Source organism: Typopeltis vanoorti, chromosome 22, assembly GCF_054136105.1.
Source record: "Typopeltis vanoorti isolate ZY-2024b chromosome 22, IOZ_Tvanoo_1.0, whole genome shotgun sequence".
Lineage (NCBI taxonomy): Eukaryota > Metazoa > Arthropoda > Arachnida > Uropygi > Thelyphonidae > Typopeltis > Typopeltis vanoorti.
This window is the reverse complement of record NC_143570.1, coordinates 42377127-42449215: the sequence shown is the minus strand read 5'-3', so window position 1 is coordinate 42449215 and position 72089 is coordinate 42377127. Positions and strand designations below refer to the sequence as shown.

The 72089-nt window shown below is 34.1% G+C and overlaps 1 protein-coding gene across 1 annotated transcript; it reads right to left on the bottom strand.

Annotated features, from left to right (window-relative positions):
- Positions 1–17550: 17550 nt before the first annotated feature.
- Positions 17551–47103, bottom strand: LOC150094357 (sodium-dependent transporter bedraggled-like). The gene is made up of 15 exons (XM_090411913.1): positions 46852–47103; positions 41125–41671; positions 36209–36340; positions 33164–33316; positions 31588–31654; positions 30788–30920; positions 27039–27170; positions 26773–26876; positions 26543–26661; positions 25070–25329; positions 24332–24463; positions 19832–19934; positions 19297–19415; positions 18969–19175; positions 17551–18658 (listed from the first exon to the last, which is right to left on the bottom strand). Exons 2-15 carry the CDS (start codon positions 41552–41554, stop codon positions 18293–18295), a joined length of 2457 nt encoding a protein of 818 aa, XP_090268039.1. The 5' UTR covers positions 41555–41671; positions 46852–47103; the 3' UTR covers positions 17551–18292.
- Positions 47104–72089: the final 24986 nt, after the last annotated feature.

Here is a 72089-nt window from a genome sequence, read left to right as displayed (position 1 = left end):
GCGTACTCATATTAGCATTAGCAATTGCCGAGCCTCAGTTAGAGCTTCATTGCCATAACACAGCGACTCCTAGAAATGACGAATTCTTATTTTTTTTCTTTACTGGGTTAATCTCTTATGGAACTATATAGTTACTTCTATCCATTATTATAAAAGGTGTTCTTTCCTTCTCTCTTTTATTCACCAGCACAGTCGAAAAAAAATCATCTATTTACTGAGATCATGAGAAAAATAATTTAAACTCATTAATTTATTTAACCGGAGCGGCATCTTATTTAATTTGGAGGAGGGGGTAATCTTTGAAACACTTTTAGGGTTTCATGAATCAAAGTTCATTTAGAACCAGAAAGAGAGGTTTCGTGCATAAATTTCTTACATGCGGAGAAGCGCCATTCTCTCAGGATTTTCCGCTAATACCGAAAAATGCATAAATAGTTGTTTATTTCTAAAATTATATAATTTGTATTTCTAAAATAATTGGCCAAACTGTGGGTGCTTGTCTTACCGCTTATTTTCGTATGAATACAAAGCCAGAAGCCTTTTCCTGCATCAATAGAACACGTGTGAAACTGGACGTCGAACACACTGAAAAGGTAACAGATTTTTATTTCAAGTATCATGACGACTGCCCGTCAAATGTTTGAAGTGAACTCCGGGAGTAGTAATACATGCTGTATAGCATCGGATGAGCGATTACCGTACATATTTAAGAAGTACGAGAATATTGGTATTGTCGTACAACTATTCGTGATCCTTTTGCTGAAACCCTTATCATCAGTCACTTATGCAGCATAAACATTTGTCTGCAGCTGTTCCCCATGCAAAGAAATCTTGGATTCATATCGGAGGTCTAAGGTGGTTATTGAAATGGTCCAACTCTGCCTATCTAACGAGATAGGCACGATCCAGATGTTCCTTAACAAGTTGACGAAAATGCACTGACGTGTTTACTGACACCTCCGATATCAGTAGTCCCTCCTTCAAGAAGTGTGGTCACTAGCAATTGATCTTCGATGGTACAAAGAAGACCAATGTGGTTGTGCCCAATGATGCTCATCCAAACACTCACTTCGCTGATGCCAGGACTGCAAAATGGCCCGCGATGAATTTGTTGTGATCAGTATATTGCACCATCAACGGTAGACTGAGATTCATCCGTGAATTATGGATAGAATTCGTTTTTACAACTTGCAAAGCCGCTGAGAAAAGTAGACTGAAGTACAAAAAATCCTCGGGTAAGGGTACCTGTGTCCGTTGCACTGATAAGAATACAGTTGCTCCTGATAACAGATCTACCATACGTATAGGGGAATGAAATACGGCATTCTCCACACTTCTGCAGGAAACCATTTCCAGTCCTATATTAATTTTGTCATCAAAATAAGCGACAGAACCTGGTGTTGGGCATATATTTTAATTTAGAAACACGCTAACCGATATTAATATATTGAAATTGTAATACAAAGGAAAAATGTTGTTTTAAAGGTTTTAAGAAATCATATTGCTCCAAATATCTACCTTCCGCATGATCACAATATCATTAATTGTGCAAATGTTTCTCCTAAGTAATACATTCCAATCGTTAGTATTTTCTTGTATAATAAACTGTGTTATGTAACCAGTTAAAGGTCAGAGTTGGGAGATCTAGCCGGCCAAGATAAAGTTCTCCTTGACTAATCCTACTTAAATCGCTCGTATTGAGATAATTAGAACGCTGACTGAAAAAATTGCGGTGGAAATCCATCATTAAGACATACGTTGTAGCATCAGTAAATAAAGGGCCTTACAAAGGACCATCAATTCCGTTCTGCAGTCCAATTAGTAGACGTATCTCCACTAAAGACATCGCTGAACACCAGTCCAATTCATCCTCCTATTATCACAACCATACAGAATCAGACCCGTGTTGATATAAACTTTAACTTAATCACTCACAGAATCATTCCGCTAATGTTCGTCAATTTCTGGGACATAAAATTATGACGTTTATATACTCTAATTCTGGTAATTAGATATTTTCAATCAGCGTAAGAAAATGCGTTCTAATTTGTCATTGAGTTTCGTGGTGTGGTGGTTCATCAGTAGAAAAACGTAAAGCGATACTGGCACAATGAATATGGTTAGACAAACATGTTCTTTCGGTATTCTTTCTACTCGAGTATACTGATTAATAAATATTGACATTGTTACCTATCCGACAATGTTACCTTATTGTTATAACAATTATTGCCTCATTCTTTTGCATAATCACCGCTTTCGTGATTACTATGGAGAATTGTAAGCACTCTACTTCTAGCGATAAGATGTAAAATCAAGTTTGAGGCAAGGGTGTGTAGAATCTCCGTTTCTTATTCATCATCATCAGCACCCTTGCAAACCGAATATCGAATTTGAAGATGTTAATCTCAGCTGTTTACTTTATGCAGATGATGCTATAACAGAATAAATTAACATTAATTGGATTGAAATAACCGAATGGGATCAATTTTGCTTTATGTCCACCTATAAAGAGTATCTCATAAAAATTTCAAACATTTATCTGCGCCCCCTCCCACGCCCGATGTAACTTTTTCTTGGGCAGGTTTTATTTTATTTTGTTCACAATTGAGGATTTTTTTTCGAACATACACATCCCACTACATGTATACATAAAATGCTATTTGTAGCCAATACCTCAAGCAGGTGGCAGCCATCTTGAAAAAAAAAATTTTCTGTAAATCTCCACATGCAAATAAAGAATCAAAATCCCTGAGCATTAAAATGGCAGCAGAGAAAATAAATCCTTCATTGGATCATTTAGAAATTAGCTGTAATTTTTTTTAACTCTTCAAATGAAAATTCTACGAATCCACAGAATATAAATGAATCCCATAATTAACAGGATGCCAGGAAAAAATATTTTTTATCATCTAAAGGATAGGATTACAAATAACTCGTTCTTAGCAAAAATTATGCAGCTTAAAATTTAATTGTTAATTTGATCAGAGCTAATCTCGGGTGGTTTTTTCTTTTTGGTCAATTCAAACATAATAGCTATCCTATTTTTATTTAAATAGCCCTTACAAAAGGTTTTATGAATCTTGGACAGAATTGGAATCCATGTCTTTCCAGCTAAAAAGCTTCATCTGGATTGATTGCACTACTCTGGACTTCGTGGCTAGTAATCACAGCCATCAGAACCCTTGCAAATTTTTTAAAGCACCTTTGCTCATTTTAATGAGAACCATTTTTGTTTTTTTGAATTAAGTATTCAATCATTTCAAATATTTTTGAAAGCGACTTTGTTCATTTTAATGGGAACCTTTTTAAAAAAAATTAAGTATTCAATCTTTTCAAATATAGCAAACTTGCTGTGAACTTTTCCTTGGGCATGTTTTAATTTTTTTTTCAAAATATCACTCAATTTCAAAATATCAAATATCACTCAATATCAAAATACCAATTTTAAAACAACCTAATTCTGCAAAGTTATTTATTGCCTTATCCTTATAAGGACTGGCTTAAAGAGGCGAAGCAAGAATGCTTTTCATCTTCCCCGTTATCTGTAGAGGACAGTGTAGGGATAAGGTGTTATTGAGCTATTAAAGCTCTGATCATGGCAGGAGGGTAACAGCAATAGCCGAGCCTCAGTTAGAACTTCATTAGCTACAGCATTGCCATCCATTACCCTCCAAGGGTAACAAATTGAATGAATCAATCCGATCGTCCGTTATTTATTGCTCTTTTTCAATGGCAATAATATTTAATCTATATGTTATTATTTTTAAGGTGTTAACCTAGTCTGCAATTTACTATTTTAATTTTCTTATAAAATTTAAAAAAATAGAAGAAACTTATGTATTTTTATAGATACATAAAATATATATTTATTATAAAAGAAAAAACAAATTAAATAGAGAAATAAAAAGATATATATAAAAAATAATTGAGCGAAAAAAAAGTAAATAAAACCTCAGAGAATATGTGAGGTCAAACAGACACAGTGTGTGCGGGAGAAAGAAGGTGAAATATACAGAGATTATGAAACGACTCAGCAAGAAAGATGAAGGGATTAAAAGAATCCTATTCAGAATACACTCCCGTCAGGATATAGATAGATAAAATGAAAAACTTCAGCAAGATCAATCCGAACTTTATTGAATTTATTTCTTTGTCTCAGTATGGAATGTTCAGCAAATTCTGACGCAATGTAAAGATCAACTTACAGAAAATTCATGGCTAATAATTTCTTTCTGGTGTAAATTTTATTCTTCCTCTTATTTCGGCCAGAAGGGTTCGCGATGACTCCAAAGGGATTTTCGAAGATGCATGCTTTCAGCTAATAATTTAAAATATTTTAAAATATTTAAAATTTGAAATAATTTAAAATTGCAATTTTAAACGTGAATATTTCGATATCTTCGATATGCACTTTTCAGAGGAAAAGTGGAAATTGGAAAATTAGATACGCCATTTTTAATGTTGAACTCAGATAGGATAGCAATCTATAATTTATTACGCGCGTATTAATAAGTATGTACCTTATTAGAAGGTTTTATAATTGCTGAAAAAAAAAGCTGAAAAATAACTCGTAAACCAAAACTTTTTTTCTTTTGTAATAATTCATCACATCCTTTTAAAAATTTAGCATATTAATAAAACTAAGTAGTTATTAAGCAATAATTTTCCATGCAAATTATTAAAATGGCCGATGTGATAAAATTGATTTATTCTTATTTGCTATGTTGTTAGTTTTTTAGCCCAGTGCATACATTTAAATGAAACTTTTTCTGTTCAAATTAATAACATTAAAAATAAATAATTTTTCTTAGCTATGAGTTTAAGTTTTATCCAAAAAATACATATTTTTAGATAGAACACCAAAATTTTATAAAAATTTCAACTATTGATTTAGAAACTAGCAATCAAACGAAACAATAGCTAGTTGTTGAAAGTTTTTTCATTTGGTAATACTATAAATTAAAGATACCAAGAAATTATATACTTGGTTTAATCTATTATCCAAGTGTAAGCAAAGTTTGTGCCTGAAGCAACTTCAGGACTTCGGGACACCTTTTGGCAACTTGGATATAAAAATATGACTTCTGCATTACTTCAATTTTAATGTTTGTAATGATAGGTGCTTTGCCTTATGGGATACTAAGGCAAGTGATGAGAAGTCATATTAGCCGCTATATTATATATATATACACGAGTTTTCCCAGTCCGGAAAATACTTCAGGCGCAAACTTTGTTTGCTTACACTTGGATAATGGATTAAACCAAGGAAACAATAGCTAATGGTAGACCAATCTGTTGTTAACAGTTTATCAGTTAAAAGTATAGTGGAAGGCTACTCTTGGTCAGCTTAGGATATTAAATATGCTATTTGCTTACGAATTATCAAAACATAAAAAAATATCCCTCCAAAAGGCAAAATAGTAGTGAAAATATTTAAACATTTTTGAAATAGTTATTATCACAGTTAATAGGTGGCAGCACATGACAGTCATACAAATGTTGCCCCGAAGTTAAATTCATTTGATATTAAATGGTTTAAAACGTTTTTTTTTTCTTGAATATTAAAATGAAATTGCTATTAATAATTATTAATCAGTTGCAGTGTTAAAATATCGCCCCTGGTGTTGATTGCGGTTTCGGTAAATGAAATACTTTGGGTTGAGAGAGAGACCAACTATCTGAATTCTCCAAAAAGTCATGTGGAGGAGGGGTAGATTTCAAAATCTGTGATAGAGAGAAATATAAAAATATTCTCTGAAACAAACGTAGTATTTGACTGTTCCTAAAGGACCTTCAATATAAAAAACAATGAAGTCCAGTTTTCATTGTATAATTATTCTTATCTAAGCAGATGTGTTTGCACTACAGGTTTAAACCTCGTACTGTTTCCCTGTAGATAATAACCTGGCTTCATATAAACCATTCAAAATACAGGATATTAAAATCGTCTTCAGTGACGAAGTCCACTCACTATAAAATATTTTTTAATAATAATAATAATAAAGTCCAGTATTTGGACAATTTCTAATCTGTTTGTATTTTTTAATTTAAAATAATACTTCACAGTATGATAATAAATCTATAAAATCATTATTAATCTCTTTTAAGTATCAATAAAATTTAATGAATTTGTTTTCTATCGTTTTAATAAAAACGGATGTCTAATCCAGAAAGGAGATGACCGTTTGTTTCAGATGAAGCCAACAGATGGAAGCACGAGATTGTGCGATGTGACGTAAGCACTGAATTAAAAGCACTGATCACCACCGACTGATTTTTTGCATCCATCCTTTTCAAGATGACTCTTAAGCACGTGCTCTTTCACATGCTTTACTTAATAGCCCATATTTCGTCACTGCATATACGTTACGGTCGTATCAGCCTCTAATACAACATACTTTTCCACGCTATAGAATTATAATTAAAACAATTATAAATAAAATTGTAGCGTGAAGACATTAAAACTGTTCCAAATATTCCTTTCCTCTTTATAATACAAAAGGTTTACTCAGAAATAAGTCAAAACACCATTATTTCTAGGAATAAGTATCTCCCTTAGCCAGTAACTTTTCTGTAATTTATTATTTATAATTCATTGCATTCAAATTAGTCTTAAAGACCTGAACCACATTTTCCTCCATCTTTCCATGCATTTATTTAAACATCTCTTAACCCTGCGGAGATCACGGCTGATCTGACAGATAGAAACAAATTGTTTAATATAAATATTCTTACACATATCCGGGTATAGCTTGGAGGTCATGAGTAGCTGCGTATGCATATATTACGAGTGATAATTCCACACTGTTTATGCAGTCAGTTTTAGTTTAACACGTGTTATGTAAAGATTTGTGATTTCATAGTAAATTGTATCTGAGAGATACCGTATAGTCAGTATAGTATTGGGTTTAGTTGTTTTTTTTTTCTTTGTTCAGTAATTTCTAGATTGTAACTGAAAATAAAAAAACCATCATGTATTATATTTGCAGTGTTTTTTTTTTTTAAGTTTTATCGCATTTTAGCACATACTAGTAATGAATGTATCTCTCAGATACACGCGACCTACACTGCAATTTTTTCGACCGCAATCTCCGCAGAGTTAAATGTTGTATCTCGAAGAACAGAAAATTATTTTTACTCATCAAATACGACGTTTAATCAATGATACCACTACTTAGAGTTTTTTAACTTAATCGGAAGACACGATAATACCACAAATTGAGTCCATCGAAGTAACAAAACTGAAAAAAAAACCGAACGCTAACTCAAGCAAGAAAAAATTACAGAAATCAGATCCCGAAACCCTTAATGCTTGGTTAGGGAAAAAGATTAGCAGACGCTATGAATTTCCTAAGAGGGGGGTGGGGAATGGGTTAAAGCTCATAAGGCACTCTAAAAGTTTACTGAAGGGTGGGGAGCGGAAAAATGGTTCACCTAAGCATAAACTTCCGTGGATCAGGTTTTACAGTACTTAAAATAAACTTAGCTAGTGACCTGTAGTAAAGAATTATTTGTAATCATTCCAATATTGAAGTTCGGCTTCATAATACGCCCCACATAAGGGCTGAGTTCGTGTTTTTTGGAAGCTAAAACTGGCTAGTGACAAATACCTTGCTAGTTGATGGTTGTTTATACCGGATAATAACCTTGTTCCATCTTTCTTCCCACCAAGGTAGAGAATATGTCGCCATTTCTTAGAAGCAATGATTAGTGTAGAAGTGCCGACACCATTCAACTGCACCTGCTCTTCAGCGAGCGGAGTCCTTTACGATCCATTCCGAAAAACGTTAGGAGGGATCAGTTACCTTTAATGACTCCTCAGAGCACAAACAATGTACGAGTATTTGAGGCACTTTCATTATCCGCCAGACGCAATGCGTTTCACTTACACACACACAAAGTATAATTTGCAGTTAAAGAGCTACACAAAAACTTAATTTCCAAATAATTAAAAAAACTAATCTACAATTATTATTAAAGGTACTATTTTGTTATAGAAAAATAGGCACAAGCTAGTCCCCAAAAAGCGTGTGAAATGCACCAACCCAACTCATGTACTGTCCGACCATAGATGCGAGATCCCTGGGTGGCACTGTGCCAAGAAGAGCCTATTCATGTTGAAGGGGAGAAGAATAAGATGATGTGCGATTTCTTAACCAACACGCGAAATCACGCGCTTTATATTAAAGTTTCCAACTGTTGTACAAGCAAAATGCTTATCCGTTTAAAAACTAGAATTTTCGTAAAAAGAAAAGCTAATTTTCCGACGTATAATAATAAACACTCATTCCACGAAATGCATTGATTATCCTATTATCGGAATGGATTCGTCTACTGTCATGCGCAGAAGTGTCTAGGGATGTCGCGTCTGTGGTCGGACAGTATATTTAATTCATAAATGCAAATTCCATTGATTTGGATATATGCTATAATCACCAAGTCAGGTAAAATCAAATAGCTCTTACTATTATTGCTTCAACATCGACCGTGTATGAAGTTCATTTAAAAAAAAAAAAAAAAAAAATTCATAACCTGTCAATACTCTTCAAGTACCTTTTAATATATCCCGGAATAGCATACACGTCTTTCGATACCATTAAATCTAAATGCATCTTAAACCATAAACCTACAAGAGAACATTGAATAAATAAATAAATAATAAGCAATAACCTTGCATGTGAACCAAAACAAGCACTTCTCAGGAGACATGAGTCATTACCTGAATTACTGAAAACTTTATGTTTTTAGTTGCACAACTTCCTGGAATAACTTGTTGCAAAAAAAAAAAAAAAAAAAAAAAAAAAAAAAAAAAAAAATTATTGTGCAGGAAACGCCAAAGAATAAATTAGCTTCTACATAATAAGAACAAGCAACAGATAAAGAAGAAATTGGTTCTTATTACCGTAATTATGATAATATTAAAGAACTAACCTGGACATATTTAGAAGACATCGTTAACACTGCCCATTTTCTTAATAATGAAAGAGTTGGAGTAGCGAAGCGACACTTGAGTTGCTTCCCAAATCAAAATAATGTGTCCTTGTTATAAAATGAATGACTACATCTCAATCTAATTTGGGGCTAAATATCAATATAATATGCTTCAATACCATGTTGCACTTACAATATTATATTTAGGAAATTGGAATGTCGACATCGGTAAACGTAGCTTGTCTATGAGGTCATACGTATGATGAAAATGTCAATTCATCATACTATGAAATAAAAATTGAATACTTTCGTATGGATAATAAAAGTAGCCTAAATAGTAAACTTACTTGGTTTTGGTAAAAACGTGATATTGTTGGGCTTCAATAGATAAGACAAGAACGTTAAAATAAACTAAGTAACTGCACTGAACAGACACGTCCACAAATGAAGTTACATTTGGTGTTCTAGTACCAGATTCTTCCACTAGGAGAACATTGAATGAATTGCAACAATGGGATACGTCCACAAATTAAGTTACATTTGGTGTTCTAGTACCAGATTCTTCCACTAGGAGAACATTGAATGAATTGCAACAATGGGATAGAGGAAAGAATCAACAATGGTCAAATATATATTATGCTTTTTTTTTTTCAGATAACGAGTTTACGCTGCTACAATAGAATATAAAAAATAGATAAAGATTATATGATTTGAAATTGTTTGGTTCCGAAACTGCTGTCGTATTATGTTGGAATTTTAGATGGACTTTTGCGTTCTCTTTACTTAACGCAATGTCAGCTTACACTTCAAATCTGACAAGCTGTTGAACACTTCAGTCAATGACAGGATTCAGGAAATTCTGTTTGACCGTGCAAGCCTTCTCACACGACTGCGATCCCGTTCCTGGCAGACTATGGGTAATTTAAAGTAATGTGGGTTATTTTTCCACTGATTCAACACCAGGGATATCTCACCTTTTGAGATACCAGTCGGCTCTTCTGTTTTGAAAATCGTGGCTCCCACCACAATAAGCCCTTTATCGAACACCGAAAGATCTTTTGTTTTTCCCATTGTGATCAATATTATTGACAATTATTGACCAGCAGCATTTTTAAATAGTTGCCTGGAACACGCGGTGACGCACGTGACCAAGTATTTTGTTGAAAGATTTTTCTGGTATCAAATTCAGAGAGGAATACCAAACATCTGATTGATCAGACCTTAATCTGAATCATAGTAGTCGAGTTTTGGTTACGTTGTTTATAATTAAAGTTCAGGCAACTAGCACCACGATGAAATGGGTGCAATTCCCTTAATTGATTTATTCACGGATCCATTCGGTATGAGTAAAAATCTACTGTGAACACGCAAAGAGAAACTGATTTTGTTGGTACTTCATCTCATCTTAGTTTTGGAACAGTAATACTAGTTATATTCGAGGATGGTAAGAAAGACATGAAGAAAACTCCATGTCTTTCTTAGTTACTCCAATGGCAACAGGATTATAGGAAAGAACTAGATATTATACGTTAAATCCGAACATTTGTGCATTCTAATTCAAAGAATAAGGTCATTGTTCTTCCATCGATTCATTTGTGGAATTGTGAATATATTTCCATGGTTAATCCTTCTGAAAAATTTTAAATTTCTCTACTGGAATTTTACTTAGCATAATAGATAGTTTTAAAGACTTAAAATGCCTTAATGACGTTCTAAATAGCTTTAATTTTTTTTAAAAAAAGAAGTATTAATGATCAGGAGCGTTATTGTAACAGTAGCATAGTTAGCAAAGAAAAAACGTTGGTGTCAAATTGAAAGGAAATCAAAAGATAAAGTAAAAACAGAGAAACTGCGAAGAAAACCTTATAGTTTATTAGTACAAATAATAAAAAAAATTACAAGCACTAATCGAAGGAAATTCATAAAGAAAGACGCTCATTTACAGCCTGAATTAATTAATTGGGAGAAGAAAAAAAATGGACGTGCTGTGCAGTAGATCGACAAACGAGTTGGAGTTGAAGAACATGCAAAAGACAATAGAATGAACATGTATTTTTATGCTAGATTATTCAAGAATACAAGAATTTGTAAGCAGAGCTAATCTTGGGTGGTTGGGTCACTTGAGCAGAACAACAAGATGCTAAGATGGCAAGAAAAAGACCCAAAGAAAGACTAAAATCTCGATGGATTGATACCTGGCGAGGGGGGCAGCCATGGGTGGGATGGGCGAAGCATGTCAGGAGTATCATTACTCCTGGTAGGGCCTCCCAAAGCGTGAAAGCCATCCCACTATGCCCAGCTAAATGCTAACAGGAGAAGACCGAAGAGAAGATTGGCGTTATATATCTTAATTTACTGCCCATTAGACATTCATGGAGAAGGATTTAATACAGCACACCATGCCGGATCGGACGTCGCCCGGTTCAACAAGGTCTGCGTTGCCATTTGGTAGCAGCTCCAGGGGTGGCAACGAGACGTTAGCAACTGGCGCTACCACCACCACCACTATCACTGACAAAAATAATGAAAAAACTGGATCCAGATTCAGACTCCGCGACCATTTAATGACCGGAACTTGGAACATTAGGACTCTACTACAATCAGGTCAACTCAAATTACTACAGCACGAACTAAAAAAGATGTGAATGGACTCTTATGGAACTTTGTGAAATTCGATGGCCAAAAACAGGAGAGCTAACAACAGATGAAGGACATTTGCTTCTTTACTCTGGATGTGACTGCAGCGGAAAAGAAGGTGTCGGATTTTTGACACACAAATCATCACGAAATTCTGTCATGGAATTCAATATGAATAGCAGAATTGCTCTAGTCCTCCTAAGAGGGAAACCATTCAATATCATCATCATACAGGTCTATGCCCCAACCACAGGCCACGAGGACTCTGAAATAGAGGAGTTTTATGGTCAACTTAATGCAACAATCACCGGAGCAAAAATAAAAGACCTTTTGATTGTTCAGGGTGATTGGAATGGCAAAATTGAAACAGACATCGGTAAGGATTTTCTCCCATTTGTCGGACCATATGGCTATGGGGAGACAAACGAAAGAGGTTCTGAATTGATCAATTTTGCCTCACAAAATGAACTCACCATTACTAAAACTCGATTTCCCCATAAACCTGCCAGAAGATGGATATGGACTTCCCCTGATGGTAAAACACACAATCAAATCGACTTTATCCTTGTAAGACAAAATTTAAAAACTTCATCAACCTCACAAAAACCAGATCATTTCCTGGAGCCGACATTGGCAGTGACCACAATATGGTCATCACGACTGTGAATATGAAAATGAGAGAAATATTATTACCTACAAAATCAACTCGTAAAAGATATAATATAGAAAAATTAAAAGATCCACAAATCAAATACTTCTCACCAAAGATATCTGAGACAGCTGAAGAAATTCTTGGATACAAAAGGAAAGTCAATAAAACATGGATAACCAAAAATATTTTGGACCTATGCGATGAAAGAAGAAATTTGAAATCTCATATTAATAGTGGTGATAATAGAGAACAGTATAAAACTATTACTATGATTATTAAAAAAAGAAATCAAACATGGTAGAAACTTATGAATACTAGATGAATGCAAAAATATAGAAGAGGACTTAAATAAAAATAATCCTAAAAGTGCTTTTCAAATTATCAATAAGTTAACCAAACCTTTTACTTCAATTAATTGGAGCATAGAAGATGAAGATGGAACTCATATCACGGACAACCAGAAAATAGTTGATAGATGGAAATGTTACGCAACCAAGCTTTTTCAAAAGGACCCTCAACTGACTGACGATATTTTGGACAGACGTTTGCCAGGAGGTTCGGAGGAAGGAGATTACCCGATATTAAAAGAAGTAATTGCAGCAGTTAGCTCCTCAAAAATAGGAAAATCACCGGGAATTGATGGTGTCACAGTGGAACTGATACGCGAAGGAGGTGACATCATCATGGGCACCTTGCTAAATTTATTCCAGGACGTATGGAACACAGAGACTTGGCCTTCAGATTAGCGGACTTCTGTCCTTGTACCTATTCCTAAAAAGGGAAACAGCAATAAATGTAGCAACTATAGAACAATATGCCTTATTAGTCATCTAAGCAAAATCCTATTAAAAATATTGTGAAGAATCGAAAAGAAAATAGAAAGCAGACTATCAGATGAACAAACAGGTTTTCGGAAGTCCAGAAGTACAATCGACCATATTTTTACAATACACATACTAGGCGAAAAATACATAGAACATAACAAAATAATTTGTCACAACTTTTTAGACCTTCAAAAAGCTTTTGACTCAATATGGCACGAGGCATTATGGAAAATTTTAGAACATTATGGTATTGACAACAAAATCATTAAGAATTAAATATGACAATTGAAATTAAAAATTACAACAGTGAACGGTTCCGGACAGAACGGGGGGGTGGGTAAGACAGGGATGCAACTTGTCCCCTCTTCTTTTTAATTGTTTTCTGGAATATGTCATAGATGAAGCTCTTCATGAATATGACACTGGAATAGTAGTTGGTGAACTAAGAATAAATAACTTACGTTTTGCAGAAAATATCGATCTTCTGATAAAATGAAGAATTACAAGAGATAACCAGCCGCGTTTTCAGAACATTAAAAAAATATGGATTATACATGAACCTACAAAAATAATGATAACCTCAAACTCAGATATAGAATTCTTAAAGATACAAATGAGCAATAAACAAATTGAGAATGTAAACAAGTTCACTTATCTAGGAAGCACAGATGGCCGCTCAAAAACCGACATTAAATACCGAATTGCTAAGGCAACTGTGGCCCTACAAAAGTTAAAACCATTGTGGGGGAAATAACAGAATAGCCACAACCAGACTAAAACTAATTGACACCTTAGTGATTTCTATCCTCTTGAATGGTTGTGAACCTGGACTTTATTGAGGGAAGATGAGAGGAGACTCCTTGAAATGAAACTTATAGAAGAACGAAACCAATGAAAATGTCCGAAAACTGATAACATCAAAAGATGGACAAATTCTTTCGTTTCTCAACTGACATCAAGAACAAGAGACAGGAAGCTAACAAAGAATATCACCTACCAGCCATAAGTGAGCCAACAGTCCATTTAAGACTAGGAGAGAAGAAAAGAAATAGATTGATTTGGAGGAAAATTGTGGATTGGAGATTAATAATGTCATAACTTGCACTCCCTTTGAAGATATATATATATATATATATATATATAAGGAAATAGTTGAATATAAATGACTAAGAAAAAAAGATTTTACCTGCGTGATAGCAAATAAAACTATTGCTTCTAGCCCATAAGTCACGAAGGGATTTAAGTGGTTTTTCATAACTAATAAAAAAATCTCCAAGTTCTGTATTACTTCAATGGTAAATTATACCATTGAAGTTGAATTCATTTCCAAATTGGAAAAAAAAAAAAAATCAATGCAGGTTTTATCCGAGGATTGTAGGTTTTTTTTCCCCAACACAATAATAATCAAAGAAAAATTTTCCATCTGTTTAACGTTCCTGACGAGCATATTTTCAAATAATCCGAATGGAAAATGCGCTGTTGCCTTGGCATTGACCTCACCAAACAGCATGCACTTTCCGACCTCGCTGGCGGACGGTGCATGCTGAATGTCTTTTGTACACTGACGGTGAATGAGGACTGAAATTCATTTGATACAGCGGTTTAATTCTGTTCAGGTAGAAGAATAGCTATGCTTCTCTATAAACGCGAGATCGCATTCACTAATTCATATTTGAAGTTGTGGAACATCCTTTACAGTATAGGCTCGGCTCCATCGATTATTCCTTAAATTGAAGACAAATGAAAATGACAAACCCTTCAAAACAGAGATGAGGAGTAGGGAATGCTTCTGAAACAACCTGTAGTGTGTTTTTCTACTCCGGTTTTGGAAAACTTGTTATAAAGTGGCGAAAATAAATACTTCAACACCTCTTTTTAGTTCACTGACATATCTCTTTAGGGTGAGGAACCTGGAGATGCATTACTTTCGGAACGCCTCTTGTATTTCAACTAGAACAAAGAAACTGTTGCCTAGCAACGAAGATCTCCCGAAGCTATCTGTAACTTTATTCGACTGACGACGATTTTATTCTGAGATTACTTTCAGTCAGGAATACCATACGAATTTGAGTCTGAACCTCAAAGGTAAAAAACTCATTTCTGTACACGATATTCCACGCAGAACGGTAAAAGCGGTTTACATTTTTTTCCCCCTGTAAAAGTGTGGGATTATACAGTCGGTGACAATTTCTGACTTGTGTGCCGGATTTCTGTAGCATGAATTGCCAGTCCTTTTAAATTTATCCCTGAATCCGATTACAGATGATTGACGGGACACCACCCTCAACAGGAAAGTCATGCAGTCTCTGAATGAGCAATTTCCTGCTGGATAGCTAGGCCACGGGTCACAAAATTAGTCGACACGTTTACCGGATTCTCATGATTTCCTGCGAGAAAAAAAAAAAAAAAAAAAAAAAAAAAAAAAATTACGCATGAAAGGAAATTAACTAATTCTAGGAATTTGGATTAGTTAATGTTGAAAAGCAAGTTAATGACGTAGAGCCCATCATGAAGTTGAGAAATATTAATTTCCTGAATGTTGAGAATTGGACTCGCATTCATTAAACATTTCCTGACTGAAAATTAACTCAAGAATGCGATCTTTGCTTAATAGTCTCCTGCTAATCTAAATGATGCAGTGCCTTACTCCATGAAACGATAAATTCTTTTCTAGCTGTTAGCTACACATTGAAATGTGGCTGACTATTCTAGTGTTCTTCAAATGGTTATTCGAATATTCTTATAATGGAAAAATCCTAATTTTACTAAGTTTTATTCCAATACGCTTTATGTATTGAATAAACTGTGTGCGAGTTTTCTTTGTGTCTTACACAGTAGTTTACTTAGGACTTTCCGACCAAAGGACATCGTTATTGCTAACTGAGCTTCTCAGAAGATAAAAAGAGGAAATTTCTTTAAAAACCTCAGAAGAGGCCTGATCTAGCAGTTACTCAATAATCCTCAATGGATTTCAATGTATAGGTATGCATAGTTTTTTTTTTGTTGTTGTTGTTTTGCTGGGTAGGTACTTAAATTGTTCATCATCATCATCTTCCCTATCTGCCTAAGGCAGTTTGAGTTGGACATTTTTTTCCCACGTGGTTAGACTATAATAAATTTAGTTTAATCTTTTATCCAAGTGTAAGCAAACAAAGTTTGCACCTGAAGTATCTTCAGGACTGAGGCAACTCGTGGTAAAGGTGGACCAAACTCTCACCACTCCTTGTATCTCCCATAATGCTATGCATTAAGGAAAGGGCCACTACCTAGACCGGTTTTCGACCTTTATCGATGTCTCTATATAAGTAAATATGACTTCTCCATTGCTTCCACCTTAGTATCACCACCTCTGGGTCTGGCTCCCACTGACGAGACCTCAATAAAGGTCGAAACCGGTCTAAATAGTGGTCCTTCCCTTAATGCATAGCATTATACATGTCTGCAAGGAGGTGCTTTGCATTATGGGAGATACTAAGACAAGGAGTGATGAGAGCTTGGTCCACCTTTACCACGAGTTGCCTCAGTCCTGAAGATACTTCAGGCGCAAACTTTGTTTGCTTACACTTGGATAAAGGATTAAACTAAATTTATTAAGGCGGTTTGAGATTACTACGAACAGCAGCTTTGGAGTTCAATCTGTAACCAAGTTATTTAAATTTCTCAAAACGTCCAAGACTCACTTTATACCCCTGATATTTTCTATTCATTTCTTTCTCGGGCATCCTGGTTGTTTTTTGTTTGTTTGTTTGTTTTTGTTTTGTTTTCTACACAGTATGCAACCAAAGTTGATTGATGCTATTATGAGTAAACTAGTTATAAGAGAAAGTTTGTTGGTTTTTCATTTCTTTGTACACGGATACCTACTTGATCAAGCAACTTTATTGCCTAGGAAACACACTTAAAAGAAATTTGATTCTTGAGTGGCACATCTGAGCAATGATCCCGTCAATTCACTCTTAAAATTAAAAAAAAAAAAAATAGAACTGTCTTTCGTAGGATATTTTCGTTTATTTATTAACTAATCCGACAACAAAAATATTATTCAAGTTTTCTATTACACACTTTTCAAGTTTAAGTGAATGCAGAGTGGATTATTTGAATCGAGGCAGAGTCTTATAAACGGTCTTTAGACGATCAAAACGTAAATTAAAAACACATAGATTAGTGAAATCTAGGCATAAAGAAAAGGTGTATGTTTAGAAATATTTAAAGTGAGATATATATATATATATATATATATATATATATATATATAAGGAAATCATAAAAAGTGATAAAGTTTATAATAATTTAAAATTAATTATTAAAATTTATAAAAAATTTCATGTGGATATTTCACATTTCTTGACCACGTAACCCACTTCCGGATGTGTGTGTGTGTGTGTGTGTGTGTGTGTGTGTGTGTGTGTGTGTGTGTGTGTGTGTGTGGTAGCGTTCTAATCGTAAACGAGAGGATTTTATTTTTGTTTTTCTCTGTAACAATGCAAGATCATCGACAATTATAAATAAAATATCAAACCAATTTTATTACACAATTAAAATATCAATGTTTATTTACAAAAGCGAAAACTCGAGTTTTCTGCATTTAAGTTCAAGAGAAGTCAATGTGCGGAATATAAAGGACAAAAATAAAAATTGGATAAAATTTGTTTACTCCAAAATGCTTGTTATAACAATTTAAATAATCCCTACAAATATTTCATGCAGACGATTCATGTGAAACAACAATAGATGTATGGTGAAAGGCAATGTACATTAGGAGACAAACACTGACTTCTTTGTTGGCAAAGACCACCATACAACATTTGTACTGTATAGCTGCACTCTACCTCCAAACGAAATAATAATAAATAGCTGGGACACCAGAGCTTATCTTGTCTATATCTAATTAATGATACACTACAGCACTGGAATACGTAAAATCAGTTCCAAAGAGGTAAAAATCTTGACAAGTGTAGTGATCGGATGTGGCAGCCATATTAGCACCAAATTCACAAATTTAACTGAGGACGTTTCACGAGATAATCACTTTGTCCCGCTCCCTCTCGTGGGTGAAGGCTGATGCGATGCTTCCAGAGCATGCGCCGATACAACGATCTCGCATGGATCACAAACCCACGGAGGAGGAATAGTAGTTGAAATCTGTGGGTGGGAACTAATTATCACAGACAAGGCAAACGGCTGTTGGTAACCGTTGCCATGGAAACTGACTAAAAAATCGGGTCTGTGTTCTCCTGCTGTTTTAGGCCTACATTCTTCTTCCTTCGGTGGACTGACAACGATTAAGCGCCTGCTGCAAAGGCTGATTTATGACCACCTCACTGACTTCCGCGTGAGGACTGAAGGAAACGGCATCCACTCCAATACGTTGCGGTCCTGCTAATGACATGTCGATCTCAACTACGCCTAGTTCTATTCCGGAGCTCGTTTGATGTAACATCTTTTTGGCTGTTGCCGACGAGTAGGATGGCGGAGGGGTGTATTTCGGTGGGGGATCTTCTTCGAAGGCACTGTTGACCACCCCTTGACGTGTGGTTGGAGGCACCGGTAGTGTGGATGGAGTTGGAGTTAATGGTGGCATCAGGAATGTAGGACAACACCACGACTGTACCCTCTGAAAGAAAGAAGAAAAATGAAATATACTCACTGAATAAGAACTTATAATGCTATTTAATTTTTGGTCCTTGGATTTAACGCATCAAGTAGAACAGAACACTCTCCATGCGAAATATGTGAACTTATACACTTTAAATAAGAATATGAAAAGATTAAGACATTGCTGCAATTTGTGTCCTTTAAAAGCTGAAGTTTTACATTAACTGCCAAACCATTGCATTAATTACGTTCCTATAAAGCCAATTTACTTGTCAATGATAAGCCATAGCATGTAAAGGGAAATAGCAATGAAATATAATTCCACTTACCTCGTGCAATGGTTGATCCGTCTTAGGTGTGAGGTAGAAGATGGCTTCGTAAGCGCAAATGGCTACAGTGAGTAACAGAGGACAAATCTGTACACCTGAAGATAACTTTTTGGCCCACGCTGGCCAATAATTGTAATGGTCTGCCTGATCTGCCCAGGATAGCGTTGATCCTATTTGACCTGTTCGTAGAAAAGCTATAGACAGAACCTATAAATGTAAAAGGATATATTGTAATGTAGTATAGATTATTTAAGAGTCGGTTTTTATAACAAAAAACTTTATGTAGTAAAAACACGATTATGTTAATAGCTACGAAGTGTGTCCTTACCAAGCATGACAGTGGCAATACAACGTTCCATTGGAATGTGAGGGCAGGAATTAACCACATTTTCAATTTTCCATTCTTTGTAATGGTGTTGACTAGTTGATTTGTACCATATGGACGTCCTAGAACAGAGAGAAAAAATCAATAATACACTCAAATTAATATATAAAATGCTACTAGTTTTTATAGACTATTAATTTATTTAAGTGGTATTCAAGGTAAAATTAAATCAAAGCCAAACAACCAATATCAGCTAACCAACATACTTAAAATGAATATTACTCCTAAGACGTCGGTTAGTGGTGCCTTCTACATTTAAATCACTACAATTTCGTTCATTAAAATACATTTTGAATGAACGAAATCAAGACAAATTTTAAGCCACATATTTAAAAAAATTCTACATTGCGTTTTTTTTTTGGGGGGGGGGGGGAATTTTATTCAGATTCGGGATTGGTTGTGGTGTCATTTTCAATATTTTGCTTTTCTTTTAATTCAAATGCATAGCATATACGTTTATTTAAAATATTCTGCTTACCTCTTATTAGTAACACGGCCACTAACATTACAAGATATATAGCTGAAATCCACCAGAGGGAGCCCACACAGAAATCGAAAAAATAAACTATATAAATTCCGATCTGGAAGATATAAATGGAATAAATTGTAATTCTTTTCATATTGTGTTGTCAAATTATATCATTAAAAAACTTAATATATTTAAATACATCAATGCATTTTAACTATTTGTTCGCATTATTAATACTGCCATACAATATTTATATCAAATAAAAAATAGATAATAATTATTAATATTGTACGGGCATCTCCATGCAGTCAGAAAATCATCGCGGGAGACCCAAACTATCGGCAATATTTATCATACGTCTTCTTTTGAAGACTCACAGCGGAATCAGATAACGCATTCCATTCATTCACATTCTCCAAGCGAAAAATCTAGTCTTCACACTCTCATTAACCACACTCTTACTTAATTTCCAGGGATGACCTCTTGTTCTTCCACCACTATCCCGCTGCCGAAATATTTCCACTGCATTAGTCTTATAAAAACCTTTTAGGAACTTAAATCTTTTAATCTTATCTCATCGTCTCTGCTTATCACCCATAAACTCTCAATTCTATCAATGTAGGGAGCATTCCTTATATCACTCACCTCTGAATCTTTTCTACCGCTTCCTCATCTCCGAGGAATTCAGGCGACCAGACTTAGGCACAGTAATAAGATGTAGACGTATCAACGCCTTATAAAGAGGAATAATAACTTCTTTATCTCTGGATGTTGGTGTATTCTTCAATAACCAAGTAATCCTATGTGCTATCTTGGACACCTTAGTAATGTGCCTTCTGAACTTCAACTCTCTATCCGTTAACATCTCCAAGTCCATAGCCTCATCATTCTTTTGGAGTACAGGTCCATCAATGTGGTACTCGGCTTTTAACCTTTTAATCCCAAAATGCATAACTTTATACTTTTCCACAATGAATTAAATCCATTATGTTTTGTCCATACTTTCAAGGCTATTTAAATCATCCTGCAGCTCTCTACATCAGCTTGATTAATTATTGCGCTATCCAACTTTGTATCATCAGTATACAACTGAATATCTCCCTTCAAGTCATTTCCTATACAAGTCATGTACAAATCGAACAGTAATGGTCCAAGCACAGAGCCCTGCGATACACCTCTGGTCACCTGCTTCATCCTGGACTCTGCTACTCCATACAGTACTTTTTGGTATCTGTCTATGAGCCATTCTCGTATTCACATTATCGGTTTAATATCCACCACCATTTGCTCTAATTTGCATAAGAGTATTGCAAGGGATATCCTGTCTTAACAAAATTCAGCAGCATAACTGTGTAGCCATTCCCATTATCCAATCAGCTGTCACTCTGTTACAAAAAGTTAATTACTAAGGCAAGATCGACCTTTAACAAAACCATGATGTACCCCCCCCATAGAGTATCATCCATTCCTGAATTCTGTCTTTAATCAACTTTTTCAATACTTTTATCATCACACCGAGATGGTGATTGGTCTGTAATTTTCTACCGCAGTCTTAGAGCCTCTTTTATGCAAAGGAACTGTTTTACCTTCTTTCCACTCCCTAGGGACCTTACCAGAGCTCAAACGTAAGTTAAACAACCAAGAGGCATAGACAATTCTTTTACACTATTTTATTAGTTTAATTAGTTAAACTATAATAATAAATGGAAGATTAATTTAAATATTGATATTAATTATACATTATCATTTAATACTAATTAAATATTAATAAAAATAGTTCATATTCAAATACAATATTAATTATTCTCAATCTAACCAATATTAGCCATCATGAAATCAAAGTGAAAAGTTTTTTTTTTAAAAAAAAAGCCATCAGTGGGAGATAGACTAGTGCTTCTATTTGATTACCTTCTACTCTGCATATTGCCATAGGAGATGACATTATATAAATAACGTCTTAACGCCTAATATTGTATTATTTACTCTGGTATTCAGCTTTTGCCATGAAATTAAATAAATTTAAGTAAACCTCTTCCATCCTCTGCATCGTGGCTAACTCATTTTCAATTGAAAATGCTTTTATAAAGATGGCTCGCATCATAGACAGAATTAGAACTTCGTTCTTTCCAAATGAAAGGCATCGCTACTGACTGAGTTACACCTGTTAAAGCACTCTTTCATTATAGTGGAAAAAAAGGCATTACCTGCTTATTGGTTTTTTTAAAAAAAAAAAAAAAAAAAAAAGCCAAAATTCTTCAGTACTCTAAGAGAAATTTTTTTTAAGTAATGCAATATGATGGCAATTTGTCGATGGTCAGAATATATAGACAAAGAGTGCGTCAAGTTATATAAGGAATTCGTTTCGACTGTAACTTTTGCTTAATTCTACGTCAATATTTCTATAGAATTTCTCTAAAATATATTTTGTACGAGGAAAAAGTGAATGTTGGAGTACAGTGGAATATTACTGAAAAATATATTTTATGATTGAGGAAGCAGCAACTTTGATTTTTAATGAGAGACGCAGAAGAATGTTTAAGTTAGGAAGATGAAGCAAGCATAGCATAGGGAAAAAAAAAAAAGAGAAACGTCTGCTTGTTGATTTAAATATATATATATTATAGCTTAGTAACATGAGTGAGCTAAGATTTAGATAGTCTAGAAATCCCTTATCGAAAGCCACTTCAGGCTTCTAGTAAGCAAAATGATTCGTGCACTAGACAATGAAATTCGTGTAATTGTTCATATAATTAGTACACAGCTAATCAATATTAATTCCTGCTTAATATAAGCGAAACGGAGATCGTGACCGTTTGCTTGGAGCTCTAGTAAGTTCTCGGCATTCCGTACAAGCGATATGAAGATCACCCAGTTATCTAATTTTGATTCTTAAGCTCCCCGCCCCACCCCAAAAAAGTAGTCTTTTGGTTATTAGCAGAGCCTACACTCGCAGTACATAGTAAATCCGTTACGTTTCTTTCCATTGTGGATTAATTTCGATTTTTTTTCCCCAACATACTGCTTGCTTAGTGTGAAATTTATGTTTAAAGAAGCGTCAGTTTATTACCGAAAGACTTTTGTGTCATATGAAAAGAAGTGTTGTTTATGGAAGACTTAAATCACTTATGACCGAAGTAATAGTTCAAGGAATGACAGATTGTATAGGGTATAGGGAAAAAATAAATCTTTTATGGCTTCTTTTCCTTCATACGCGTCTTAAATAACTGCCAGCTTAGAGTGATTTAAGAACCAATCACAAACATTTACATGATGACTCTTTATGTGGGATCATAACTGATAAGATGTACGATAAAATTATTTGGAAATTCTGCTACAATATCGAAATGTTTATTATTACGATACTACAGCTATCTGCATTATTTTGATTCGAAGTGCATCGTTCATATTTTTGCCTTAATATATAAATGTGGAATTACTTCAGCATTGAAAATTCATCTACTAGTGGGTTCTAAGGTCCGTTAGTTTGTTTACGTAACGTAAGACTCAGATATCTCCTTCAGAGAGATAACGACGCAGTTGTCATAAGTTTCTTAAAGATTCATACATACGTACCTTCCTGAATAAGTATTTTTCCAAATTTGACAGGAAAAATCTACTATTAGAGAAAACGCATATTACACGACGCTAAGTACCTGTTCTATAAATTGCACAGAAACTTACTCACACACGTGATTCAGTGCTACTTCAAGGCCTTTCAACCGTAAATATTTATCGATTAATACAAGCAAGTCTCTAGAAAATTAATCTTTATTAAGCTGAAGTCATTCCAACATATTACGAAGAATATCTCTGAAAGAATGGCACTACTGAGAATATATTTGAATAATGTTGCCTTTGCAGAATGTAATCTAATTTAGATTATATTCTGCAGAAGTTCAATTACCAGGCTAATCATTAGCAATGAAAATAATGAAAACAAATAAGCAGCTTCATTTTGATGAGAAAAATGGGTTTTATTATTTTTTTTTTTTTCAGTTTTAAGAACATGCCTGCCTTTCCTACCTACAGAGACGCATTTGAATTATCTTTTTGATGCAACCCCGAATTTTCATTTAAAATTTGACCTACCAACTTTAAGCATCTATAGTAGTCAATTTTGCAAAATTTAAATGACTGCAATTCACCTTGATTTAACAGAGAGTCTATACAATATTGAGTTCATTTTATGACATTAGATGGAATCTACTTTGCTGTTATTATATTGGTTAAGCGAAGAAGTTGCGACATGTCAGTCTAATATTCTCTCCAGTAAGCGCATTAATGGCCTCTTGCTTTTAAAAAGGCATTTTTTAAGCTTAGAAGGAGTAAAAAACTTATCGTAGAAAAATTCAGAGATCAAAATTGTTTTATTGTTCGGTACGTATTCATCCCTCAAGGAATTTGGATAAAATTAAATATTTATTCTTCTAACCTACTAATGTAGGTAGCAAACATTCTAAGTTTCGGTTTAATAATTCTGATACAGAAATTCAGATGAAAATCACTTACATTCGTTGTCATGGGCAGACCCAAAAGAAGAGCTGAGGCACACATACTAAATGTTAGGACCGTCTGCCAGGGCCTTAACACTTGCGGATTAACTGAAATGATGGCTTCCAAAACACAACACCATATTGTCATCTAATAAAAGAAAACATTTCAGAAATTGCAAAAAATATATTGTTAATAACAAAGCTTTTGTAAAGGTACTATTCTTAAGTATAATTGCTTGTCTAATACTTTTAGACAAGCAGTTATTAGTTAAATTATTTTGATTATTAGTTAAAAATATTAAATATTTATAGAGTTAATTAAATTTAAATTCATACACCATAAAATAAATTAAATATATTAATTATATATATAATTACATTTTATTGGTTAAGTTGGTAATAGGTATGAACATCCTAGGACTTAGATTTCTAGAATTTATACTTCCTATTTAAATAAAATTTTATTTAAAATATATATTTTAAATAAAATTTTGAAAATTAGCCTATATATATATATAATTACATTTTATTGGTTAAGTTGGTAATAGGTATGAACATCCTAGGACTTAGATTTCTAGAATTTATACTTCCTATTTAAATAAAATTTTATTTAAAATATATATTTTAAATAAAATTTTGAAAATTAGCCTATATAAGAAGCTTATTAATAATTAATTAAAATCTATCTATTAACTATGACCATTTCGTTACTAGCACCTATCTTGGTATACTAAAATTGCGTGAAGTTACTTACCAGTTGACCGAGTCCAAAGAGAATCATCATCCCATAGAAACAGATGGACCAGAAAGATGACACGCTCCTGACCCCTTCTGCGGCCAGTGACGCAGGGAAAATTTCCGTTGCAAACCTTAGCGGTACATATCCGCTGACTGAATAACCTAGGCTAGATGATATCATCGACTCCCCTACCAGCAGGTTTACAAGAGATATGTTTAACAATGACGTAGGAATGTGACGAACCGAGTGTACCAGTTTAGAAGTCGATTCTCTTTCTGAAATGAAAAAAAAAAATTCATTTATAATATAACTACTAGAGCATAACAATTAATAGGAATAGAATATGTTAAAATTGACTGATAAGTAATACTTTAGAAATAGAAATTAAATTTAAAATGAATCTGTAATATTTTGATTATTAGTTAAAAATATTAAATATTTATAGAGTTAATTAAATTTAAATTTATACACCATAAAATAAATTAAATATATTAATTATATATAAGTACATTTTATTGATTACGTTGGTGATAGGTGTGAACGTCCTAGGCCCTTTCTGCCAATCTTATTTTTTGGGCCTTTCAGGGTAGCTGATGGCAATGTTGTAGCCGATGAAGTTTAAAAGAAGCCATGACACAGATTTTCTTCATTCAGATGACGGGATAAAGAGTCAAGGACTCAGTCCATCGCCCAGTTCTTTTTAGAACTTAAGTTGGTGATTTATTATAATCATCTTGTAAACATCGTGAATAAAGTAGTTCATATGGAGTATAGCAAATATTATAAGCATCGTGTTATGGTTAACGGAATATAAGAATAAAGCAGTTCATATGGAGTATAGCAAATACGATGTATGAAATATCAGATAACAGCAATCGAATCCGTCGAAAATCTGTTGTGTTATAACTAATTTTTCCGGAAGTAAAAATATTGTATTAATAACGATACATTTGGAGTGACTGACGCAACTTTCGTCCAGATGACATCACATAAACGCTATAACTATTGAAACAATATAAAGTGAACCATATTTTGATGACGTTATTATGGTTTTTGGCGTTAATAACATTCAATTTGTTAATGTAATTTATATAAGCTATGCTATGAAAGTTCCGTTTTGGATGAGGCTAATTTTATTTGATGCCACATTGAGTAGGTGGTGGTTTTAGAATCCTCCCGCCCTAAGAGGGGGGGGGGGGGCTCTCAAGTGACGTGCGAAAGTTCAATATGTTTATTTTCCTAATAATAGTTTTTGAATTTCGCGCATTAGAAACATAGCAGTTTAAATACATTTTTAAAATGTTAGCCAAAATTCCTTGTGCAAGTTCATTTAACAAGAAGGAATAAAATTAACTTAATGAGCAGCATTAATTGCAAATCTAGAGAAAGGATTTTTTTAATATTCCAATAAAAATTCTGTAATTAATACATATGCAGTCTTCCAAAATGATAATTAAATATCAACCAAATGCACAAAGACAGACTTACCATAGGATGTTGGAATCAGTGCTAGACGTTTCTGAGTTAGGACGTTGGTGGCGCTGACAAAAAATAACGATGCAATCACCAAAGTCACGATTGATATGACGGCGAGACTAAACACGTTCCTGAAAAAAGACCAAATTGCCAGTAGTTGAGCGTGATACCAATTGAAAACTTTGCGTTTAAAGCAAAAACGTCATTTTAACACTCCTCCACAAATAGAGAAGATCACTTACTTTACTATGTTAAAATTTGGCTTGTTATGACTGCACATTTGTAAGGCGACAGCGCCGAATAAAGACCAGGTGAGAAAAACTTCCCGAGAGGCAAGCAACCAGGACTGTAAACAATACAAAAGAAATTAATACGCAACAATGAATAGTTAGCAAACGTAATAATAAAGTATGTTTATTAAATATAATATTGTACTCGTAAATAATTTACTTTTTTACAACTGCAGATTTTTTTAATTCGCTGTTTTTTGTAAAACAATGTTTCTTACCCATGAATCAGCTAGAACGGGTTTCCAAGGAGAAGAGAAAATTTCCAAGACTCCGTTGCCCCAGTCTTCCAAATAACGGATGGCAACCAGTAACATCAAGCACAGTGGCATTATACTTACCACATACACAACCTGTGGGAAAGTTTAACTATATATTACTTTCCTAATGTGTATAGATATATATATACTTATCCTTATCTATATAGAATACTTTAATTAATCAGTTGTGTTTTTAATAAAATAAAATAAAGGGGAAAGCAAATGTTATTAATGGTTTAAAAATAATAAATATAACCAACATCTGCAGACTAGTTTCTGCGTCTATGAGCGAAGCCTTAGCGATTCTACCTTACTTCGTTAAATACATCATTTTGTTATTAACAGAAATTCTTCCAGATACATTACACATATCTACAAGCATATCAATGGTTAAACTTAAAGTCAAACTGATAAAATAATAATAATATTGATCAAGGAAAATTTAAATTAAGTGTTCCTTAATTTAAAGATAGTCCAATCTTTTCTTTCACCAATTAAACTTGATCTTTATAATTTTATTATTAAATTTACTTTTAAAAAAGGCCGAATTCAATCCAAATTGCATTTTGGACTATCGATATGTATCTATAACAGAAAAATTCCACAGTGTGCAATACTTAATGAAACAGGTTATGATTATCGTGCTATTTGTTAAAAAGCAAAATAGTGTCTCCACACAAAGTAGAAATCGCGAAACAAGTTTCCAAATACAATATATTTTATTCCAACATATTGTATCTATAATATACTTAGTCGTTTCTTGTAGCGTGCAAGCAAAAATTTAGTTGTAATATGCATTATAAATCAATAAAACCCTCATAATTCATTCGTCATTCTTAATTTAGGATATTTTTAATGTTTTTTTATTATATTTAGGGAAAATAAAAAAAATTGTTAATATTTTTATTAAAACCTAAAAATTAATGAAATTGTTAAATAAATTTATTATTATTTTCAAACACTTTTTTCGATTTCGTATGACTATACTACTTCAAAGAAATCTGTTTTTCGGGCACCAAAGAGGGAAGGGGGGAATCAATCGACCGTGAGATGCGGTGATTGATTCATTCAATCCAATACCCTTGGAGGGTAATGGATGGCAATGCTGTAGCTAATGAAGTTCTAACTGAGGCTCGGCTATTGCTGTTACCCTCCTGCCATGATCAGAGCTTTAATAATTTAATAGCTCATTAACACCTTATCCATACACTGTCCTCTACAGATAACGGGGAATATGAAAAGCATTCTTGCTTCGCCCCTTTAAGCCAGTCCTTATAAGGACTATAAGGGCACCAAAGAGGAATCAATCGACCGTGAGATGCGGTGATTGATTCATTCAATCCAATACCCTTGGAGGGTAATGGATAGCAATGCTGTAGCTAATGAAGCTCTAACTGAGGCTCCGCTATTGATGATACCCTCCTGCCATGATCAGAGCTTTAATAATAGCTCAATAACCTTATCCCTACACTGTCCGCTACAGATAACGGGGAATATGAAAAGCATTCTTGCTTCGCCCCTTTAAGCCAGTCCTTATAACGACTATAAGGGCACCAAAGAGATTAAGATTTCGACCATCGTTATCCTTCCATATAATGGAAGGATAACGATGGCTGAAATCGGTCATCACATTACCCTTGGGGGGTAATGGATGGCAATGCTGTAGCCAATAAAGTTCTAACTGAGGCTTGGCTATTGCTGTTACTCTCCTGCCATGATCAGAGCTTTAATATCTCAATAACACCTTATCCCTACACTGTCCTCTACAGGTAACGGGGAAGATAAAAAGCATTCTTGCTTCGCCCCTTTAAGCCAGTCCTTATAAGGACGGGCACCAAAGAAGGGAGGAAGATCGACCGTGAGATGCGGTGGTTAATACCCTTGGAGGGTAATGGATGGCAATGCTGTAGCCAATAAAGTTCTAACTGAGGCTTGGCTATTGCTGTTACCCTTCTGTCATGATCAGAGCTTTAATAGCTCAATAACACCTTATCACTACACTGTCCTCTACAGATAACGGGGAAGATGAAAAGCATTCTTGCTTCGCCCCTTTAAGCCAGTCCTTATACAAGGACGGGCACCAAAATTTTTTTTTCTTAATGTTTGCCACACAGCATTGCGTGTTAATTGTATTGGTGATAAATCCATTTGTTTTTATTAGAATTATTTTCGTAATAAAATGAGAAACGGAAGTTTAATTTTAGGATGAATTACGAGGGTGGTCTGAAACGTTCTCGGCCTCGACCATAGATGGCAACACTATCGGCACGATTTTTTTTCAAAGTTGGTACATCTGTCATAAGCATTCATTCCATGTGAAATTGCAGTTCATTCTATTAAGTAGTTTGTTTTATACAGCGGTCTGAAGTAGAAGTGTTGTCTGTATCCCATGAAACGGATAAAATTTCAAGGGATACAGATACAAAATGGCGTTAAACCTTCTTTTACAAAGAACGTTTAACGCCAAAATAAATTCATTCGAAGTTCATAAAAGGTTTCACCATTAGAAAAGAGTGCCCATAAAAGTTTATGGGCACTCTTTTCTGAAATGAGCTGCCGAGTTTAAACGTGTCCGTACCAGCCTTGAAGATGATTCACGTGAAGGACGTCCAAAAAGTGTAACAACAACAAAAATCTGTGATCATGTGCACGATATCGTACTGGATGACTGGCGAGTCCAAATGCGTGAAATTGCTGAAACTATATAAGCATTTCAAAAGAACGTGTAGGATATATTTTGGATGAAGAATTGCAAATGAAAAAGCTTTGCGCAAGATGGGTGCCCGCTTGCTCACAGCAGATCAAAAACGCACTCATATGAAAATCTCTGAACACTGTTTGGAGCATTTTAACTAGAATAAAACTGATTTTGTGCGTCGATTTATTACGATGGATGAGAATTGAATTCACCATTGCACGCTAGAATCCAAACCGCAGTCAAAACAGTGGGCAGAAGCCGGTTGTTCAGCGCCAAAGAAGATAAAGTCGGTTCCATCAGCAGGAAAGGTCATGACATCGGTGTTTTGGGATGCTAAAGGCATTTTGTTTATTAATTATATTGAAACGGGAAAATAATAACCGGAAATATTATTCCTATTTTTTAACCAAACTAGACGAAAAACTTCATGAAAAAAGACCCAGTTTGCAGAAGGAAAAAAACATCTTTCATCAGGACAATGTACTTGCCCACAAAGGTGTTTTGGCAATGGGAAAATTAAGGAATCTGCACTATGAATTGTTGGACCATCCACCCTATTCTCCAATTTGGCTCCCTCTGACTTCTATCTCTTCCCAAAACTAAAACTCTTCCTCGCTGGTCAGCGTTTTTCTTCGAATCAAGAGGTGATTGTAACTGTAGAAGGGTATTTTGCAGATCTTACTGAGAACCACTACAGGGACGGGATAATGGCGCTGGAATGAATGTATTACTCTTAAGGGTGATTCTGTTGAAAAATAAAAATAATTTTGAAATTATAAATTCGTTTTTTCAATGTTAGGCCGAGAACTTTTCAGACCACCCTCGGAGTACAAAACGGATTGTTGGTAAGAATAGAATTAATTACATAATTTCTAATTAAAGTGACTTAATGAATTAAAATGTTTCGACAGTTCTGCTCTCCTAAACAATAATACGTGTACAATAAACTGAAGCAAGTTTTGTCAAATCAATTTAAGAGTAAGTGAATACAAATGGCACTGCTGGTTATTACCTTTCCGTAAGAACGGAGACCTCTACTGAGACACAGAAAGACTAGAAGCCACACAATGGCAAGATTAAAAGCAACTTCGAATTTCAAATCTCCAATTTCAAAACTGTCAGCTCGCCTATCCAACACACGACCGCTGAAAATTACAAAACAGAAATTAATGTTTCTGCATACAAAAACTTCAGTGCAGCACTCCTCATAGGGAACTAAATTCTGATGTCAATAAGCTATTTTTTTTCCCTATATATGAAAATTTCTACATTGCAGTGTTCTTTCAGAGTTCTATAATATAATAGGAATAAAGTTTACTATTAAAGGAAGAACTAAACGGAGGGGGGGGTCCATCTCTGTTCTATACAAATTAGAAAACGGATTAATTAAAATACCTTTGACAGTTGCCTTTAATTCAGAAATTTGGGTGTTTGTTCTAGGAAAACCAAGAGTGCTAATAAGAAATTCTAAGAACATCAGTGAAATCTTTTTATCTTAGCGTCTAGCTAAAAGTTTAAGGATTTCCTATTACCGGAAATACCACAGGAGATTATAATCGTAACGGAAATCTTTTGTTGGCGCTAAGAGGATTAAAGAGCAGCTCAGAAGCGTCATGAGTTACTCCCACATTGTGATGAGAGTTATAATACTCTTTTCTTTTTTTTTTAAATGTCTTAGAGGGAACCCTAATTTCAGATTTGGTCCCATATCATGGAGTGTTACAATGAAATTATACTTGAATGAGAATCACTGAAAATAATACGACAGCAATAAAAAACTAACTCAATAAAAATTGTCATTCATCTACTTACTGAAAATAGGAAGGAACTGTCCACCCTACGTAATCAGTGGAGGAGGTATTTTGTGCGAGAACACAATCTGAAACGAAAAAGTGTATCGATAAATAACACTAAAAGATAAGATCATTTGATTTCTTAAAACAGAATGCAGAATCACAGAAGCATTTCTTAACATCCGTATTTTCTATTACTCATCTTGTGTTAACGAAGGCATTTAAACAACATAGTTCGTATATTTCTGTGCCTAAGTATATATCACAAAACCACATGGCTATATTATAACTTTTCTAGTTTGTCTTAAACTTTTTCATGAATAAAAAAATCGACAAAAATATATAAAATACTTAAGTTTATTTATTTATTTGGAAAAAATGGAAAATCATAAGAATAATAATAAAATTTATTGAGTAAAATGTAAAGTACATAGTACACCATTTTAAAATTTGAATTAACTTTCGGTGTAGCCAATGAAGCTTTAACTGAGGCTCAGCTATTGCCGTTACCCAGCCATGACCAGAGCATTTGGCTCAATACCACTCGATCCACACATATTTTCTTCATTCAGATGACGGGATAAAGAGTCAAGGACTTAGTCCATCTCCCAGACCTTTTAAGGACTTAAGTGGTTGGTGATTTGTAACAACTAGACTTGAATTGTCAAACGCATCCCTCCACACAAACTGGTTTTGGGCGACTTGTGAGGTGGGGGGGGCAGAAAATTAATAAAAGCTGTTTTAATTTTAATATTTTTTTTTAAAAACAAACGATTATGATTTTTTGTGGATGTTGGAACCATGCATATTAACATTCAAATATTAAATATAATCTAATAATAGGCCATTGTTTGTGTCATTTATAATATAATATCTGAGCATTATAACATACTATTAAGAAAAAATAATAAATAAAAATCCCTTAAAATAAAATAAAAACAGTGCCTGGTTTTACACCCCGGTCTGATCTGATTTGTAGAAGGTTTCTGTTATGGCAAAGAGTAGGAAACAAGACTGGTTAATCGGATGGCTAGCCGATCTTCAACCATCAAGCAGAGGATTTGAATCTGGTTTTTGACAATGAAAGAGGATGCCAGCGCCTTGGACGCTTGACATTACTTGGTCTCGAGAACAATTGTCTCATTGCCTAATCCTTAACCCATCACTGGGTACAAATGCTAACATGTTACAGGAATTTAGTTCTCAGAATTCATATGAAAATGCAATATTTATATCAATTATAATTATGAAATCTGGGATGCATTTATTATTATTCACTCATTCAATTCTTTCAACTTTCTTAGAAAATAAGATTGATTATCCAAAGTCAAGATCAAAAACATTCGACTTGTCTAAGCTAAAGATATCTCGAAGAATCAAGGATATTTGCCTCCTCGTTTCTGAATTATATGCATGAACAACTTGCATTCCATCTTTTTGACTATGAAATGATAAATTATCAATAATCTCCTCCACTTTCCCACGAAACTTCGGAGTAAAAAAAAAAAAAAAAAAAAAAAAGTTTCAGACTATAAATAATTCTCAGTGTTATCAGTGTTTTAAAAATACTGATAAAAAATATGGTAGATACTTACTTTCGTGAGAAAATTTGGGATAACAAATACCCCACTTGTAACTCTCTCTGGCAGTAATAAAAGAATCCTTAAAAAAGATAAAAAGCCACGAGATCGGCACAGCCGAATACACACTGATGATAATGTAGGCATATAACAAAGCGACACCTAGGCCTGCAAAGTAATACAAATTATTGTAAAAATCTGGCTTTATATTAGAATATAACATAATAAACTAATGTATGTTAATTTAGTCTTAGTTAATTTAGTGATGAATTTGTACATCCCTTATTCTCCCCCCCCCCCCCTTCAACATGAATTGACTCTTTTTGGCACTCTGCCAGTTACGGTTCTCTCAACTGTAGACACAACAGGTTTACAAACCTTCGCGGTTTGTATTCATATCTCGAGTTTCTCCACCGATTCAAATAGCGCATCATGCTTAACAAATAATGTTGTTATTGATATATTTTTCCCTCATTTATTAACTGAAACGGACATTGGCTTTGACGAAGAATTGAAATCCATTGATGGTGGGAGTCTGCCTAATTAACTAGCCACTAATTGTTCATCTAATTATTTAAATTGTTTTTTGCGAGTACTTATTATTAGCTTAAAAAACCAATATGTGCCATTTCAGGAATAATTACTGCACTGCAAATTGATTGATTAAAATTTGAATAAACTTTCAACTTAATTTTTTAGCTCATCATATCATATTAGGTGACCGGAGCTGATGAAGTTCTGAGGCTCGGCTATTGCTTGTACCCTCCTGCGGTTATCAGAGCTTTATTGAGCTCATTACACCCTATCCTTCACTGTCCTCTACAGATAACCGGAAATATGAAAAGATCTTGCTTCGCCCATCTAGCCAGTCCTTTTAAGGACTTTAAGAATCATATTAGGTGGCTGAACAGTTAAAGTATTGCAACCACTTTTAAAGGGCTCAACCAAATCAAGTTTCTCAGGACACCAAAATTCTGTCAGTTAAATATGCCTCAGTGCAACATTTGAATTTCAAATGCATGCGTAGTGTATAATCATTGTTCAGCCTTTACAAATAGCAATAAACTTTTTAAGTAAGAAAAAGTGTAGGTAAAAATCCCTAGGAAAATAAAATGCTAAAATTTTTCCATTAATATTTTTCTCTTAATAAGTGCTTTTTTTTTTTTTTTTTTTTTTTTTTTTGGAAATCGGTAGATGCCAGCGCCACCTTCAGTTCACCGAAGAAAAGTGCTCAACTGTAACAGGTGGCACTAGCTGTCCACCGGTTTCCAAAAAGGTTTTAATTGTTCATCTGAATGTGTAAATCAGATATTTGCAATATTTAAGAGTTAATAAAATGTATAAACGTTCCTTTTACGTTATTTTACATAAAAAGGAGATTCTCAATGTTCGAAGAATTCTTATTCAAATATTAACTGATGATTATTTTAGAATACGATTTTTTTCAATTGAGTCATCATTTGGGATTTTTTTGAAGGGTTTTGGCTTCTTCATATTGTATCAGTCCTTTGATGTGACAAATTATATTTTCCCTAATAAATGTAGTGAAAATATATATAATACTGTTGCACAAACTTTGATTCTTGAAATAAAATTATGTAAAGAGAATAAGAATATGTTCAAAATATTACACGGAGAATAAAACATGCAAAGATGGAATAGAAACTATAGTTATGGAAGAACAAGAAACACTCATTAAGTGTTCTTGACGTCATAGATAGGGGTCAAAACCCCTATCTTTCCAAAGGGTATATGCCATTCTTTCTACTGTACTATAGAGATTCTACCTTTAAATGGAAACGTGAAGAGAAAATTACAGGCCAGATGTGAAGGAGATGACTGAAGCTCAAAAACCAAAGTAGTAGTGAATTGCTGGTGAGGGTTAAAAAGTGGAAAGTGAGGCGGGGGGGGGGGGGGAAGAGAGGAAATGAAGAGATGACCTAGTGAACCACCAAGTAAACAGGCCAAGAACGACAAGAAATATAAAGGAAAAAAACTGGGAGGGTCTATCCAAGCAACAGGATTAAGGCAACAAACTATCGAATGTATCAAGGGAAGGCAATGTTTAAATATCGAAAGAAAAAAAAAATGGAATTTAAAAAAAAAATCTTGAAATATTAAACAATTAGCTTCGTATGTCAAGAGAAGACCGAATATGACTACCCTTTCTAAATATACCCCAAAACAATCCAATAATTAAAGAAAAAATAATTTATATTTGTTATCATGAACACTTTAAAAAAGCAATTACCTGTAATATTGAATATAAGAGGTTTGTCCGTTAAAACCAGGACTATCTATAATTATGACGCAAGAAGGTAAAAACTCTGCGGCAACTCTTTTCTATAAATGTGTACATGTGCATTTTAGAACGTGCTAACTGTGACGACAGCTAGTGATTATGACAGAAAGGTCACCTTTCGATTACACAATATTCTTGCTGTTACTCTCTGTGGAATAAAATTAAATGACCTTGCTAAACAACTGGGATTGTTTTTTTAGTTGTTGTCCTCCTCCCCCCCCCCCCTCCTCCTCCTCCTATAACACACCAAATGATCCTTGAAGAGATGTAAATTTTCTCTAGGAGTGCGAAAAGATCTGAAGTTGAAATTCTTGATTTGATATACGTTGTATGGATAAAGTAAGTTTGTTTTTGATTAACTATGTTTGCATCCTGGAATTCGCATACCTAGTTGGTAACACGAATTACTCAGAACTTTTCCTCTATTTGTATATCCGGTTGTTGATATCGGGGGAAGGTGGAGGAATTGACGCAACTTCATAAGAATAGTACATTTTTAGGGATATAAATATAAAAACGAAGTTATTTTTAAAATTATATTTAAAAATCTATTATACCTAGCACGTATACAGTTTTCTGATAAATAGTTGTTGATATTACGCATATTGCATTTCCTTTGTAACTTCCCAATTGCTTCTATTTGAATGTTGAAAATGGTCACATTACGTCATAAGCTTGAGTTTATGACGTAATGTCTCATCCATAACTGAGCTATGGATGAGACAAAATTTAATTACAAGCACACAAGAATGCCTTACCTTTAAAAGCAGGAGATAAAAACCACATGTCCAGTATTCCTGCTCCTAGATATCGACCTAACGTCATCTGAAGGAACAAAAATGGTATCCCAAAAATCAGGGAAAGAATGAGAAATTCGAGTATAAACGAAGCTGTAAAGATATAAAAAAATAAAATAAATTTCATAAAAAAACCATCGTTTTAATATTAACAAATATTTCTGAAAATAATTACTAAAATCTATAGAGAAATAACTACCGACCATAGAAGAGGCATACGGGATGTATCTTTATAAAATAAACAGTAATAGTCCAGTTTATCTAAAACTAAACGTGAAGTAATACTCCGGAGTTTCCATGGCAACAGTAAGTCTGTTTGATCCTACATGAGACTTGTGATAGTTTCCATCATTTAGTACAAACTGCAATGTTTTAGGGCACTACACCCGTTCAGAAATTAATTCGCATGCAGAAATGTTGCTTTGCCTTTTTTTTTTTTTTTTTTTTCGGGGGAGGGGGGTATACCAACGAAGAGCATATACGCAGGGGTGTGTCATTAAACATTACGCGTGACCTCGCTTAACTTAATAAATCCGAACAGATAAATCAATTTCAATAAAATTGTTGATAAAAATTGTTTTATTGAAGTTGATTTTCATTCCCAGGTGTGATACTGTCATCCTACTTACAGAAGGCTCAAAGGATATCATGCTTAGTTTCTAGAACTGGGCTACCAAGATTATCCAATCTTAGTCCACTCGCAACACTATAATATATAATTGGTTTACAACCTTTCGTGAGAGGCATCCACACTGAAATAAATAAATCCAATACAATATGACCCACATCTTTTAATCGTAGCAAATCTATTACAGTTATGTCATTGTATTTAGCTTTATCATTAAAGTTATCATATATATATATATATATATATATAATTTTTCAAAAAAAAAAAAAAAACAAGCACTGAAAAGAAGTAATATTGAAGTTACGGTTTTTCTCTCAATAAATTAATAATACTTAACAAAATTAGCAGGGAGCATTATTATTGTTTGAATCATTTAAAGAGCAATTACTTTGTGAATTTCTGATGTTTTTTAATCGTTTTCAACAGAGAATAATATTTATAGAGAAATTCAAGGTATAGTGTTCCTTAGCTTATTATTATATATGTAGAAAGTTTTTTTTTACCTTGGGTATATAGTATATTAAAGATACCAAGCAATTTTATAAGCTGAGTTTTAATCCTTTTTTTCCCAAGTAAGCAAACAGACAAGTCAAGTTTGCGCCTGCACGTAGTACAAGTATGAGGCAACCCGTGGTAAAGGTGTGTAAGCTCCGATCACTTTCCTAAGTATTTTCCCCTAATGCCTAGCTTATAAAATTGCTTGGTATCTTTAATATACTATATACCCAAGGTAAAAACTTTCTACGTCTTACTCTCATCCTGAGATTTTTATTTAATAAGGTCAAAGTACTTTGTGGCAGCTTGTTTAGGAAAATTTATAAGCTCTGCATTACTTAAAGCTTGGCATTTTTAGGCCTGGCTCCCACTGACGAGACTTCAATAAAGGTCGAAACCGGTGCAGGTTAGGCTTGGGTTCTGAGAGGCTCTGCTCGGGGCCACCGCTGAGATTATGGTTCTACTTGGTGGTAGCGGTGAGTCTGCCACTGGGTAGAGCCTATGCTGAGAATTTCTTCTCGGTGACGGGGTGAGCCTGTCACTGAGTGGAAAAACGCTGAGATGGGCAATCTTTCGGGATCGCCTAATTTTTAGAGCCCGCTTCACCTATATAAAGGTCGAAACCGGTCTGTGTAAAGTAGCCCTTGTCTTTAATGCATAGCATCATACATCTCCGCAAGGGGATGCACATTAGGGAAAAATACTAAGGAAAGTGATCGGAGCTAACTCCTTTACCACGAGTTGCCTCAGACTTGCACTATGTGAGACGCAAACTTGACTTACTTGTCTGTTTGCTTACTTGGGAGTGTCCAGTCATCAGAATTCAAGGAGAAAAAACCGGCCTACCCAGAACAGGACGCCAGGCGGTGTAGCCACCCTTATATGTAGAAAGTTTTTTACCTTGTTTAATAAGGTCAAAACACCTTATGGTAACTTGTTTTGGTAAAATACTTATAAGCTCTGTATTACTTAAATCTTGGTATTTCTAAGCCTGGCTCCCACTGATGAGACCTCAATAAAGGTCGAAACCGGTCTGGGTAGTGGCCCCTTGCCTTCAATGCATAGCATCATACATCTCCTCAAGGAGATGTGTTTTGCATTAAGGTTGAATACTAAGAATAGTGATCAGAACTTATTCCACCTTTACCACGAGTTGCACTACTTTGCGGGTCACCCAGACTTGCAGGCTCGAATTTGACTTTTTTGTCTGTTTGCTTACTTGGGAAATGGAGTAAAACTAGGTTTAAAATAGCTTCGTATCGTTAACGCATACACACACACACACAATTTTGTTTCTTTGCTGACACAAACTGCGAATTAGATTTAAAACATACTAAAGGTTGATTTGGTATGTTTTGTTGATTTTAGTTAAATTTAAAATGTTTTCTTACAATCACCACTTTTGAAAGAATTTGTAACTGTAAAAGAATCTTGGGCGGCAAAATAAAGGTTATCTCCTGCACAGTTAACACTTCGTAAATACCAATTGGATTCGTCGTATCTATCTCTTTATTTATTTAATATTTTTCATCAATTAGATCATTTTCAGACGCACAAAAAACATAACGACTCCTCTCCGGCTAAGTGCAATAATAAAAATTTGGTTTTTCGGACCATATTTAAATGATTTGAATTGTTTTCAATTTTGGCCTCGATCAAACGATGTTTGGTGGAAAAAATAAAACGTTTAATGCATATTCTATACTCGAAAGGTTATAATCCTAAATAAATAGGTCATAAACGGGCCATCTTCAGATAATCCAATACGCAACCTCAAGCCTCCTCCTAAGTATACTACGAGTCTCACACCGTAAAATGAAAATCGTCTCCCACTCAGCCTTCAGTATATTGTTGTTCTACTGTTGGTGAAGTTGGATTTCAGAATTCATTTATCCACTAACAAAAGTTACACAAATTTAACTGAAATCATTGTAGAACATAATGGATAAATTATTTCATTTTACTTTTATTTACCCTCGACTTGTTCTAAACAATATCGGTAAATATAAATTTGCATATCTCATACCAATACCAAGTAACGTAAGGAAAATCAATCACGGTAAATTTTTTCCAGTTTAGAAAACATTTGACAGTACCTCAGTAGTAATGAACGCATTTTTCAACCAAACTTTTTTTTAAAGATTAAAGAAATTTTTTAATTCTATAATTGTAAGAGAAACAATTATTTATTCCAATATTTATAGTTTTATTATTTTATTGCTCTAAAATAAAAAAGTAACTTTTTTAATATAATGAAATTATTAAAAAATCTTTTATATTCCACGAAAAATTGTAAGTTAAAATTTAAAAGTAATTATACAGTATATACATAATTACATATGTTTGAATATAAGCCTAATTAAAGTCAATACTAAATAGATAGCCAATGAAGTTCTAACTGAGGCTCGGCTATTGCTGTTACCCTTCCGCCATGATCAGAGCTTTAATTGCTTAATAACACCTTATCCCTACACTGTCCTCTACAGATAACGGGGAAAATGAAAAGCATTCTGCTTCGCCCCTTTAAGCCAGTCCTTATAAGGACTATAAGGATACTAAATAGATAATAAATAAAAAATTATCTATATATATGAACTAATCTTTTCAAATAGAAATGTATTAATTTAAATGTAAACAAATATATATATAAAATAAGAATGTGTATTAATAAAATGTATTAACTTAAATGTATGTATATATAAATATACATGTAGACTAAAAATGAAAGTATTATCAGTTTAAATAAATAAAATTAATAACATTAAAGATAAGATCTATGCGTATATAAGAAATGGGCTTTCAGCACCTGATGAATTATTTTCTCTTCTTGTTAAAGCGGAAAAGGAATGAGTAATTATTTTTTATTCTAACCCGGATCTGTGAAGTGTAGAATAAAATCGTGCTCAATATTACCTTTCACAATGATACTTTGTCTTACTTATCATAATCAAATAAGTCTTAACAAGACATTCAGATGCGGCTGAATCATAAGTTCATGTCGTTCGCTTTTTAACTATAAAAGGGCGAGCGAATCTCATGACCTGTCCCTACCATGACGCTGACAAATGTCTCAGCAGTGTCGACTTCCGAATACAATAAAGTCATTAGACCATGAATCGCGCGTGCTAAACGGGTTGGCTTCGATATCCTAGTGTTATTTGTCATAGATTGTGTGTGTGTGTGTGTGTGTGTGTGTGTGTGTGTGTGTGTGTGTGTGTGTGTGTGTGTGTGTGTGTGTGTGTGTGTGTGTGTGGAATGTCTTGAATGTCATTTGCGGTTACTCTATTTACAGAGATGATTAAGAGCTGTTGTAACTACTTCAGATTTCAACTTAATCAGTGCACAAATATTTTGAATGAGTAAATGGAAAATCTCGACGAACTAATTTTGCTTCTATAAAAATAAAATGATACTTGATTAATGAATTCTACATTAATTGACCAAAATGGAAATTAAATATAGTTTAATAATACAATTATAATAATAATGATTTAACAACTTAATAACAATTAAGACAAATTAAATAAAATAAAAAAGTAAATATGAATAAACTGTTAGTACACCTATTTAAATAATATATGTTTGTATTTCATTAAATGCAGAAGAAAAATTAATAATTTGTATTTTTATATGCGCATGTGTAATGTAATGTAATACATGCACATATTGTGTAGTGCGTCATGTAACAATAGCAACTAAATTTTAACGCTTAAAAAAATAATAATAAACCTAGATAATAAGATCAAGAACTTACCTTTATACACATACACCAACATGGAAAACCTACTGATATTATACATCCCCAGGATACAACTGAGGCACGCAAAGAAAGAGGAACTCTTCGTGGGCCATATGCTTCTATGTGATCGTCTGTGTTCGGCCAAAGTCCTCTCCCGGGTATTGTCTACTGTCACACCAGAAGATGCACCTTCTCTGTTGTTCTGAACATCATTTGTTGATCTTTCACGATTATTATTCCAGTTCGTCCTGGAGGTGGTATTGGTCATGTTTGTGTGTCTGGAACCAGAGAGCGAAGCAACTCTGGACACAGTCCGAGACACTGTTTCTAAAAATGTCACAGGAGGTTCATGATTACCACTCGACTGACTTGGAGGCGGATCTGTAGATGATCCTCCCACTATGGACGTTGACGAAGACTGCTGAGCCTCTACAGGATTGCCCATTTCTTTTCTTTTTTTTTTTTTTACTGCATTACCAAATGTAAAGAAATCAAGGTGGATCTAGTCACGGGACTTCACCTGATCATCGCTGTGACATTTCTTTTCCAACTAGGAAAAATCCTGTAAGGTTAAAGAAAACAAGAAATCAGTCAGTGAACAATAACTTGCGGAAAATCTTTTGACATTACGACATCGTATGTTATAAACGTGTTCTATTATAAAAAAAGGAGAAAAAACTGGTTGTTGTATAACCAAAGATGTCACTGTGAGAATTTTGATAGCGTATTCCTAGAAATCACCTTTTCTGTTGTATCACAATAAGATGTATTCTAAATAGAAAAGTTATAACATAGAACAATAGTAATGCTTCTGTATGATAAATAATGTCAAGGCCTTTATTATATGAATAATCATATTCATTAAGTACATAATAATAAATTTAAAGGGAAAACTTTTTATGAATAAGCACTTAACATGAGTAAACTGTATAATCAAGTATGTACACGTAAGTAAATTATGATCCCATTCTACAGTGGAACACACCTACTCTATCGCGGGGGGGGGGGGGGTGCAACACTACATAGCAGTTATCTATGCGCACTGTAGTGTATTGTCATAAGTAGTTGGATATTTCTTATGCAACCCAAATGTTAAAGTTACACTCATGAAAAAGAGGAAAAACAGTATCACAGCTGTCGAACAGAGCTTAATACTTGGTGCCTCAATCTTCAGGTGCCTGCATTTTGGATATGAACTAGTGAAAGAGAAATGGAATGACGTCAGTACTGACAAGTTGATAGGTGACAATGTCACAGTTGACACAGCAATTCAACACAGAGGATGAAAGAGCACCATCCCAGATGATGATGCACAGCATTCTGGTACGTACGTCGTTTCAAAGACTCACAAGACAACTCTCCTCAAATACATCAAAAGCAACTGCTGCATTGTATCAACAGCACGACAGTTAAGCACTACAGAAGAAGAAAAAAAGTGTACAGGTCCAACGATTTTTGGTTCTCACTGCATCACACAAATGTATCACTACGCGTATTGAGTTAAAAGCGAGTTAATGTAAACTAGCTCGAACACCCTATGGAATTCTAGAACACGTTGTGAGAGGTATAGACGCCGTCCTCTTTTCCATTGAATGCCCTGCAAACATCATGGCTACAAGATCCACACATGTTGTTAGACTAGAGTTATTTCAACTAGGATCAATAGACAATTCTTTAATTAAGATTAAACTATATGTACTCCCCTGCTTGCTTCCCTATACTACTCTCAGCAGGATAAATATATTTCACGTATAGTGGCAATACCGAAGCGACAAAAGTGAAATTATTGATTTTTTTTCTTATAGAATGAAATCCTGTAGTTTCACTAACGGAATACATTGCAGCTTTAAAACCCTGAAATCCGAAAAGTTTAAACTGTTTAATTTATATGCATGGTCCACACATAATGAGCTCTTGAAAACTAAATGCCCTGCCTGGTTGGATGAGTGGTTAGTATATCTGCTTCAGGTTTATGATTGTTTTTAATTGGAAGATGATGCCATCGTCCAGTGTAAGACTACCGACATTGGGCGGCCTTAAATAGCTTGAAAAAAGTTCAATGTTTGGTAAATAATAAATCGAAAATACAATATGATTTTGTTTTAGTTTATAGATTTATTTTAACTGTAGATTTTTATGAAAAAAAAATGAAAAATTACATTTGTCATTCCTTTTAATAAAGAATTATGAAAGTATTCTAAAAGACTCGCACTTATCTTGTCCTCTGAGACACGTATTAGGTAGTGTCAGCTTAAAAATCACAAGGGAAAGTGGGGGGGGGGGGTCTCGTTGTCAACAATATTTAAATGAAAAGAGCCATGTCAAATGAGTGAAAAGTTCTCCTTACAAGATGCTTACGCCATCACTCGAAATTAAAGTGAAACAAAGCTTCCCTTATCAGTATAGAAACAAATCAGGAAATTTCATACAGGAAAATGAAACAACAGGATCTTTCTCATAAGTGAAATTTCGTTTCATTATGTCATAGTTTTTTTTTTTTCCGTATCCATAAGTTACAAAACATCGTTTAATCAGTGTTTTCTTTTCCTTAATTGAGTTAAAAGCGTTTAACTCAACGTCTTCGTTTATATACTGAGATTGGAATCTGTGGCTATTTCGTCATCAGTTTTGATCACAAAAATATACCTAAAATTAGGATGCGCTTCAGAAACCAAACATTAAAATTTTACATTTTAAAATTAAAATGACACTACCTAACTGACAATTAGGTAGTGTCAGCACTGACGATCACGCAGATGTCAAAATAAAGACTAAAGCACATGCATGTGCTTCTTTGGATGTATTGATACATTAAATTTTATTCAACCAGAATTAATCGTTTTCGAATGCTTTTGTTATTACAAATTGTATAAGATGATGAATCATTCAATTTTTACAACTTCGCAGACTCAAATATATCAAGCCTTGAATAAATTAATTCTCATATAATATTCACATAAAGATAAAACCTAAGATAAAAACAAAACCCTGCATTACATTCGTATATTTACATTTACACGAAATTCACTTAACCTTATAAGGACTGGCTTAAAGGGGCGAAGCAATAATGCTTTTCATATTCCCCGTTATCTGTAGAGGACAGTGTAGGGATAAGGTGTTATTGAGCTATTAAAGCTCTGATCATGGCAGGAGGGTAACAGCAATAGCCGAGCCTCAGTTAGAACTTCATTGGCTACAGCATTGCCATCCATTACCCTCCAAGGATATTGGATTAAATGAATCAATCACCGCATCTCACGGTCGAAGTCAAGTCAATTCGCTTAACGAAACCATTATTTTTAATAAATACTATCTTATTATTAAAATAAAAAGGTGTATCTGAAAATTTCTAACTTTATTTATTAAATTACGTAGTTTAGTTTATAAAAAATTTATAGATTAAAACTTTTTTTATTTACTTTAATATTAAATTAAAAAATATATATAAAGTAATTCCCACAGTATTTATATTTTGTGAACAATATTGACCTTTGATGTAACCCAAACATGTTTCGCATCTTATTATATACAATAATCAAATATCTGTTTTAGACTTAACAGAATGTGTAAAAGATCTGTCAAGCGATATTATTCAAATTTTAGCCTTTTTTTTAAAGTAATTATCTCATCCCAAGAAAATTTAAATATTTGCATAATTTTACATGAAAGAAAAATAATAGCAACACGTATTTATATTAACGGAATGTATATCTTTGAATAAACGTACATCAACCTCTCGTGTAGCATCCACGGTAAATTCACAGCAATGAACTGCTTGATAACACTATGGATTTTCCACCACGCAACTCTTTTGTATTTCCTGGTCACAGGAAACGGATGGCGACGTTCTTTCCCTACGAACTGACGCCTACATTATCCAGTGACACGGAACTTCAACGTGTCATTACTGCTATTGTTTACTTCCGTCGTCATAACAACTGGTCCCAAACCTCCTACAGTTTATCTGGAAAGTGAGATATAATTTGATTGATCTTGCAGTCTGAATGATGTGCAGTATTTTTAAGTAAGAAAATTCTTTAGTCTGTTAGCGAAATCATTTGCGTCTTCATCCTTGAACTCTACAGACTGATAATTCAAAGTCAGGTCAAACCTCACGGGCTGTTAACTACATCTAGTGGCAAAGAAATGACGTTGGCAGCTGTATTTGTTAACAATGGAAGAGGAATTACACAAGCCCATGAGAACAGGAAGCCAGCAAAGCGAATTAACAATAGATATAATAATAATAATAATAACAGAAAGATGCATCGACTGGAATGTAAACGTCATTATGAACTCTAATTGCCATGTGATGATCACATTAAAAAAAAAAAATACTTGGAAGGAAAAAAAAAATTTTTTCTTCTTCCAATATGCTACCGATTCTTAGTAGTGTCTGTCAGTAAACAGATAGCATTTCCTTGTAGAAATGCTATAGTTAAAGAATGACTCACGAGCTAATCATAGTACCTATTGTAATATGTCTCATTCATGGGGTTACACCGGGGATATTCCTGTTCACCGGTAATACCCGTTAAAGCGGATTTAACACCGTAAAGTGGAAGATATGAACGCCCATCCACGTCAGTCGACAAGTGGGAGGGTTGGTGTTATTAGAACTCGACTTGGTTTATTTTTCTTTAAAGGAGAAAACAGGATTTTCTTTTTCATCAACTTACGCTACAACTAAATGTGCATCTTTAGATCAAGGAAAACAACCAATTCCTACCGACCTATTAGCTAGTAGGTCTCATGGAATAGCCGCTGTTAATTCATACTAAACTAGATAAGCTCTAGTGAACTGTTTCGAAAGGCTTTACACCAGCTATAAATAAAAAGTTAAAATGAAAGGACTAAATCTCAATTAGATAAATATTTAAGTAATACAGAAACTAAAAAAAATCTTTTACAAAAGCTTTTTAACTGGAGTCACTCAGTCGCATACAATGTGGGGTTTTCTTCCTAGAAATCCGAGATGTTATCGGTGGATAGCAGACTAAATTGGTCAAGAGAACACTCAAGGTAGACAAAATACACTCGGGTGTGCTTGCTGTAATTTCATAACTTTAGTTTGCTTTAGTGTAATCTAAACAATCGATATCAAACCAGATGGAATCCCACTGCTACTAGCTAAAGTATTGGTCCACGTGCTTTAAACTACAAGGCCAAGTTCTCCAGAGTGATACTGGGTATTGAAACCTGTTGCGACAAACTGTAGTATGATCAGAAGAAAACGCTATGCAGTTAAAGATAATCGGTGTCAGCTGACTATTATACTCATGATAAACTAGAAAATCCATGATTGCTTCCTTAAATTAAAACTGAAGTAAACCTTAAAGTAAAATAAAAATTTAGCTTTGGGAAAATTAAGACTTGAAACTGATTTAATATCTCGTTTTAATTTCGTTAAAACTCTCGTCGGTATTACTTATCAAATTTTCTAGCAAATTTGATAAGTAATACCAAGCGAGACGTAATCGTCACTAATTTAAGTAATAATAATAATAAACACTTAAATTTTAAATCATATAAACCTATTGAGAAAAGCCCTGAAGAAATGAAGCAAAAACTAACAAAAACCTACAAATACACGTCTGGCGGAGTTTGCAATACCAAGCAAACGGAACACCACCATCGCTTTTACTTATCGATCCCCCACAAAACGTATTCACTATCAAATCTTTCCTAAGATTGCGAGCAATAAAATCGTCAGTGAAAGAATTCCAAACCAAATTAACCTACCTTTCACATACTAGTAATCCACCGAGTCCTCGTACGCAACTCCCTTCACCATCCGACTAACAGATCAGAATGAAGCCCAAACGCGATAGGTTGCCTGCTTTGTGCTAGCTCATGTGTTATCAACACCCGCTGAATACTTCCGGATGCAAGCGGAAATGACGATTGGTAATAATTCAGGGTCGACACGCATCTACAGGCAAGTTAGAAGATCGGTGAATAGCAGTTGTTGAGGTGACCAATTATAAGAGGAAAGTTGTCGCGTGAAGATGAAAAGATATAATAATAATAATATCTGCTACGCACTGCTTCTTTCCAATCTCTTGGCTAAAAGAAGGCGTTCACCTCGAGACAGTGTATTGTTCGCGGTTGGCTTGATAATGTAACTACGCCGGTTGCTAAGGAAACTGATGTCAGCACATTCTCGGGTAATGGTGTGGTTACAGCTTCTCTTCTCTTTCTCTCTTTAAATAAAAAGAGATTACTCAATCTTTAATTTGCCCTACACTTATATCTGTGAAAGTATCAGAAGGAAAAAATAAATTGGTCTGTGAGAACTATGACATTTCCAGTAAGAAAGATATCAAAAGTTTGGTTAAAGAAACAATACAAACTCGCTTTTTTGTGTGTGGTATCAAAACTATGTTGTTTCGACACGCTCTGGTTCATTGCTTTGTTTATTCCTCTTACGATGAACTCTTACGAAAAGCATGATAACTAGCGGATTTCTATTGGCTTAAAAAGTCCCGTGGCTCCGATTATTAAGCGCAATAAGGTTTTTGTAGGTTGTTGTGGAATGTATTAAAAAATGAGTAATTTAAAAACAATAAAGCTTCTTCTTCTTCTTCTTTTTTTTTTTTTTTTAGTATTATATATATTGATAACAGTCCGTCCATAGTAACATTAAAAGATTACTTCGGCTGTTCACAATTGCTCCTAGTTTTTATTCACAAATTTCACACAGTAGGGTAATCGATTTTGAAGGAATGTGTAATGTTTTTTTAAAATATAACATTAAAATTATTTTACAAATATTTTGGAACAATAAAAAGTATAATTTTTTTTTAAATTATTTTACTCAATATTAAAATTTTGAAAAAAAAAAAAAATGGAGAATGTTTTCTGTATCCCAATATTATTTTATAATAAATTTTCCTAAGAAAAGAAGTCTGGGGCTATGATAGTTGGTATTAAACGTAACATTAATATTTATTCAAATTAAGTGGATATTGAATCCCACATTATTTCTTAGCCGAATAAGAAATTCAAAGATAGAAAATCTAAGAGTTTTATGCCGAATATAGAAAACCATAAAAGTTCGACGAGTCCAAGTGTAAGTCAACATCTAACAGTTTTATGCCGAATATAGAAAACCCAAAAAGTTCGACGAGTCCAAGCGTAAGTCAACACATGGTACATGCTGCGGCAACTCGTAGTAAAGGTGGAGTAAGTTCCAATCATTGTTCCTTAGTATTTTCCCATAATATAAAACAAAACTCCTAGGAGATGTATGCTGTTATACATTATGAGTGAGAGAAGGCCACTACCCAGACCACTTTCGACCTTTGTATAGGTGAAACGGGCTCTAAAAATAAGACGATCCCGAAAGATCGCCTAACTCAGCGTTGTTCTACTCAGTGACAGACTCACCCCATCACCGAGAACTTCTCAGCATTGGCTCTATCCAGTGGCAAGCTCACCCCACCACCAAGTAGAGCCTTAATCTCATTATGGCTCTGTCGCTGGCCCCACTCAGAGATAGGCAAAAACCTACCTAAGCAGAGCCTGTCATGGCCAGTCCCGAACCGGTTTCGATCTTTTTCGAAGTCTCATCAGTGAGTAGGTGACCCATATATATATATATATATATATATATATATATATATATATATATATATATATATATATATATATATATACACACACACACTGAGGTTGCAGTAATACAGAACTTATTTCTTTTCTGTGCGAGTCGCCAAAAGGTGCACTAATAAATTACTGAGATAAAGAGCAATAGGCTTCACTTCGGCGAAGTAAATTTATTCAAATTAATTGTAATACATTGTAATAGGCGTAGTGAAAAATTTTAAGTAATGTGATAATAGAAAGAATCTTACCATACGATGAGGATAATATAAGTGAATATCAAGCAGTATTTCGAAGGAATGATTCACATGGAGATTATTTTTACAAGATAATATCAGAGCAAAAATGATAATATAATTAGCCTTGTCTGGCATATGATAGCATTCTATCATATGCCAGAAATTCTGGCATTGGGAAGTATTAAATGAGGTAGGAATACCTCATAAAATAATATGTTTAATCAAAGTTTGCACTACTACCAGCCAAAACATGGTACTACAGGCTAATGGAATTAGATCTGAACCTATTGCTATTAACTTAGCTTTAGAAAAATGTATTAGAGAAAGCTTAAAACATGACAAGTAGAACAGTAATATTAGGATGTCAGTGTCACTCTAGCTGGAGAAAACGTTGAAGCATTACAATAACATTCAGAAAGCTCAACATGTAAGAACAAGGATTAATAATCAACCAAAATTTAAAAGAAAATAAAAAAAAAACGAATGGAAGGGAATGTGTCACAATGTTATGAGAATCGGTTGGATAAACTGCAATTTGATGAATTTTATCTAGTAAGAGATGATGATTTATATATGAAATACACAGAAAAGTAACGGAGTCTGTTGCACGGGAATTATCTAAACTATATAAGTAGCTAATATTTAATTATTTGGGTTGAAATTCTGTGCAATGGTCCAAAAATGGAAGTGGCGAATTTATATACCTTTCATAAACAACTTTGACTGTTATGGCTGAAAGAAAACGGTTAAAAATTGAATTAAAATAATTATCACGTCGCATAGCAACAATATTGGATTGTGTTTTGTGTCTATGAAAGAATACACATTAGAAAAAACTTAATATCTTCTTCCTAACCTGGATTTTAGGCCAGGTGTCCTGTTCCGGTCTCATGCCATCGCTATCATGGTCTTCCAATTCTTCTTTTACCGCTTAATATAAAAGAAATATTAAAAAAAAAAAAAAGGCAGGAGTGGAAAAGAAGATAAAGGATTGTGAATACACACAAGCCAACCTATACGTGAGGCACAGTGAAGGGTATTCGATATATGCTCCCGTGTAGTTCAATTATTTTTTAATTTATTTTTTTTTTCATTACTCCTGTGGTAAAGCAGCCTGATAATCACGAAGTGTGTAGCAGTACACGTAAATTGGTTATGCAGAAGTGATTAATAGATATTAATCCAGAACATCATCTAGAACATGTAGTTGCTTTATGATAACTTGATCATCTGAGATTTGGAGAAGAATTTCTCGTTATCTACTGTTGATCGATTTTTATCTTCAGCACTGAGTCTCGGTCTCGAACTATGGTCTGGTTTTTCTCTTAATAAATGTTGTCAATCTTAATTTCCTCGCCATCACCACGGTAAGAGTTGGTATCATTAGCGGGGCTGTTGTTTCCTGGTGGTAAAATTAAATATTTTATTATCATCATCTCGTAATGCTATCATTTGAGTGAGATACCGATTTCGCGTGCACACTTACTTCCTTCTGCCTACTCTCACTCCTGATAAATAGTGGCATGTAAAACAAAAACTGGTGCTTTCATCTGTCCTTTTTCCATTGGCATAAAACCGAAGTAAAAGAACAGATTATCACTCTATATATAAACTAATACAAACTATTCTTTCAGTTAATTTTTATGCCAATGGGAAAAGAAGAGATTCAAGTTTTTTTTTTTTTTTTGAAAATTTGGAAACATGGAAATTTTCATTTTCCTAAATTTTTATTTTAAAAGTATTTCCATAAATACTTTTAAAATATTGATTGAAACGTAGTTCTAAGTTGCAGATATGAAACTCTGTATATGCGAGAAAAATCAAATCTATTTGTTCAAAAACCCAGTCCCTATAATAAATGAACTTTTTTCGTGTTTTTTTCCCCGCAACCACTGTACCCTACATTTCTTTGCTATCGCGGAACTACTTTGGCACACGGTCCGGCCAACTTCACCAGCGCGTGTAACCTGAGAATACAAGTTCTGGGTAACGTCGTAACTTAAGATTAAGTTCTCGGTAAGAACCGGAACTCGTTAACAAAGATTGTAATTTTTACCTGACTATAAGGAGTTAAACGAAGCTGTACTCCCCTAACGGTCACAGTATCTTGGAAAATGTCCATAATTCGGTAAAAAAAAAAAAAAAAAAGTCTTTTTTTTTTCTTTCGTATTTTATATTCTCTCATACTAGCAGAACACGCTATTTAAGATTCAAAATTTGTTTCTGTCAAGAATAATTTTAAAAAATTATCAGGTATAACAATACATTTCAAAAAAAAAAAAATCTATATACATATTCCCATTCAAGTGAACTTAGCATGCTTCAAATAATACTCCTGTCAACAATTAACTATATATATATATATATATATATATATATATAAATGACGTCACAATTGACAAAGTAACTGTTTTCGTGATGGTAATAAGTTATTGCTTAATAATGACTTTGTAACGTAGCATTGCACCAATGTCTGTGTCGTTTACGTTCATTTAATCATTATAAAGAGCGAATTATTTAACAATGAAAACCTTGCAAATATCATCACGCTTCTCCCTACCAAACGATACACTACAAAGGATGTTTGAGTCAATTTGTAGTTAGCTAATAGATAAAAGGGAAGCTATTCCGAAAAGTACGCTAACAATAGATTTCCATACACTGTATATTGTTATAATACCTGCGTCACTGCTACCCGATAGTTGATCCATAAAAATTATTAAAGAAAAAAAAATCATTTAACTTCTACTGAACTACTGTTTTACCTACCACAAGTTTTTCAAAGAATGTCCAATTAAGTTGAATAGGAACTGTCCAAAAATACTTCTTTTTCCCTTCAGAGAATCTGACCTTTCATGCTTCCTAACACACTTCCTTGCACCTATATGAAGTTTTGGCTAATGACGTATTTGCAAGGAAGTGTGACTTCTGCGTACTAAATATGAAAGGGAGCAAGAAGAATCCAATTGGGATGTATAAATATTCATTCATAATTCAGGTTTATTCATATTGAAAATACTGTATACGATGGCTACGTTTCTCGTTGATTTATCTAGCATTAGCATTGCCTTCCGTCACAAACATATTCTGCTTAAGACCAAGCACGTCCGCTCGATGAGAAAGCATTGGTAAATAAAAATCAATTCGTTATTTTGCCAGTTCGTAAAAAGGAAAAAAAAAAAGTTCGATAATTTGAGAGGATGTGACGTCACGCATCAATGCGATTTATTTTATTTATATTCAATGAAAAAAAATATTCATTTATAAAATAAAAATAAAATTATTGCATTTTTTTATATTTTTAAATTTAAAGATAAAAATACTAAAACTCATTAGTAATTGAATTAAGTTAAGAAAATATGATTCCGTATACACCTTTAACTATTTAATATCATAATATTACAATAATATAAGTACCCATAAAGTGAATTATTATTATTAACAGTGTACCAAACGTAGACTGCTAAACGTACGTTTAACAGTGTTAAAAACAAACGTTTTTAACACTGTCAAACGTACGCTATTAAAAGATGTTTATCAGAATGCAGCTGCAGCAGTTAGAATAGGTGATGATTTGGGGAAATGGTTTAAAACAAGCAGAGGTACTAAACAGGAAGACCCAATATCACCAAGCATTTTCATCGCACATTTAGAAAGAGCAATGGATAAAATGAAAGAAGATGCCAAAGGAATATCTGTACACTGAATGAGAATTAACAATCTGAGATTTGCAGATGACATTGTTATTATTGAAGAAGACGAAAGAGAACTACAAAAAACACTGAAACTGTTAAATGATGAAGGGAAGAGATTTGGACTTGTTATGAACTTGGAAAAAACAAAAGACAATGGTATTTAGTGAGAAGAACATGAAACAAAAGATAAAAGTGGATGGAACTGATATAGAAAATGTAGAACAATTCACATATTTGGGAAGTAAAGTGACATATGACTTGGACTGTAAAAAAGAAATAAAGATCAGGATTGCAAAGGGAAGAACAAATCTGAACGCCATGGATAACATCGGGAAAAGTAAAGTGATCAGTCTGCAAACTAAACTAAGAGTATTGGAAACATGCATCTTCAGCGGTGTACTGTACGGATCTGAAACGTGGGTAATAAATAAGGAATCAAGAAAAAGAATTTTGGCATTTGAAAGAATTTGTTTACAGGAAGATTCTAAGAATAGGATGGGTACAGAAAATCACCAATGAAGAGCTCTATCAGAAGATAGAACCAAATACAAACAGAATCTAATGCAGAAGATTATAAAACGGAAACTGCAATTATTTGGACACATCTGTAGAATGAGTGAGGACCGGAAGATAAAGACATTTATGTTTGGTATTTTGGATGGGTTAAACAGAAGAGGTAGACCATACAGAGAATGGATAGACGATATAAAAGATTGGTGTGGAATGGGTGTACAAAAACTGCGACACTGTGCACTGGACAAAGAAAGGTGGAAGAAGATAGTGAAACAGACATCAGACATCAACGGGCAGTGAGCCCATGGTTCATGATGATGAAACGTACACCTTCCTGCCATGACCAGAGCTTATAGCTCAATAACACCTTATCCATACATTTCCTTCTACAGATAACGGGGAATATGAAAAGAATTCTTGCTACACCCATCTAGCCAAAAAGAAAAAAAAGTGTATTTCAGATGTTCCTGTGCCGCTTTAATGTTGCCATTCGTTATATTTATGTGCCAGATGATCCCAAGTAGTCGTTCACTAGATAATTTCCAGTTTATCCTTCTAGATCAATAACAAGGAATCGTGCATCTAGATCAATAACAAGGAAACAATTGCTTATGTAAGAACCGAAGTACGGGTTATTTTACCAATTGATCTTTATCGATCAATAGTGTCTTTGTAACAATATCATAACAATAATTTTATGTATAATTTTACCGGGTATTTGTACCCGGTGAAAATGTACTTAAACATTTGACGAAGTATTAAATCGTAAAAATATCGCGAAAGTACTAAAAACTACTTTAGGACTCCAATAAGCTGAATCGGGGCCTCGCATTGCATGAGACTCATCGTGCTCGTCAAAAGGGGTAAGAACTTCCTGCTTTGGAATTATTACAATTATGAGGAACACATAGTACATACTCGTAAATGCATTACACCGATTTTCAAAGTTATTTGGCATATCGTGTAGGATTATTGAGTCCTTTGTAAATTTTAAGTTGCGAGTCGATATCAGATTTACATCATAAATCTTTAGTACTATCTCTACTCTCCATAATCGATTTTATTTCACTAATTGCGCACCCATGCGTAGGTCACATTAACTAATTCATTTTTCTCGTGATTTTTCTGCAATATTGATGTTATCCAATTAACACTTCCTCCCTTCCTTTCAGTAGCTAAAAATAGTGCCTTACAAGGAACTCCAAGAATAATACCAGTATATTTTCGCTTAGAACAAATAACCAACGTTGTAAAATGAATATTTATGCGTTTTGATTGGATTCTTCCTGATTCTGTGTACCGAAGAAAACGGGTTCAATTACAACTTCATGACACATTTGTAAGGAAGTATGTTAGAAAGAACTGAAGACGAGGTCAGGTGTTTCTGTTGAGAACTTTGCCAATTCTAACCATCCTCCCCCCCCCTTTTTTTTGACAAAAAAGCAGAATGAGGTAATCGCATAAATGAGTGGGGTCACCGCATTTTAAATAAATTTCATGTGACTTAAGAACATCCTTAGATAAAATATGATATGCTAGCGCACTCTAAGGATTTTGAGGCCAGTAGAACGCAAACACGAGAACTGTTCGTGTTGTTATAATGATTTTTTTTTTTTTTTAATTTTCCTTGTCTGTACAAAATATCGTTAACAATTTGAACTTTAACTGTTTGTGGTGAATCATAAATATCTTAAGTTTAGACAGAGCAGGTGCAAAAGGAAAATGATATTTAATTGCTAAAAAAAAGAGGACATCATGACCAAAAATAAACGCACCTCATTCATCTCTGAAGATTACGCACAGTTGGAATAAGGAAGGTATAAGAATTGCAGATTAATTTTAGTAATTGCAAAAAAGCGTTAAGGTTTTTAAGTTGGGTGTAATGGAGGTTAAAGTCCAATCACTATTATTAAAATAACCCATGATACGGCTACCAATTCATTCACGCAGAGGCACTACCTTTCCCTGTTGACGAATGCATGTAATAATGTCTAACTTTCATTGTACGATTTGGCCTTTGCAGCTACTGAGCTATTTACCTAAACGCCTCAAGCAGAAACAAATGAAGATACTTTACTGTGTGTTTACTTAACACACCCTGCATAAGTTCGGGAGCGACAAGAAATCCACCCAGATTAAGAAAGCATTTCTTATTTTGTGTTATTCGCCTGTTATACTTTGAATTGTCCAAAGTCGCTACTGTAAAGAGAAGTCGGAGATTAAGGTGAGAGGATGAAAAAAACGAGGCGACTTTTAGCATTTGAATGACATAAATAGGACTGAATAGAATAGAACCATAAGTAGTGAAGTTAAATGTCTATGTCGCAATTTTGTTTTTCACTGAAGAATAAATTAATGAAATATAAATTACTACCTAAGGATATTACATAGTACTCATTGTAGAATATATATTCACTGCACGAAAAAAAAAAAAAAAAAAAAAAAAAAAAAATGTAAAGTGTATTTGTCACCGTACAATACGAAGTATCCAAAAGAAACATTTCACCTTCATAAAGTTCCGTGTAAATACGCGAAACGTGTTTTTCTCAATTGTTTATCCCACCTAGAAAAACCAAATTAACTAAACCCAAAGGTCAAGGTCGATTACTTCTGGTATTAATTCGGAACATGTTAGTTTCTCGGGTTTAAATGCCAAGGTTAACAAGATATTATGATGTCTAAAATCCCACAGCTTAAGAACAATAAAAAAAGAACACGAAATTATTCACAAATTCTTTACACATTTGCAATAAAGAATATTTTAGGCAGGTAAGTTTTCTGGAACAAAAGGGTAGCAACTATATGAACGAATTAATACAATAATTTAAATACAATAATTTATTCCATTCTGAATGAATCTCGTTCATAGTGGAACAAACTGCTTACTGGAGGCCGGAAATGAATTTAAAAAAAGTTCCAGTTTGCTCTTTAGTGCAAGTGTTTCCCGACATGTAACAAATAAATTGAAATTCAAAATATAAAAACAAAAACAAAATTCTGGCCAGCTACAGTAATGACGTAATATCGGTTTATATCCTATCATGGGTGAGAGTCATGTAAACTGCCTTCTGTTCAAGAAAAATATACCAAAGATATCAGTTACGATTTTGAATTTTTAATTAAATAATTTAATTCTTTATTTTAAAAAGAAAAATTTGTTTTTATTATATTATACTCTCTGATATGAAAATAAACGTGAATTTGTTTCAAACAGTAAAATATTACTAACATCAGTTTACTATTAGTAAATGTGTTTCCTTATATAAGGAAGGATGGATCGGAAGGAACAATCGACCGTGAGATGCGGTGATTGATTAATTCAATCCAATACCCTTGGAGGGTAATGGATGGCAATGCTGTAGCCAATGAAGTTCTAACTGAGGCTCGGTTATTGCTGTTACCCTCCTGCCATGATCAGAGCTTTAATTGCTCAATAACACCTTATCCCTACACTGTCCTCTACAGAGATAACGGGGAATATGAAAAGCATTCTTGCTTCGCCCCTTTAAGCCAGTCCTTATAAGGACTATAAGGAAGGATTTTCCAGCAGTGATTGATTCATTCAATCCAATACCCTTGGAGGGTAATGGATGGCAATGCTGTAGCCGATGAAGTTCTAACTGAGGCTCGGCTATTGCTGTTACCCTCATGCCATGATCAGAGCTTTAATTGCTCAATAACACCTTATCCCTACACAGTCCTCTACAGATAACGGGGAAGATGAAAAGCATTCTTGCTTCGCCCCTTTAAGCCAGTCCCTTATATGGGATCAATCGACCGTGAGATGCGGTGATTGATTCATTCAATCCAATACCCTTGGAGGGTAATGGATGGCAATGCTGTAGCCAATGAAGTTCTGAGGCTCGGCTATTGCTGTTACCCTCATGCCATGATCAGAGCTTTAATTGCTCAATAACACCTTATCCCTACACAGTCCTCTACAGATAACGGGGAAGATGAAAAGCATTCTTGCTTCGCCCCTTTAAGCCAGTCCTTATAAGGATAAGGAAGTCTATTTATAAATGACTTAAAAACGTTTTCTGTTCTTCCCTTTTTGCTTTACGTTCTGATTTTTTAATCAGTTGTCAAGAAATTAAGAAAACCATTCTTTTGTAACATGCGAAACTGTACAACTTATAGTGTTCCCACGTAACAATGGGTTTTTTTGTACCCTTTCTCATGACCTCACTCTCCCACTAAAGCAGTAGAGTAATTCTTCTCTCTCGATGTGGGCCGACACTTTTGCTTATCACAAGTGTGTTTGCAGGACAATTCTCCCTTCCCACCTGAGATAGAAAACTTGAAGGATATTGCGGTTGCTACATCCGGCGTCTCCAATATCCTACTAAGAAACTTTCAGACCGGTTACGAGTAGTTCACAGTGTTTTATCTAAAACCAGCAAATCACTTCAATAGCATCTCTCGAAGTTAAATACCTCCCAAAATAAGAATAAGAATAAAGCACTTCCTTAAGAATCGAATACTTTGAATATGCTAACCCTAAATGCAGTACACATACCATGTAGCAATCACCATCTTTAATTATTGTTTTGGGGGTATTTAACTGAGAAGCTAATATAACACTTCCAGTTATTTCTTTTTTGTGATTTAGATTTCTTTCTTTCCTTCACATAAATATAAAAAAAAAAGTAATTTATTAATAGAGCTGTAGTGATAATAAGCAAATTTGTAAAACTTATCACTTGTGTAATACTTTTTTCTTAATATCTCCATATTTTAGGACATCCCGTTCACCCAAGTGTATACGGTATCAATATTTAAGAGAAAGTGTTTATTAACGAGTAAATTATTTACACACATACGTACTTTAAGTGCAAACAATAATAATAATATTCGACAACAGGTATTAAAATTGAACTGAATGCATTTTTGCCGTGTAAATAACTCCTTTTCTTCTTATAAAGTAAATTTTGATCTACAATAGTAAAGAAAGTATAAAATTTAATATAAAAAAAATAATTATTTGATAAAATAATAAAAATAAAATAAAATATTTGATAATGTTAATAACACCTTTATTCTTTTATTATGAATAAAATATAAGAATTAGTGGCAGTGTTGTCTTTCGTGAATTGTCATTGTTCTATACATTACGAAAATAGGTTTGTAAGTAGCTAGCAACAGTTTTTAGAAAAAGTTTCAAAAAAAAACGAAAAACCAGTATTGGTCAAAAAAACAAAACTAAAGTATATGATTGTTTTGTCCAAAGTATATCGAACTATACCTGACAAGAGTAACAAGAAATACATAAATGACTGCTTACCTTAGTATCAAATTTTCTTCGTCGATCCGAGTAGCAAACTTAGGTACCTAGTGTATCTCCATGTGTGCGCATTTCTCTCTGACTGCTTTGCTGTCGGAACTCGAATAAAAACTTCGCCAAGAGTTAACAGTTAGCATCTGCCATCATTTAACCACCAAAGCCTGACGACCCTCGGGCGGAAGCGTCAGCTGGTTAACGATGACGTCACAATGCGTATCTGTGTCAACAATGGAGAACTTCTTTAGCAACCACCGGTACGCAGTGTTTCAGCTGTTCTTGCAGCTGTTTGCTTGGCTTTTTCGAATGCTGGACTTATGTCAAGCGAATAAAGGATATAACGGTTAACAGATGCGACAGGAACACGTGCCGCCTGACAAACACTTGTGAGGATGATCGAAAACTTTTTTTTTTTTTTGCGCCTCTAGCAGATGGGCGAGTTTTATTTGTGCCTTTAAGATTTACTTTCACTTAACTAGTGATCAAATGAAAGTAAAATGTTTTGAAAAAATAAATAAAATCAGAAATCAAACAGACCGGGGTCATTACAAGAATTTTATAAGTGAAATAAAAATACTGTATACAATTGTGTACTGCTTTAAAGGCGGGGATTGGTTATTGAAAATGGTATCTTGCTATCGACGGAAATAGCCTGATTCTATTTTATTGAAAAGTTTTGTGTAGAAAAGACTTCGTGCACCCTCCTGTTCGTGACGTACTTAATCGACAGAACATTTACTATTTTATTACAGTTCGAAGAAACGAGAAAATGTTTCTGGTGAACTGAAAGGTCACTCGGTTCATTTAGTCCGTTTTATGAAGCACTTACAGCCATTATAAGCAGCCCAAATACAGAATGATCGGCATCCACTACAACACACTTAAATGCTTTCTATAGAAGGAACATTATTGTTTTAGTTTATCAGGATATCCATAGAAAATCTTAAGAGAGATTTTTATTTCAACATCTGTTTTTTTTTTTTTTTTTTTTTACAGTCGATAGAATTTTATATATAGAAAGCATTTAAATTTGCATATATATTTATTGCGTTCATTTCCAACAAGATGTGCTTTGTCTATCTTGACGAACGCATTACATTCCATCATGTTTAGGTCACATTCCTGTGTGAGATGTTTGAATAAGCTAAACAAGGTTTCAAGCCTTATTTAAAGGTAAAGGCGTCTCTAAAAATTCGGACGATCCCTAGGCCACTCAATCGTGGGCGAAAGACCGCCCATCTCAGCGGCGGCTCAACTCAGTGATGGCCTTCCACCACCACCGAGCAGAACCGCTCAAATTCCGAAAAAAAAAGCATTCACCGACAAAGCCCCTTACGGGCCGAGCCGGAGAACACTTTCCCCGGAGACTCAACTTGCTCCCTTAAAGCAAAAACCTTAAGAGAGCGTACTCATATTATTAGCAATAGCTGAACCTCGGTTAGAACTTCATTGGCTACAGCATTACCCTCCAAGGTTTCAGCCTCCTCACAGCCTAAGGGACTATCAGTATAAAAAAATATAACTATGCTGAGCTATTCCTTATAAGGACTGGCTTAAAGGGGCGAAGCAAGAATGCTTTTCATCTTCCCCGTTATCTGTAGCGGACAGTGTATGGATAATGGGTTATTGAGCTATTATTAAAGCCCTGATCATGGCAAGAGGGTAACAGCAATAGCCGAGCCTCAGTTAGAACTTCATTGGCTACAGCATTGCCATCCATTACCCTCCAAGGGTATTGGTTAAATATAACTATGCGTGTTTAACAATGTGTTTATTTACTATTATTATATTACTTTTGAATAGGTGTAATGACATTATTAAAATAGTGCATAAAATTGCTTAAGTAATAGTAATAGTTTATGAAAAATATTTTTGAAAATTAATATCACAATTTTTTTAAAAAATTAGATAGTAATTTATTTCCTTTTTTAATAATAGATATTCATGAGAAGAGAATTCCACAAAACGAGATATATTGTGTGATTATCAATGAAGTAATTCTTATAGAATAGCGCATTGGCAACTGAAATTGTTGCTTAGAAAAAATCTCAAAAAATGAACCAAGCATCAAGAGAAAGTCTTTTTTAATTAATACTAAATAAAATATTAGAAGTAGAATACCTACAAGCAAATTCTCGGACAATAGAATTGACAGCATTATTCATAAAACGGAAAAAAACATTGTAAATTGTTCCATTAAATATTCAGAAATGGATCACATGAATCATGTAATGTATTAAACGCGTGATGTTGCATGTATATATCTAGAACAGTGAATTTTTATTTCAATAAACGAAAAAAAAAAAAAAAAGAAAAGAAAAGCTTAATTCTCTTACATTATTTGGTTATCTTGGTATCTTGTCTGTATGGAGGAAAAATATTTAAAAATATATTCTAATAGATGAGCATTTATAATTTTAAGGATATTGTCAATTAAATTATATTAATTAATTATTTTATAACGATGAATTAATAGAGAGTGGTATCCGAAGTGATACCACTCTCATGCTTGTTAGAAGCTTCAAGTGGCTTGTAAAATTTCCATGTTTAGTCTCTAGCGCAGAATTTTCGGATTACACAACCGTACTACATGTTTGCTGATTGAGGGGGGGGGGGAGCAACGCACGAAAAGAATGACTCAAAATCAATTTTATTTATGAATAGTGCTGAAATGTTTGGATGTAGCATTTCATTGCTATATTCATTCACCTCCTGTCACCCTTTGCCATCTGGAAGACATATGTAGAACCAACCGTTGTCATGGTAACGCGGAAGCATTGTTACATTGGCTTAAACTACTTTTATATTTGGATTAAATAAACTCCTTATCAGTATTGAAGTCCAATTATTTCGTTTATTATAAAAAAAATAATAAAACGAATATTTTTCTTTCGATTCTTCTCCTTTGATGAAACATTGATTTGGGTTACCAGACCAAGTAATTAATTCTGTTCACCTCCTTATGCAATGCAACATATTAACCTGCAACTGGGTGACAAGTTTCATTAGTGCATGGTCAAAATATGATAGTGGAATGTGATACATCGGGCAGGACTGTGGATCTGAGTATGTTGCGCTACTGTATAATTAAATCAATACAGAAGTGATGGCCTTAATAAATCCTTCCAATACTCTGCTGAGCACCGAGCCAGTTAGTGCAAGGGTACAATCCTGAAGCTATTTTTTTCTTACAAATTACCTAACCAAACGTAATGTACTAATTACATGTTAGCAATTTGCATCTGCTATTTATTAATTTAATCTAATTTTTTTTAAAATTCGTAATGTAACTATAATAATTTTTATTAATATTAAAAAAATTAAATTATTTATTCAAATTTAACTAATATTTTTATATATAAATTAATAAACCAATAATTTTTATATAAAATTAATTATAAATAAAATGAAGGGACGGAGCTTTTTGTATGTATGTATATTTTTGAAACATACAGTAATTTGAAATGTGTCAACTAATCAAGACTACAACTAGTGAAAGAATGCGTGGGAGAGTACCACATGGTAACAGTATCATCTTATTCCTCGTGGTATGTTTAATATCTAATACCAAGATCTGTTATGTCTTGCAGATTAGACTGTCCATAAGTTACATTACACTCCTGTGGAACAGGAAAGGTTTGTTTTGATAATATATGACAGTAGGGGATGCTAAAAATAAATTGCACAACAGAAAAATTTCTCTAATTTTTCATAAAATGTTTCTCACGTTTGTTCTAATGCATATGAAAACATGAATCTACTAAGGAACAATAATCGTTCTAGTCTAGCTTAAAATGTTAACGAATGGATCTTCAGCTTTCTTTTTTTAAAAAAAAAAAGAAATTATTTCATGGATGGGAATTTGTTTTCATGAACATTTAGGATTTCAGATTCTTATTCGACTGTTTAATGATCGCGAGATTTAAAAAAGTTTAAAACAATGTACTCGAATACCAAAAAAAAATCGGAATATTAGTTGACAGAAGAGCAGTATTTTATTTTTATATACTAAATGAATAACAAAGAATGAACGAAAAAATATTTGCATGCAATTGAAAAAAAAAAAAAAACTGCATAGGAAATATGGAGGACGTTTCCCTTCATGTGTAGACTACTTCTTTAAACTTTTCCACATACACTTTTTAAAAAAAAAAAAAAAAAAAAATTTAAATCATTAGCATAATGTTACCTTTCCAGCAGTGTATTGTGTGCGTGCGTCTCTGGACAGATCATTCTGAAGGTATAGTAGAGATATTCAATAAAGAATTATTAATTTCTATCTATCTCTCCCTTCCATCTGATTCAGACGGCTTGGGTCTCCTCTGAATGAGGAGTAACGGCGAAATAATGCAGCCGGCACGCCACTCCTCTGCTGCATCCCTATTGGAGGTATTCATAACTGTAGTCCGTGTGTGTTCACGGGATGAAAAAACCCCAGCTAAACCGGGGGGGGAGGGGGACGCTACTGCCCAAGACCGGCTAACTTGGCTATGGTAGATCCTTGAGCTCCTCACGTCTCCGACAGGAATTGAACCTAGGACACTCCTTCCCCAGGCATATGGTTGCGAAGCGCAAAGCCACTAGGCTAACCGCGCGGACATTAATTGCTATAAGAATTTGAATTTATTGTTGCTTAATTTATATGAAATAATTTACTGATAATTATTAGTATAGTTAACTTGACAAGAATGGCTGTTTAGTATAAAATATATTAAGATATTCAAATTATTCACCTTTTTTTTTTAAAGTGAAATTTGTGGTTCGGGGATGGGGTGGGCCGCTTATTTGCTACATACTTTTTAAGAAGGTGTAATAAAATATGACAGTTGTGGCAAAAAAAAAAAAAATCCAAAAAATAGCTTTAATGTGATTTATGGACTAGCTTCTAAAATCCACACGCCTTACAAAATCGAAACGGTAAAGTAATGGTGCTAATTATTGTGTAGGAGGAAAGTGATGTCGAATGACGTCACCAGAATGAATTTGCAGCTTTTGTGAACTGGGAAGCTATGATTAATGTGATATTTCCGGTATTTTGCATTCACTGTATGATTATAATAATACACTATGCACCGATCAATAAGTTAAGCTAAAAAAAGTATTCTAAAAATTTGCTAATATTATAGCATTAGCTTAAGAGTAATAATTAACCTTTATGACGAAAAAAAAAAAAACTGTTGTAGTTCACAAGGAAAATTACCAATTTATTTGGTAATGTTTGATGGGATTGTCCAAAATTTCGTTATGTGTCTTCAATCTGAGATGATTCTTTAGGGTAATCACCCTAAATGATCATAATCATTCTAAGATTCAACTTTCGTTATTATCATTTGTGTTTTTTTTTTGTTTGCTTTCTTTCTTCATGTGAGTAGCGGTAGACCCATGTCTATCCTTTTCAGATAAAGTGATTGATTCAAAATAACTGTCATTTCAAATAAATACATATAAATATAATATATCATCCTTAATAATAACCTCTCCAAATATGAATATACTTGTTGCAAAAAGTTGAATTTTTGTATATAATTCTAGATTACGAGTACGGATAATAGCTTTATATCATCAAAAATCAACAATGAGGATCGCACTTCAAATATGAATAAAACAGAGGCTCTAAACTGAACAACAAATGCCAGAAAGAAATTAAAAATTGAATATACAACAGGAGTTAAGAATTGTACAAACGTGGGAGTTAATTTTAATATTGAAAGTGGAACTGACAAGAATACAACACTGACGACGGCAAATGCTGTTTTCGGAAGATTGCATAATATATGGAATTCGTATAAATATGATAATAAAAGTAAAACAAAAATTTCTTTTTTAATAGCGATGTGCAAGCCTTGTCATCAGAGATATGGAAATTGACAAAGAAACAGGAAGCTAAATTAATAGTTTACAAAGTGTTTCCGTAAATATTAGAAACATTTTGGCTACAACATACAAAAAAGATGTTTTATATAGATTAAAAAAAAAAGTATTGCCAGTGAAATAAAAAGATGCAAATTGCCGTTGATTTCTATGTACTGAGAATGGATTTTAAATTGAAAAATTACATTAAAGAGATTTATTCTCATAATTTTAAAATTTTTATAAATCACAATTTATTAATTTTTAAAAATTGAGTACAATAATTTACAAATTGTTATAAATTCTTTTAGTAAACAGTTAAACATGTCTTTATATATCTACTGTCTCTATATAAAAAGATAAGCTGAAATTTTAAACGTTTTTATGTCAGGTTTTTTGTCTCTTCATTGTTTTGAAACGTCCAACAATGTGTTTACCTTCATATAACAATTTGTTGGACGTTTCAAAACAATGGAGAACCGGCTTACCAGCCCGGAAATAGGGGGATTGAGCGCCGTAGGCGCCCCCCCCCCCAGTGTGTGTGTGTACACACACTATCCTAGCGTCAGGTGTTAATAAGTTTGACATTTTACTGGATCCTAGAGAAGATAGTCAAGCTCTGTCTGTGCTTGCAATAGCTTTCATGTGCTAATTTAAAAAAAAAAGTCCGTTTTCATTCGTGTAAAACCACTTAAAAATGGTTTTACACCGCTACAGACTACCTCCACATTTGTTACTTTTAAATTAAATTTTTGAATAGTTCTCGCCCCTCTTAATTTGCAGAGATAAAATGTCATAGGAGATAGCGCTTAGCACTTACTCTTCTATTCAGTAGTCTGTTGATCTTTCAAGATTGTATAATTAGTTAGGCTCATCCTGAATTGCAAAAGAGGTAGTTGTATAGACATCAATTTATACTATAGCTTTCGTGTCATGATTGGTAGCGTACGTTATATTAGATCTAGTTTTTTTTTAAACGTTTGCGCATATAAACAAGTATGGAAATGATTGTATAACCAGTCGTTAAAACGTTTCGCAATAACATTCTTGTGTGATGACGTCATTCATCCTCACGACAACTGAACTTAAAATCCATTTTGGACTTAATGTTGTAAGATATTTAAGATTGCCTTTTTTTTTTTTTTTACATAATAACCTCATGTTGCTAATAAAAAAAAAACGATGGAAATCAAAACTGAGATGACAAATTTACTTATGTATCTACTAACCCCGGGGGAGGAAGAATTACCCTCCCTCCCCAGATGATGTAAAAGATAAATTGTTCTAAAATTTTTAATTAGTCAATATTCCTTATGCTATTTAATGAAAAAGAAGGATAAAAGAGCTCAAATGAACTCAATCACATGTTCCGAGTTGTACAAATAATGGATATCAGATGTCGAAGAATGGGGGAGGGGGGGGGTTGATAATACCATCTGAAACGCTCATTTTTTTTTTTTTTTAATAATCCTACCTACGACAGGGGAAATCTTATATTAGTTGAGAGGTGGGTTAGGGGATAATCCAGAAATGCGGATTATCTGACCTTTACAAATTTGCTTCAGTACTGGAATATCGCAAGTCAGTATAAATCAAAATAAATATTAAAACGGAGGACACTCACATAAAAAAAATTTATTTAATGTAAAATTTTCGCCTAAATGTCAGAGGGATCTTTAGTACAGAATCGTACAAAGGCAATTAAACAATAACAGACATTTCTAAAAAATAAAAGGAGTTGTCTTATTGATATAATGCATTGTACGAAATACTTTTTTAAATATAACACAATTAACTTGTCAAGGCGTTGTTCAGTACACAGATGAATTAAAACATAATTCATATGCGTAGTATTGTCGTTAAATTATATAACTAGCGCAAGATACTCGCGTAAATAAAACCTAATATCGTTAATGGTTGTTGATCAATCTACCAAAGCCAGAAGTCTACTGAATCGTAAAATTGTTTTTTTTTTAAATAAGTTAAAATATTTTTAGAAAATCAGTAGCGTTTACATGCCTAATTGCTAAAACATACACTTACGTCCACAGGAGTCTTGAGGTCTGTACCTGAGCAAACACGAAATCTAGATCTCGAAAGACAAGAGGCGTCCACACGTATCAGACTAGTCTAGTTAATCTAGGTAGTCATAAGGACATCTGCCAACTGCATGGCACAAGAGCAGCTCAGGTCATCGAGACTGTTCACCTTGTACGTCATGTGACGAGCGTGATTCAAGGACAGTGTTAACGGTAGCTGTCCCCCGAGTGAAACCCAGGGGCAGGGTGGCTTGTTTGCTGAAATTGTGTTCGCCCTGAGGAATCTGTACTTTGATTGCTTGTGCCAAAGGCCCTTCAACGACCCGAAATATGCAAGTAAATCCCTCAGTTCAGGGACTTTAAGTCAGGTTTCGCTACTACTTAAAGTGGTCAGGGACAACGTTTACAACATCCGTGTGTCAACCGGTATCGGAGAGTAAGAAAATAGAAGACTGCTCGAAAGTGTAAGCTCCATGAGCACGAAACACACGTTTCTTCTGTGTATTTTGTTTTACGAGTCACTGAGTTGTTTCATTTATGAGAAGTTAAGCCTAAAACGGATGTTTGTCAAATGCGCATGCGCAGACTCGACACTTAAATAGTCTACGCTAACAAATGAACTTTTAAATATGACATTTACGTTTCCGTTCCAAAATAAGGCAGCTGTCTTAATAATTGCTGACTGAAAAATCTATAAAATGTCTAAAACCAAGTTATTTATAAAAACTGACAAAATATTTACTGCCCTGCCAGCGGTAAGCAAAAATATTATGACAATAACTGTATTTTTCTGATACTTTACTCAGAGATAATGTTATTGATCTTGGATGTATTCAGTTTCACAGTAGAAAATCAAATTTGTACTAACCTTTCAATATTTATAAAATAAATAACATAGAAAAGTGTGAAAAGAGAAAATAACCACATACTATTTGTAATTTTAAACATTTTTCTAAATAATTATATAATAAATTATGATTAAATTTTTCAAAAATCTAAAATATTATGCATACACCTTTAAAGGTTTCATATAATTTTCAACTAAGTAATATGATTAAGTGAATCACGATGGTGGGCCGTGAGGTGCGGTAATTAATACCCTTGGAAAGTTGTTGTACGTCAAATTAATAAGGTATTAATGAAGTTCTGAGGCTATTGCTGTTACCCTCCTGCCATGATCAGAACTTTAATAGCTCAAAAACACCTTATCCCTACACTGTCCTCTACAGATAACGGGGAAGATGAAAAGCATTCTTGCTCCTTTAAGCCAGTCCTTATAAGGACTATAAGGCTGCTAAGAAGAAAGTCCTTTTTAGTACTTCCGGGGTGACAAATGGCAATGCTATAGCCAATGAAGGTTTAACTGTGGCTCGGCTATTGCCGTTACCCAGCCATGACTCGAGCTTTTTAGATAAAGAGTTAAGGACTCAGTCCATCGCCCAGTTCTTTCAAGAACTTAATTTAAAATAATAATAAATGTAAAGAGGTGGGTAATCCCGTGTGGTGGCCGGGATAAGAATAGCTACTGTAGCCCATGCATGTCGTACGAGGCGACTAAAATTGGTACCCAGGGAGGGTAATATATGACAATGCTGTTGCCAATGAAGTTCTGAGGCTCGGCTATTGCTGTTACCCTCCTGCCATGATCAGAGCTTTAATAGCTCAATAACACCTTTTCCTTACACTGTCCTCTACAGATAACGGGGAATATGAAAAGCATTCTTGCTTCGCCCTTTTAAGGACAATCAGCATGTACATGTATATTTAAAATAAATAAATGTATAAAATTAAATGCAAAATATAAATGCTGCTATAATATTAGTGTTGTAACAAATTCTGAATGTAATAAATTATGATATGATATTGTAATTCAATAAATAAATGGAGTTATACGAAGTACGCATTTTACTCAAATAGCTTGCATCCGTACTTCCCTTATTTTATTTTGTATACGAGGTTAATGAACTGGATATTAAAGTAGTGTCTAATCCATAAACATCGTTTGTTTTAGAGTACGTGAGCACTACTGTTTTCATTAGAACACAGTTCTGCTGTATGATACCATCGATTATTCTTTTCACACGTGGATGCCTTGTTGTGTAACATATAAAGATTGCAGAAGAAACATATACAGGTCAGCAGGTAATCATAACAAAAATGTGAAATGCTAACAACATAACGACTGGCAATTATTTGCTGCCACATTACTAGAAGCAAATTTCTAGACCTGCGATTTATTTTCTACAGTAAAGAGTAGATTTTAGGGTTTTCTGTAAATATTTATTACCTAAAACTAGAGAAAAACGAAAGCAAAATCCATTATCTCCAAAAGCGAAAGAAATAATAGTTAAAAGTCTACCCGGTGATAAAATACGTGAACGGCATAAAAGCAGGAAGTTACAGATTGTTAATGGATCGAAACCTCGAAGTCAGCTGCCTTTCTCCGAAGCGAGTCAAAAATTGCGTGAGAGGAAGAGACGAGAGATGCTGGCTTGTCTTCTCGGTTAATTTCCGCTTTTGCTTAACTAAAATCTACCAAATGCTTTGTCGCCATAGTAACCGTCAAAAATGGAAACAGTTAATGTAGCTTTCACTTCTAGATATTTATTAAATTTTTCCATTGGCAAATGTAATATAAAAGCAGATGTGTCTATTATCAAGCATGAAATATAGTGTCAGTAAAAGTATCATTAGAAAAGCATAGTACACCATATTTTGAAATGGACTTTAACATTACTTAAAATCTAACTTGTTCATACCATGAGATGCATTCATTCAATCCAATACCCTTGGAGGGTGATGGATAGCAATGCTGTAGCTAATGAAGCTCTAACTGAGGCTCGGATATTGCTGTTACCCTCCTGCCATGATCAGAGCTTTAATAATAGCTCAATAACCTTATCCCTACACTGTCCACTACAGATAACGGGGAATATGAAAAGCATTCTTGCTTCGCCCCTTTAAGCCAGTCCTTATAAGGATAAGGACCATGAGATGCGGAAACGGGCGATGGAGGGAATCCAATACCCTTGGAGGGTAATGGATGGCAATGCTGTAGTAAATGAAGTTCTAACTGAGGCTCGGCTATTGCTGTTACCCTCCTGCCATGATCAGAGCTTTAATTGCTCAATAACACCTTATCCCTACACTGTCCTCTACAGATAACGGGGAAGATGTAAAGCATTCTTGCTTCGCCCCTTTAAGCCAGTCCTTATAAGGACTAAGGACCATGAGATGCGGGATCTGAAAAAGTCCTTTTTAGGATTTCCAGGGTAACAAATGGCAATGCTGTAGTCAATGAAGCTTTAACTGAGGCTCAGCTATTGCCGTTACCCAGTCATGACTGGAGCTTTTTAGCTCAATGACACCCCATCCACACAGATTTTCTTCATTCAGATGACGGGATAAAGAGTCAAGGACTCAGTCCATCGCCCAGTTCTTATAAGAATAAGAACCATGAGATGCGGAGATGCAGTGATTAATACCCTTGGAGGGTAATGGATGGCAATGCTGTAGCCAATGAAGTTGTCACCTAGACTCGGCTATTGCTGTGACCCTTCTGCTATGATCAGAGTTTTAATAGCTCAATAACACCATATCCCTACACTGTCCTCTACAGATAACGGAGAAGATGAAAGCATTCTTGCTTCGCCCCTTTAAACCAGTCCTTATAAGGACTATAAGGACCATGAGATGAGGCAGGACGACTGAAAAAAGTCCCAGTTCTTTTAAGAACGGTGAGATGCGACCCTTGAAGGGCAATGCTGTAGCCAATGAAGTTGTCACCTAGACTCGGCTATTGCTGTTACCCTCCTGCCATGATCAGAGCTTTAATAGCTCAATAACATCTTATCCATACACTGTCCTCTACAGATAACGGGGAAGATGAGCATTATTGCTTCGCCTCTTTAAGCCAGTCCTTATAAGGACCATGAGATGCGGCAGGACGACTGAAAAAAGTCTCAGTTCTTTTAAGAACCGTGAGATGCGGTGATTAATACCCTTGGAGGGTAATGGATGGCAGTGCTGTAGCCAATGAAGTTCTAACTGAGGCTCGGCTATTGCTGTTACCCTCCTGCCATGATCAGAGCTTTATATATAGCTCAATAACACCTTACCCCTACGTCTTCTACAGATAACGGGGAAGATAAAAAGCACTCTTGCTTCGCCCCTTTAAGCCAGTCCTTATAAGGACTATATAATAACTCCATTAATTTTGCATTTAATGTTCTCAGTTTCAGAACAAATAAATAAAGCAGAAAAGGAACTACTCGAAGGAAAATGGACAAATATGATTATCATTGCTCGATGAGGTTTATGTTGTTTTAGTGTGATAACGTTTCCAAAGGAGCGTACTTTATCTACAATGCACACTTCAGAATTCTAAATCTGCCTTTAGATCATATGGTTCTTAATCATCTTTGGCGTTCTTATCACAACATAACACTTAAGTTGTCATTTTATCAACTTAGACTCTTTCAGTCACCTTTCCCATTCCTATATTTCTCATATTTGACTATGTGACATCTCTGTTATTATCTCCTGCATGGTTCCTTTGACTTTTTTTTTTGTTTTGTTTGCTAAAACAATATTTCCTTCGCCATATAAATGAGGTGATATTTCCAGAGACACCCACTAATTATAGTCCTGCCCATAGTCCAAATTACAGGCATTATTGATAACCTTTATCAGTCTGTTTTAAATTTTAGAAAGAAAAAAAAATATGCTGTGCCTTTAGCAAATACTATTCTATTTAAAAAAATGTGATCCAATTAGAAACAATGGACATTTTACAATTTTTTTTTTTTTTTGAGGATCGTTCAAAAGTGTTTTTGACCTCAACAAACAATAACTTACCACCCAATCTGACACTAACAGAACACACTTGGTTAGGTGGTGGTGGGGGGGTTCTTAAATCGCTTAATGCATGTTTATTTTAGCGGGTCCATAATAAGCCAGCTTCATTTCAGGCGTATATGTGTTCTGTGTCGTTCTTATTAGAAGGTATCAGGTAAATTAAAGATAGTTTTACTGTCTTATTTATTGCTATCTGTGATTAACATGAGAGAATCATTTATTGCTTCACAGTTTAGATTAACGGTGAGTGAATTTTAATGATGTTGCGTAATATTTTTGTGTCTCCTCAACCTACTGGTTGGTGGGATAGCAATTTTTTCTTCCCTATTTTCAAGGAAGAAAAACTCAAGTTTCCAGGAAGGAAAAAAACCTCTGTGAACACGTATAAGACCGGTTAACTTACCTTTGACTGAAAAGCCTTGATCAAAGGGTTCCATCGAAACCGACTGGTATCATGTAGAAAGTATGCCATTGAAGATGTGTTGAAAAAATATTGGAGAGAACTGCTTATTTTAGAAGGAAACTTAGACATGTGAATGCCATACTTCCAAAGATACTTTATCCTAGGATGTGGTCTTTGAATTCGTGACAATGGTTAAAAAAAAAATTCATGCAAAATCATCTCTAGGCGACATTATCACTAATGGAAATATGAAGGTATCATTTCAGCTAAAACCAATTGATGAGATATTCAGAAAGGTTTGGAAATTTCAATTGTGATTAACCAGACGTTCAAAAATTACCACGTAGGATTCAGATTAGCAGTATGAAAAGTCATCATCATAACACTAATTACCGATATAGACCATATTGGCTTGTTGTTCCGGTCTCATTATCCATCCAATATCCTTTTTTGAGGTCTACCCTGCCTTCTCTTTCCACTTGGCTTATATTTTAGTAT

Excerpts from the sequence above, each read along its gene's own strand:
- LOC150094357 (XM_090411913.1), bottom strand. The coding sequence starts at position 41,554 with ATGGGCAATCCTGTAGAGGCTCAGCAGTCTTCGTCAACGTCCATAGTG. Across the intron at positions 36,341-41,124 it reads GTTGGTGTATGTGTATAAAG|CTTCGTTTATACTCGAATTT; the intron begins GTAAGTTCTTGA and ends ATATCTTTACAG. Across the intron at positions 26,877-27,038 it reads CCGTTCTAGCTGATTCATGG|TCCTGGTTGCTTGCCTCTCG; the intron begins GTAAGAAACATT and ends TATTGTTTACAG.